Here is a 69,650-nt window from a genome sequence, read left to right as displayed (position 1 = left end):
CACTCAATGTCCTTGGGTTCTCAGACAGGGATGACCTTCCTCAGCAGGCAGGAGAAATGAGAGGCTGGAGCCCAAAGTGTATAGAGAAATGGCCTGGGCCCAAGGTCACCTGGGGCCTGACACCCTTCTCAGCTTTCCCAGGGCTCAGACTCCCTGCCATCTGGATAGCCAGTCCTGAGAGGAGGCCTGGGGCTATTTGGGGACCCCTCTAGGTCAGCGCTTTTGGATATAATCCTGTGCTAGGGCCAGGACCTCTAGTCTGGCTTGGCAGCTGGGACCCTAACCCTTTTGTTTTCTGCCCCCACCCCCATCCCAGGCCTGGGTCTTGCTCCTGATACCCCCTCAGCTGCTAGAAATTTGACTCTTCCATCCCAGTCATGCCTTGTGCCTAGGGGACTGCCCCTGAGCCAGACTCTCTCAGATAAGATCCCAGTTCTGTAGGCAGCAATTTCTGCTTGCAGGGGTAGTGCCTGCCCTATGAAAATTGCTGGCCCCTATCCCTCTGGGCTTCACTTTCTTTGGTTATAAAATGGGGATAGTGAGTTATGTAGCTTTCATATGGTGTAAGAATCTCATGAGATAAGAAAAGAGAAGGGCTTGGTGAACTGAGGGGCACAACAATTCTGTCAGGAAATCCCCCGTTAAATGGTAGTACTGAATGTTATAATTGCTAGTACTGAATGTAAGGAATTCTAGTGCATTTAATTCTTCCACTGATATTCTCCATTTTGGCACCCTGTTTTGCTCCTTTATAGCATGTATCACTGCTCTAACTTCTGTAAATAAATAATTGGGTCATGGGTTGTTCATCCTTTTTTTTTTTTTTCCTTTTTGAGGCCGGCCACACCACGCTCAGCCAGTGAGCGCACCAGCCATCCCTATATAGGATCCGAACCTGCGGCGGAAACGCTGCTGCACTCCCAGTGCCGCACTCTTCCAAGTGCGCCACAGGCTCGGCCCTTAAATGGTACCACAAATTACACTAGCCCTTGGCAACTGAGTACAATCTACAGAAGAAATTGTCACCCTCAAAGGGTACAGGTCCTTCAGAAGAAAGGGGTTTTAGGAGGCTAACTCAGTGATTTTGTCAAGAGCTTTGGGGACATTTCTAAAAGCATAGATCTAGCAACCTTTTATAATACAAGGTGGGTGTACAAGTTGCAGAAAGCAAGAACTCAGGAGACCTTTTTTTTTCTTTCTTTTCTTATTTTTATTTTTGTTGAAACATAAAAGCATGACATCCAATCAGGAGATCTTTTCATTCCAGGATAGCAAATAGTTGAGTGCTTGGCTTGTGCCAGGCACTATTCTGTCAAAAATAAAATCAGATCAAGCTAAAATTTTGAGTTTATTGTGCATACAAAAGAACAGTCCATGAACTGGGAGACTGCAAATCGAGATTGGCAAGAAATCACAATTTACAGCAGTTATAGCACAGTTTATAAAGCATAAAGGAGGAAGTATTTTGACCTTTTTCATGATTGGCTGTCATATATTCTTTCTAAGGCAAACAGAGCTGTTTCAACTAATTTGTCTGTAGCTGATTGGTTTAATTCCATTGAATCATACTAATAAGGACAAAAAAATATGTTTGTGTGTTTTAGAGTTAGCATTTTGGGGAAATCAGGACGGCTTATGTTTTGGTTTTGTGGCTATGGCTAGTTGGTCTTGGGGTATCTATTTTTTTGTACAATAAAGTTTAATCACAATTATAAAAATATGGTGTTGGGTTTGCACTGTTAATACATGCACGATCCAGCCCAACAGGAAGGGCCCACCCCTACCATCCTGGTCTGGCTGAGCCACAGCCTCCAGACACCAGGGTGGGAGGGTGACCCATAGGGTCTGGCAGGAACAGAAGACAAAGCAGGGTTTCAGGCACAGAGTCTCCAGGGCTGGGGGAGCAGGCCCTCCCCAGAGGAGAACATGGCCACTGTCCTGAGAGACCCCTAAACCGAGGAAGGGTGCACATGGAACACAAAGGGAAGTCTCTTGGGGTATCTAAACGTGCTTTTCATTTTTTAAAATTTATTTATATATATAGTTATTTAACAACTCTAATGACTTTATTATGTGCATTGACACCTTCTCCTCTTCTTCCTCTGGTTGTATTGCCTTCTTTAATCCTCACATCTAACCTTTGAAATAGGAACTATTATCACTTCTATCACACAACTGAGGAAACTGAAACTTAGAGAAGTTTATCCCTTGCCAAAGGCCACACGGTGGGTAGATGGTGGAGATAGGCGTGAAACCCAGGCAGCCTGCCTCAGATCCCATGCTCAGCCTGCCTTCAGCATCTCTGAATTTTATTTTATTTTTTATTTTTTCTCTCTTTTCTTTTCTTCTTCAGAATTTATATTTTACTGCAGAGACAGCCTAATCCAGCAGCCGAATCTCCTCCAAAAGGGGATATAAGGGTGGTCCGACCAGGAGTGGAATCTGAAGAGCCCAGCAGGGGCTAGCCAGGTACTTTGTGGGGTGAGCAACGATCTGGGGGACTGAGAGAAGGCTTAAGGTCAGCCTTTTGAGGCCTCCCCAAAGGTTTAATCTATTTTTGTGATTGTTTCTCTTGGACTAGACTGCCTTGAGGATAAAATAAACATAAGCTCCTGGAGACAGAAGGCAAGAACACAGGCTCTGCAGGTTGACTACCTGAGACGGGGGAAGCCTCACCATCTCTCTCTTTTTTTGTTTTGGAAGCAGCCCATAAAGGGATCCGAACCTTTAACCTTGGTGTTATCAGCAGTAGGCTCTCCCAAGTTAGTTAACCAGCAAGCCCTCTCATCACCTTTGTGCCTCTGTTTCCTATTTGTATCATGCCCCTGCCCTGAGAGCTATACAAGCCTCTGCGTTGTCAGTTTCCTCCAAAGATGACAATCCTCAGAGAAAGGAGAGTGGAATTAGAGCCCCAGTGTAAGGCCCCAGACATGCCTCAGGAAGAGAAACATGTCTACAGGAGGAAGCAAGGCCACATACTTGCAAAATAGGGGGAAAAAAGTGAGACTAGGAAGGAACACCTCCAAAAGTTACCCCTGTGAGGTCTGACCTTGGGAACTGGGGAAGGAATTCTAGTGCATTTAATTCTTCCACTGATATTCTCCATTTTGGCACCCTGTTTTGCTCCTTTATAGCATGTATCACTGCTCTAACTTCTGTAAATAAATAATTGGGTCATGGGTTATTCAAAGTCTATGATTCTCATGCAGAGCCCCAGGTGTGTTTCTGTTCACTGTAGCACAAAGCTCATTGTTTACAATGTGGTAGGTAGGGTTGTCAGATAAAATGCAAGAAGTCCAGTTATGTTTGAATTTTAGAGAAAAAATGAATTATTTCTTAGTATTAGTATGTCCCATTTGTTCATCTGAAATTCAAATTTAACTGGGTTTCCCGTATTTTATCTGCTAAATCTGACAACCCTAGTAGTAGAGGCTCCGTGTTTGTGGAACAAAGAGATAAACGGTTGTTTTTTTTTTGCCTTGATTCTGCCCTAAACATTGGTGCGACCATTTGACAACACTCAGACTCAATGGGCCTCAGTTTCCCCATCCCCCAAATGGGATTTTGGGCAGCGACCGAAGCGCAGCATCACCAACGTGATAGTGCTGGGTGACCTGCCAAAGAGCAGGGAAAGAACTCAGGTCGTGCCTATGACAGATAGCCCAGACCTCCAGACTGGGTACCGCCGGGGACTATCCTCGCCAGGGCCGAGGAAACCCCGGCCCCCGCCCCCGCCCCCTCCCCTCCACGGTCAAGGCCCGCCAGAGGCTGTCGCCATGGAGATGCGGGCAGCCTGGAGCCCCTCCCTCAGAAAGCCACGAGTTTCCGCTGCGTTGGAGTTTTCTGATTGGACGGCCGTTTGGACGCTACCTCCCGCTCCGAGATCCGTAAAGGGTGGGGGCGGGGCCTTATCCTCGTGGGACTCGTGCCCTGGAGACTTGTGCATGTGGCCTCTCTGGGAAAGGATGGTTTCTCTTCCTCACGTGGGGAAAAGGACTGAGTCTGTTCGGTCGGGAGAGTGTTCATTGCTTTTTCTACTAGAGCTTATGCTCGTGTCTGTCTCTGAGAAAGGAAGAGAGGGCGGGAAAGTCAGCAACGCCCCCTCCAGAACCTGTTCGGAGATCTAGAGTACCGGAAGTGCTGACGATGTGTCAGCGCGCCCTATCCTAAACCTTCCCCCACAAGCCACCTTTCCCATTCAGCTGCGGGATTCCGGGGCCCGCCTGGGCGATGCACCCGCCACTTCCGCATGGAACCGCCGCTTCAACCGAACTCCCTCCCTCTGCGCGCGCTCCGTCTCGTACCCGATGGTTGGGCCGGCGCCTGGGAGTGACCACGCCCTTTCCCGCGCCTGGCAGCCAATAGGCGGGCGGTTCCCGACGGGGCGATGGGTAGCTAATGAAGGCCGGGCGCTTATTGGCTGCAGGGCCGTAGCCGGGGGTTGGGCGGCGGGGTAGGTTGTTCCCGAGGTGGGAGGTGGCACCCGTGGCTGAGGAGAAGGAGGCCTGAGAGTGATATGTACCTGGTGGCTGAGGCAGAGCGGCCCGTGGCGCTGTTTTTCTGATTCCGGGACGGCCTGGCAGCCGGCCGAGAACGAGGGTCGGTGGGGGCTGGCCCTGCGTGGTGGCCGCCATGCTGGGGGCCCGGGCGGTTGAGGGAGCCGCTGTGGCGCTCTTGCGACTGCTGCTGCTGCTGCTGCTGCCGCCGGCGCTCCGGGGGCCAGGGCTCGGCGCGGCCGGCGCGGCGGGGGCCGGACTGCCAGAAAGCGTCATTTGGGCCGTCAACGCGGGTGGCGAGGCGCATGTGGACGTTCATGGGATCCATTTCCGCAAGGACCCTTTGGAAGGCCGGGTGGGCCGAGGTGAGAGCCTCTCAGCAGAGCCGCGGGATCCAGGGCCTGCAGTGCTGGGTGCAATCGGCCAAGGGCTGCGGGCCCCGAGCCCTTGCCTCGACCCTTTGGCTACTTCTCTGAAGCGAAGTTTCTCTCTGCAGTTTTCTCAGGGACCGGGTCAGACAGACCTCAGGGCCTTACACTGGCTCTAAGCTATCAAAAGCCATCGAGGCAGAGTTGATAAGAAGTTCTGTTTGGACCTCGCATACTGCAGTTTCTCAATCCCTCACCCCCACTCAAGCTGGAAGAGTAAAGACGAGGGCGACCTCTTGCCATCTCGAGGCCTCACAGGTTGTAGATCGTCGGTGCCCCTGCTCTCCTATCGAGACAGTTCCTGGTAGATTTTTGCCGACCCAGAAATCGGCCGCTTTCTTTGCCCCTTCTGCAGGAGCGGGGCTTGATTCTTAGCCAGAATAGAAAGGAATCTTCGAAGAGGATGGGCCAGGAAAGTTTGATTGTAGCCTCCTCCCCCGCCCTCCTTTGGAGCGAGGAATATGTGTACTTAAAAGTAGAAGCTGCAGGCCGCTCCCAGGGGTGGCTATATTGAAGCCATCCTGCACATGAGGCTGGTAGCTATTTGTCAATTTAGTCAACCAGTGTAAGATCTGCGTATTCTATCAGAGTGTGTACAGCTTACCCCCGGTGGACCTGGGAAGTATGATTCCAGCTCACGGAGAACATGATTGTGACTTAACTGGTTGAGCAACAGTAGTTTTTACAGTGCTGCTCAGTTCCCAAAGTTAGTGTGTGTTAAGTATTGCCAAGGGAGCTGGTTAAAAATGCAGATTCCTGCTCCCCATTGCAGACTGAATAGATTAAACTTTTTCCCTAGTACCCAGGTTTTTGCACCAGGGGTTCCTGATGTAGGTTGTCCCGAGACCACTCTTTGGGAAAATCTGCTCTAGACTCTATGTTTCCTCTGTAAGTAGGATTGGAAAACAGGTTTAAGGAGGAAATTCCTTGCTTCATATGTTGGAAAGAGATTTATGTTCTATGCTGTATGCTGGGTTCAGAGGCTGCCAAATTGGCCATATGCCACCTCCAGACAACTGGGAGACAGACTTTCTCTCACTCTTTTCCACAATACCCAGATTTGGCTCTTGCCTTTACTAAGGGTTTAACTTAGTTTCTCCAAGTTAACTGCAGCGTCCTGGAGTTTGTTATGTTAGGGAGTTTATTGTTTTCATGCATGTGAAGGTCTTGAGAACACAAGGCTGTTTATTGAAGTTCTATGTTTGTCTTGGAATTTGTTTAGCCCTGGCATGTAGGTTACAGTAGCCAGAGTTAAAGCTGAGTCAGGGTCTTTAGCAGCCATAACAGCAGCCAGAGCCAGACTTTATAGAAGGAGATCATTACTGTCTCCATCCTGGACCCTTCCTCTTTCTTCATGAATGTGGACAGTGAGGAAGGAACCCTTGAAACTAGCGACAGTTTGTGGACTTTGCTTCTTGAGTTAGCTGTGATAAGGGTAGTGTGCAGATGGTTCCTTTCACTTAGCAGATACCAGGCTTTGCATTGGTTGTGTTGTCTTCATAGGTCCATTGTGCAGAGGAAAAAGCTGACTGAGACCACATAGGTTTAGTTCCCAGGTACTGCCCTTATTCAGAAATTTTGGTTTTAATTTGCTGGTGCAGGTGGGGTTTTTTGTTTTTGTTTTTTTGTCCTGGTCAGCAGTCAGCCAGGCTCTCTATCCTTGGCTTATTGGCTCATTGTTGCAGTTCCTTGGGAGGAGTCCTGTTTCAGACTTTGGCATTTGGGGCATTGTATGTGAAGGTTCCCTGCGCTGCTCTGTCTGCCAGTCTGACAATCTGGGTATGAATTGTAGCATGGATTGGGGGGGGGGGTGTGTCAGCTGTACCTTGGACCAGCTTGTCACAACATGGCATTACCAGGTTCCTGAGAGTACCATTTTGCTGGCATTAGGTCTGGGAGGTACTTTCAGGAGGCAGCTCTTTAGTTTCTTTATGTGCTGAGTCAGCCCCACCAAGGGAAGTGCAGCTATTCACTCTGCCTTTTTTTCTCAGGCCTTGTTTGGATACGGGTGTGCCAGGTATTTGGAGACCCTTGCTTCATGCAGCTATTTACACTAATTGCAGTAGGAGCTGTATGCCTTCTTTTCCCACATGCCTGTAATGTTTCCAGCCCACTGAGGAAAGTTCGTTTTATGTTGAATGAATTCAGATATTTGTTGCCAAGTTAGTCCAGATAAGGCTTTGGCTTGCTTTTGAACTTGCTGTTTCTGTATGGTTTCTTTGTAGTTCAGCGTTCTTGTAACTGTGAGTGGCCCAGGGACCTAGTGGCTTAGACTTTCAAAGGCACTTCATAATGCTTATTAAATTTCATTTCTGCCTGTGTGCTTCAACAGATGGAAATACCACCACAGAAAGTGGCTCAGAAGCTCTCACCTTGGGGTTCTGGCATGCCCCACATTCCAGATTCTTCTTAATTTGGTCATTCTGGGTTCCTCTTGACTCTGACTAGGAAAAGACCCAGATATTTGGCCTGAGGGCACAGAATTTGGTTTGGTTTTAGGGGAAGGACACCTTCTAAAGTTCTATGACCTATTTGTTTTACCTTTCTAAGCCTTGTTATCAATCACTCTTTGTTGGGGGAGGGGACTGGCTGGTACAAGGATCCGAACCTGTGACCTTGGTGTTATAAGGCTTCACTCTAACCAGCTGAATTAATCAAGCCTCCTTGTTACCGTTTTCAATAAAACTTCTCATGCTTTAGAAATCTGTAACACCACTCTGAAAACTTTCCTGTCCAGAGTAGGTTAAAGTGTCTCTATCTTTTTCTTTGCTTGATGACCTTTTACATGGAATTAAAAATAGGGCAGAACATGGCTTCAGAGGGGAAAAAGCTGGCTGGGGACCTGAGCCTATCAGATTGCTAATTCTGTAGTCCTAAGGAAGACCCTTTCCTCGGCTTCCTTTCTTTCAGCTCGTGAAGGATTTGGCCTTTGGGAGATAAGAGCTTGAAAGATGAAATGAAAGAGAGTCAGTGCTGCCTCTGATTTGCTTAAGGCCATGGGACTTGTTTAGAAGGCTCTCCTTGTACTGTCACCTAACAGGTAGTCTTCATCTATAGGTTCCTGAAGTAGGGAAATTCACAGGTAGGGAATTTAGGTTACTGAATCCCTGTGTTCCCTGCCTCGGTCTATTCAGAATAATTTTTTAGGAACTGGCCTTACTTGATAAACAATTGATTCAGAAGATAATCTAGTGGTTAGGATGCCTAAAGTTGGAGCTCCGACATTGCTCACCACCCCAAGGAGAGCTTCATGCTGGTGGTCTCACCTAAAACAGGTTCCTTCTCATTCTGGCTTTCCCATTCTAGTGGGTCCCAGCTGCAGTTTTCCTGTTAGCATTATCATTTCCTTTTCCTTTTGGTCCATTCCCCAAATGCCCCAGAGTGGAGGCATTTATTTAGTGCTTATTGTGTGCACATCCTTGCTAAGTATACCTGTATGTCTGTCTCTCTCCCTGTGAGGCACTGTATAAAGCTCTTTACAGATTATTTTATCCTCACAACACTGTGGGGTATGTGATATCCCCATTTTATAGATAAGAAAACAACTTGTTCAGCCTCATTTAGTAGGTAGCAGAGTAAGAATTCAAATCCAGGCCCATCTTAACTCTAAAACCTGGGCTAAATTTTCTAGTGAACTTGGCTGCTCAATTGTCTAGAACTAAGAAGCAGCAGACACAATGTAGGTCCTTTGGCCCTCTTCCTTTTTGGTTAACTGTCTGAGCTGTATTGTGCCAACTTCAGCTGTATGCTGACTGTACACTTCATTGTACTTTAGAGAAATCTGTTTAGCTGTGAATGCATAAAGGCTAAGGAGGGAAGAAAAGTCCTTTTTGCTGCTGTCTCTTGGGACTTGGGCAAATTCAACTTTGCATGCGGCAGATCTCTTGAGAGAGCCACTTGGGCTTTACAGGGAAAATATTTAAAGGTAATTCCAAGGCTGTTAAGTAATTTTTGTTCACATGGCTGAGTTTTCTTAGCTGTGGGACTGAGACTGCCACAGATTACATTACTGTCAGTTTCTCACTTTTTCCACTTGGTGAGAAAAAAAGATTGCCCACACATGCACAAAATTTCTGCCTATCTATAAATCAAATCTAGCTAATATTCCAAATCTGTAAGGATCACGGTCCTTATGGAAGAAGGAAATTCTTAGAGCTCGGTTGGAAGAGAAATAACAGTTTATAGGTTTGTATCTCACAGTGATGGTTTTTTGAGCCTGGGAAAGAGGTGGGGTGTGTTAGCAGTACATCTTTGTAGTGCTACTCAGCTACCCTTTGATTTCTTGAGAAGAAATAGGAAGAAAAAAGTCTTAAGACAAAAGTGCAATGAGTTTCCTGTTCCATTGTCTCATCAGTCCATCTGATCTTATGGCTAATGTCGCCTACAGGAACTGTTAACAGTAATGTTTATTTTTTTGAGGGCTTGACCTCAGCCAGTGGGTCTTTTAGTTAATTATTTACATTTTGTCATGTCCTCTCCCTTGAAGTTTTGGAGATTCAGAAGATAAAGCTCAGGGGACTGCTCTTGGCAATTTCCCAAAGGATTCGGTGCCAAATGTCTCAGGATCACCATGTGAGAATGGAAAGCTGTCTCAAAATCTTAATTTTATGCTGGAGGAGAGATTACACTACTGCTACATCTGTAGATTTGAAAGTAGACTTATGGAACACTGAAAAGCCTTCTTGTGTTTATAGGATAAAGAAGCATAACTATTCATCTCTCTGGGGCTAGAATGTGATCTTATATTCGAGGAAAGACCCCAGTTTAGTTTGTTGTGTGGGATAAAAAACACATATATACCACTTGTCTCCTACCAAGGTTGGTCGAGGGCTGGGGGCAGTAGAGGTTTTCAACTCTTCTGATACTGACTCAAGGTGAGTAACTTTACTTTTACACTGCCTTATTATTCCTTGTCAGTTTGTGAAAGGTAATTCCCCTAGGACTTCGGCCTTTTAAGCCAGAGGTGCCACTAGGACCTTGGCAGATTGTCTTTCCCTCCAGTATGGCTCTAGCCTTGTGGAGAGAATGGCATGGCTTCACTGCTTTGCAGGCACCCCACCCACCCCTCCCCCCGCCATTGCCATTTGTTCATTCAGTAGACCAGGTAGAGTTGTGAGTCTGTGGGAAGTGGGCTTAAAGGAAATTAGCATCAGACCCCTCTTTTTATGAGCCTGTTTCTCTTGACCAGCCTTGGAACTTTTTGAATAAAAATGATTTTAAAAAGAAACAACAAAGCAGGAATCTTTATTTGTAATAAATACAAAGAAGAGTGACCGTTCTAACCCAATATTTTGTTTATTTTCAACTGAGCTTTTCTGAATGAGAAAAGAACATTATTTGAACTTAATCATCTTATATATAGTTCCTGGCCATTGCCCTTGTTTTAGGAGGTTTCTCTAAAGCTCTCCCTCTCAGGGAACCAGGCAGCTGCAGCATGGCATTTTCTTCTAATAATGAGTTGGACTTGTTTTCTTCCCATCATTCTCCATATAGTCACGGAAAAGTCATTTTAATGTGCTTTCAAAAAGTTCTGCCATGAGAGTTATAGGGGCTGTTGGGATGATTAGTGTTTAGTTTCTTTCATTTTACTCTTCCTTGGTAATGGCTATCTGATTCCTGCCTTTGTGTGAGCTCTGTTTGGAACGAGGTGGCCAGAGGTGGTGGCCCCTTCCACTGAGAGGGTTATTAGCATTGCCCTGGAAATGCCTGTGGCACTTCTGGGGTTTCTGCGCTTCTTTTGTGTCTTGCCTCTGATATTCTTTCTCTTTTGTCCCAGCCTCAGACTATGGCATGAAACTGCCAATCCTGCGTTCCAACCCTGAGGACCAGATCCTGTATCAAACGGAGCGGTACAATGAGGAGACCTTTGGCTACGAAGTGCCCATCAAGGAGGAGGGGGACTACGTGCTGGTGTTGAAATTTGCTGAGGTCTACTTTGCACAGTCCCAGCAGAAGGTGAGGCTTCGTCAGACTCCTGCTTGACCAGTGGGACATTGTTACCCTTGGACATTCCTCTGCTATGGGGCCAGAGAATGTTAGAGCCTCCCCAGAAGGGAGGAACAGATGAGGTTTGAGGAAAAGCTGGAGTCCTTCTGCCCCCTAGGGAAGCTATGTCTTATTGCCCATGAGGCTGTACTTGCCTTGGGGGTTGGTGACAGAAAGCAATGCCAGAATCCTGATTCTTGGCAACTAACTGATCCTGTTAAGGCTGTCCTGGTTACCTCCCCTTTCTTGGTTTTGAGCACCTTCTTGTTTTTAGCCTTATTCTTTTCCTCTGCCCCTTCCTATGAATTTCCTTCTTTCCATGCTGAGCTTTTTGTTTGTATTCTTTGTTCCTTAAGTCCAGTATGAAACCTCCTTGGCTTTGAAGGAACAGGGCTTTGATTTAGCCCAGGTAGGAGACACTAGCCACCATGGACTATATCCAGACCCAGTCTTTTAAAAATTATTTTTGAACTTGAAGTCCAGGCAGGTGCATGATATTTAACTGCTTGACGGGGTATAAAATTGATGGTTTTGATGTTGTCTCCTTTTCTAATCTGGAAGGTATTTGATGTACGATTGAATGGCCATGTCGTAGTGAAGGACTTGGATATCTTCGATCGTGTTGGGCACAGCACAGCTCACGATGAAATCATCCCTATGAGCATCAGGAAGGGGAAGCTGAGTGTCCAGGGGGAGGTATCCACTTTCACAGGGAAACTCTACATTGAGTTTGTCAAGGTAACACCCCTATTTAGCTGTGCCCCTGTTCTGCCTCACAGCTAAAGAAGGGCTCAGAAGAGTGGATGCAGGGGAAGATGCTGCTGTTTGTAGTTGACCACTGTTTCCCATTTCTTAGGGATACTATGACAATCCCAAAGTCTGTGCACTCTACATCATGGCTGGGACTGTGGATGGTAAGTTGTATTTTTGACCTGCTTTTTGGCTTGGGCTGAGGGATGTGGTTGAGAGAACCCTTGGGAGATAATATAGCTGATCACTATTTAGGAAACACTTAAAGCCAAGTTGTGGGGAATTCAGAGTCAGACAGATGAGGCTGAAGGGTAACATGGTGCTAGCTATAAGCCTCTGAATAAGGTCTGTGTTCATATCTCGCTGCTGCTGTTTAATCAGCTATTTGGTCTTGGACAATTCCTTTAACTTCTCTTTAAATTGGGATTATTAATGGTACTTATTTGTGTGTCCTGACTCCTGTAGTTATTTTTAATTACCTAAAAGTTGTCCTTATCCTGTTTCTTTGTTTGACCTCTATTTCTTAGGACAAAAAGACAAAAGGAGTCCTTATTCTAGCATTTCTGGACTACACTGGAAGAAAAGTTCACTTATTAATGTTTCCTTGTCCTTGGGATCCAGCCTTAGAGTGTATCTCTTTCTCAAGGTTTAGATTATTCTGGCTGGCAACTTCTCAGGCTGATTTTTGCAGAGAAAGCTTGAGTCTTAGTGAATTTTCTCCCCCATCCCACCTTTGTGCCTTTTCCCAACTCATCTTGAATGCCCTGAAGATCTCATCCTATTGTCTTGATGTCCCCCAAATACTGATATTATTGTATCTAGGAGGGTATCTTACCACCAAACAGATCTGTGCTCAAGTCCATAAAGAGGAGGCAGGACAGAAGGATAGTGTTTGCCAAGACCCAGAACTCTGTGAATGCTCTTCAATTGCTGTGTGAATCAAATGGGAAGGTGGGCTTGTGAGAGGGAGTAGGAGATATTTGAAAAGGTTAAGGTTTGGGTGTTGGGTTATTATCGCTGTCCAATCTGGTCCTCTTGAGGCTCTGAGGAGAAGTACAACAGGAATCAGAGATAGTGAGCTGCTCTGTGGGCAGGGCTTGTACTACTTATTAAATCTAGAGATTAGTTTTTGTAGCACTCTGCTATTCTGTAGACCAGAGGCTAATTCTGCTGCTTCTGTTCCTTCCTGTGGACTCTGGTTAGGTCACAGGAGTCTCTTTATTGTGGTTCATTTGCTGCTCGTAGGGTCTCACTTAAATGCTGCGGGTTTACTTAATATGTGTTTTCTTTCTTGTGTTAGATGTACCAAAGCTTCAGCCTCATCCAGGATTGGAGAAGAAAGAAGAAGAAGAAGAAGAAGAAGAATATGATGAAGGGTCTAATCTCAAAAGACAGACCAATAAGAACCGGGTGCAGTCGGGCCCCCGTACACCCAACCCCTATGCCTCAGACAACAGCAGCCTCATGTTTCCCATCCTGGTGGCCTTTGGAGTCTTCATTCCAACCCTCTTCTGTCTCTGCCGGTTGTGAGAACAAATGACCCTCCTGAATGGGGTGAAAGGGTGTGGGAAAGAAACCAAACATGTTGGTTTTGGTTTCTGTATTTTTCACAATGATTAACAACAACAAGAACAAAAAGGCAAAAAAAAAAAAAAAACCCACAAAAATTAAAGGAGATTAAAAGAGGCAGAGTGAGTGTAGAGAGCAGCCCTCATCCACCACCTGGTCCCAGACCTGCTTCAGTACTAGTCCTCTCTTTGTGGCTGGCCCCCAGCCATCTCTTTCCTCTCTAAGGTACTTAGGGTAAACTGGATCCTTCCTGTTCAAGGATCCTCATTTGTATATCTAGTGGAAAGAACTCTGAACTCAGAGCAGTCACAGTTCCTTTTTTAGGTTAGAAATTAACAGCAGGGAAATGTCATCTTATTGCCTGAGAAGACCAGCACTGGGAGTTGGGTATGTTCTGAAGTTAGGTCCAGATAAGTTTTCAGATGTCCTGGGATTGAGTGTGTGTGTGTGATGGTGTATAATTTGTATGGTAAAGACAAAAAGAAAAAAGAAGGGGGATTTTAAAAAAGAAAAGTAAATGCTTCCTTACTTGGAAGCCTTTCTGGATTAATCCAATGTTGGTTTCACCTTAAGTGTTTGAGCTTTGTCATTGCTTATCTCCCTGACGTGCCAGTTAGAGGACTGTCTGGTATCCAAGACAATTAGTTTATATCAGGTCCTCAGATTGCCTCTGACTTGCTACCACAACAAATCATTTGATTTCAGTGCCTGTTGGGGACTTGATTTCTTCTCAATTTTTTTCTTTATCTGACTCATTTGAAATCTCTTCTCCCTCTCAACCATCCACTAAGTTATTGCCAAGAAGGGAAGAGACATGGGGATTTTAAGTTCTCTCTGCTTGAATGTCTTACCCTCTACCACCTCACCTTGTTGTTATCTCCCTCCCTGGATCTTTGAGCCAGCAGCCAGGAGGACCTGACCCAGCAGTTCTTTACTGGACCCTTTGTAGGGTCGTGCTGCCAGGGGACAGGGATGTTTTCCAGCCTGCAGCAACAGAACACTTGACCTTAAAAGTCTCTTCTGGTCTTTGGATTAGAAAAGGCTTATGTTAGCATAACTTAAGAGCAACCTCAGAGACTTGAGCCCTACTAAGTGACTGACCACTGTTTAGAGTGTCTGATGTTCATGTATTCCCATGTCCTTCTGTATCAGAATTCAGCCAGTTTTGATTTATGCCTAGAGCTGTCCCAAGGAACTAGACTGGCTATATAGGCCCAGTGGCACTTCTCATTGATTTTAGTATGCCCCTCTGTCCTTTAATTTTCCTGTCTAAGTAGTAGTCAGTTTCTTGGTGTGATGGGGCTGAAAGATTTCAAGTCAGCCGTAGTCCTGGCAGCTCTGAAGCTAATCTTAGCATATAAATGTCTGTCTTGAATTCCTTGGAAAAATTTGTGCAGGAAATTAAGCTTCCCTGTTCCCCTCCTTTCTGGTCACTGTCATCCATTTCCCAGTTAAGGCAACAATGAGAAGAGGACCCAGCCAAGCTAAAGGAATTTTGTGGATGGGAGGCAGGATTAGCTTCAGCTTGGGCCGGAGCAGAATAGAGTCTCAGGACAGGCCCATCTTTCTAGAATGTGTTTAATTTTATGTTTGCCTTATTAGTTTTTTAAGAACTCCATATATTTGAACTGCTCTTTGTGTGACAAAGTGAGTAGCTCTTGGGCTCCTGTCCTGGGTTTTGGCTGTTAATGATTACCTCAGGGCAGCATTTGGTCATTCGAGAATTGTAGCCCTTTATTTTTGCTGTGACTTGGGCCTCAGTACTAGAGTATTGAGTCAGGCAGCTGGATGGCTGTGGCCTGAGGCTGCAATCAGAGGAGCAGTTCCTGGAGTGCTTCTCAAAGCTCCCCTGCTTCTAAAGGATGAGGTACTGTAGACTTGGTCTTGGGGACTAACTGCCTGGAGCAGTGGACATGCTGACTAATTGGGCTTCTGACAGTGGCTTTGGTTCCTGTCCCATCACAACTTCCTAAAGCTATGGGCCACTGCCAGTGGTTTAGACAAGATGCCCTCATTTTGCCTTGTTTGTTAGTTTGCCTGGATCTCTCTGAGGAAGGAGGGGTCCTGCTTCCTCACTTTAACGCATCCCTTCAGTGACTCAGAGTCTCAGAAGGAAACCCTGACTCCTGGGGCCATTTCCTAATGGTACTGTAAGCCAAGCAGCTTTGCCTCTGCCTCTGTTTCCAAGCCCACCCCTTTCCCCTGAGCTCAGGGATAAGGATGGGCGCTTTCCTCTCTGGTTGTGTTTGAAAGGAAGGAACATCTTTCTATAGCTAACAAAAACTAAAGAGGAAGTGAGGAAACAGGAAGAAGTATGGTGGGGGCTGGGGTAGACTCCCCTGGAGCCAAGCCCACCCAGCTAACAGGAGCTGCCTATGGCTGGCTACAGCCAGCTCATGATGCTGAACTTGAAAGCTTTTTTGTTTTTGTTTTTGGTTTTTTTTTTTGGCTCTTCCAAGATGATATAGGTACATGAAGTTTAGGTTAAGGGGGTGGGATGGGGTGCTCTTTATTTTTATTTTTGTATTGTGTGTGTCAAGAATTACTCATTCATCTTTTGCTTTTTGCACTGTCTGGTCCCCATCTGTATTTTGAGCTAGTGCTAGGACTGAGAGGCTGCACTATAGGGAGTCTGACTGGGTTGGGAGATGATGAGTGATACCAGTTAGGGCGTGAGGGAGGAGAGGCCTGGGCTCTTCTACTGGATCTTCACTGTCCCAGGTTTTTAGATCCCACAGAGCCCTAGCTGGCCAAAGACAAGAGCAGACAACCAGGGTGAAACTCCTTTTTCCAGAAGTGTGGCTTCAGTTCAGTTTTTGGGAGGACCATACAAAGACGTCTGCTGGAGATAGGCTGAGAGACTGGAATCTAGTTCTGACTTAGGTCAGAGGCCAGCCAATCTCTAATCGGACTTTTCTGGGTCTTACTCTTGCTGACTGAAACATCATGTGAAGAAACAGTCTGTGGGATCCAGGTCTCCTAAACCAGCTCCATTTTTCTGAAAAATCCGAAAAAAGAAGCTACTCAGTGGATACCTTGAGTTCTGGTAATTTGAAAGATAGTTTTCTTTGAGTGTCAGTGGTGTTAGTCTCCCAGGAGGACTAGCCCTGACCTGTAGGGCCACCCGTTGGTTTGAGAGTGTGATCATGTTCTCTTGCTACCACTGCCAAAGAGAAACTGGGATCACATTAGAGGTCACTTAGGCTTTGATGAAATGGGGTAAAGTTTAAGTTTACCTCCCCCTATTGGTGCCTAGGAATTGTTTGGTCCAGTTTTAGAATTGTGGTTTGACTTCTTTATCTTTTTTGGAGAAGCTTCTGTTTTAAGGAATTTCTCTTCCTTCTTAACCTGCCTCTAGCCTTTCCTGGGAAGGTCTGGCCATGGCTTTTAGAATTTCAGCCAAGAACTTCAAAAAACAGCAGCAGTAATTTTCTTTTCCTAGTGTTTAAACATCCCTTTCCCTAGAAATTGGCTCATCTTGGGAAGCCCAGGGAAAGAATCAGCAGGTCTACCCTCTCTGGGCTTTGGCGAAGGACCCACCCTGGTCAGCACAGTGCCTTTTCTTCTCCTGCTCTGAGCCAGGGTGGGTGCTGCCTTTAGATTCAGGTCTGGGCAGGGGTCCTACATTTCCTGCCATGGGGCTGCTTCCCCATCCCTTCTTCTCCCTCCCCTTTGCTGGCCAACTCTGACATAATTCAGTTGTCTTCTTGCCTTGAGGAACCTTAATGTCATCTAGTGGCAACATGTGATATTGTCCTCCATGCCTCTCCAAAAGGACCTAGGAGAGCAGGTGAGCTTTTCAAAGTGAGAGAGACTAATAGATGATCCTGTTTTTTTTTTTTTTTAAAAGGCAGGGATGCTTTGGTACTCCTTCTGCTGTGCCCCTGAGGAAGGAGAATGGGGCAAGGCAAAGTCTCCAAAGCAGAACTAGAAACACCCAAGACCTATTCAGAAATCTTGGAAGTCTGCTTCTCTTCTGTGGAAAGATATAATTAGGGATCAAAGAGCTCTAAGAAAATTGCAAAGAAGCCTTAATGTTCAAGCTTCAGAGAGATCAGAGCAGTTTTTCCCTTTTAGTCTAAGCTAGGACTCTCTGTGTTTAGACCTCTCCCGGGGTAAGCAGGCTAGATTGGCACCAGTGGGTCAGCTGCCCAGTAAGTGAGGGTTTCTTCTTTGCACATGTGTGGCTTGCTGCTGATCTGGTTTGTCCTTCCTCAGCTGCCTTTTGTCTACCCTGCTTTGGGTGGCCAAATCATCTTGATAAGAGCAGATGATTTGGAGACTCGCTGGACTGGCAGGAAAAGAGCAGGATGGATCTCTTGGGGTGGGTTACCCCCAGGAATATAAAAACAAGGAGCCAGGATTGTGCTGGCAGGCAGGGAAACAGTAGTGCCTGTTTGAGTTGGCAGAGAGGGCCTTGGCACCTCTCGTATCCAGGCAGTCTTGTGAGATGGGGGCACATGGCACTGGGAAAAGCAGAACTCCATTCTCACCTCTATTTTGAGCTTCAGTGCTTTATTTCAGTATGAGGAAAAACAACAAACTGAAGTGCATTTTCCGTCCTTTCAAAGGACAACTATCGGGAAAGGAGAGCTGAGTTGCCAGGTGGGAGGGGAGAGTTGGCAGGGAGAGACGTTATGGCAAAACCAGGAAAGAGACATTCTTGACTTCTCTCTTCCCTGGTGTGTCATGATCCAGGGAATGAAAAGAAATTTGACCCTGGATTAATTCCCTCCTTGGACTTAAGGAATGTTTCCTTTTCTTTCCACGATGTTCTCCCAGGCTAGGACCAGCTGCCCATTCTGAGTACATGGCAGCCTCTTCAACCATTATTGGCTTAACCTGGTTTGTCAGGAAACCAACCCTGCCCCTCCAACTTGGGCCTGGCTGCTCTATTCTGTACCAAGTACTGAAGGAAAAATGTCAAGTTCTTAGTAACCATTGTAGCTCCGACTCTGATTTCCCATCCTCTCCCTACGGAGACCAAACCAGCTCTTTGTAGCTACAACACACGTTTACAGCAGCACAGTGAGATGTAATTGAGGGGCTCTGAACCTGGCTGGCCAGGGAAGCAGTAGGGGTGGATAGAACTGTCTTTCCTTCTGGGCTGTCTCCATCTGTCCCTACCCCTTCCACGCCCCACCCCACTCCCACCAAAAAGTAAAAAATCAGGATGTTTTTCACTGTCCATTGCTTTGTGTTTTAATAAACAATTTGCAGTGACACTCTGTTTGAGGATTGAATTTGATCTTGATCGCAAAGAAGTGATGTGATGGGGTGGGAAAAGGAAAACCCAGGGATTCACTTGGCTGCAAAAGGTTCTCCTGTGATGAGATGGGAGCTGCTGTCCATTTAGCTGTGTGTCTCTTGCTTTCCTCTCAATGGGATGTTTGGTTAAAGGAATAATACTCTGTAAAATGCTGCCTGGCCATTTCAACCAGCAGCATATCCAAGGAAAAATAGTTACAGGTTGAGCTTCCCTAATCCGAAAATCCAAATTCTGAAATGCTCCAAAATTTGAAACTTTTTGAGTGCTGACATGATGCTCAAAAGGAATGCTCAGGTTTTGGGTTTTGGATTTTTGGATTAGGGATGCTTCACCAGTACATATTTTGAAAATATTCCAAAATCCAAAACAATCTGAAGTCCAAAACACTTCTAGTCTCAAGCATTTTTTTTTTTTTTTGTCTTTTGTCTTTTTCCGTGTCCGGCAACGGATCGCAACCCTCAGTGTTGCCCCCGTACCAGACCGGGGACCGGCAACGGGATCGCAACCCTCGGTGTTGCTCCCGCGCCTCGCTCAGCCAGTGAGCGGGAACCGGTCCGTATGTGGGATCCGAACCCTCGGGCGGGAGCGCCGCTGCACTTCCCAAGCATCGCACTATCCAGTGCGCCACTGGGCTGGCCCTCAAGCATTTTGAATAAGTAATACTCAACCTGTATTTTGTTTTGTTTCCACTTTCAATCCAGGCCCTGACTGTCCCACTCCTAAGGCACACCAGGCCTGAAGCTGCCTCTCCCCTCACTATTCCCTTAGTCTCCATGATAACCTATGGACAACCTAAAACATAGGATATTTTTCTCTGCTTTCTCCTTTTCTGGTGTGTTGTCAGTGTTGAGTGTACACTGGAAAAGGCAGAATGCAGGAATTTTTTCCTGTAATTTATCAGCTATGTTGTATAGCAGAGAAACATGAAACTTAAGAAATTTCAGTAATTTACCCCAGGCTGGTCAGTAAATGGTCAAACCAGGATTCAAATTAAGTCTATCTGCCATCAAAGCCCCTGCTCATTCTAAAGCTGTAAAAATAATTATAGCTGTCCTTTACTGAGTTCTTAAAGTGGGCTGGCCAAGTACTTTACAGATGTCATCTCTGTTTAATCTTCAACAAACGAGTTGGTATTACCCTTTAAGAAGGTGAAGTGACTTGCCCACGACCACACAGCCAGCAAAGGCAGAGCTGAGATTTTAAACCAGGACTCTTTCTCTTAATCATTACTTTCTACTGTCTTCCGTTTCCCCATGATGCTGCATGACACGGCTCCAGAGCCTACCTGCTATGTTTTTCTCCAAGCAGGAATGGAGGCCGTTGGTTCAGGTGTAGGGGGGAAGGGTAGTTTGGCCTACCTCCCTCGGCTATCCCTTGAAGGACAGAATTCAGTGCTCAGCTCCAAGAATGAAGCCAGTGTTGATGGAGTCTGTTCTCAGGGTCCAAGTAGGCCACAGAGCCTCTTTCTTAGGTTGGGCCCACCCATAATGAGTTCTTTACTAAATTAGACTTAGCTGTTACTATTTCAAGTAGCTTTGCACGAGCTGCCAAATGGAGAAGAGACCTAAAGAAGCCCTGCTCTAAGGAGTTGCAGGGAGGGAAACTGTCTGACAGAAGATCTTGGCCAAGTGCTGGGGTTGGGTTGGACCACTCTGTGGGTCCAGATCTTAATCTTGCTAAGGAAATCAGGCTCCCAGTTGGCTGGAGCACTGGAGCCGGTGTGTCAGACCTTTCTCCATACTTGGTATCCCTCCCCACATCCCCCATAGAGGAAGAGAGATGAGTTTTTCCAACACTTACTGGAAAGTTTGTTGCTGTAGAAGGGGTGAGGGTCAAGGCAGAGAGGGTGGAACATGGAGGTCCTAGAGTAGGCTTGCCTCTGCTCTCTAGCAACCTGAGGTGGTAGGCACCTTGCTGCAGCACTCTGGGCAAGAGTCTTTGTTTGTTCATAACCGCTTATATTGGTAAAAGGTCCCCCCACTTGCTTTTTGGCTTGGGCCTTGTGCTAGGATTTGCTCTCCTGGCTTTCCTTACTGCTTCCACTTGAATTCATCTGCTGCTTCCTCAAGGCCTGGTCCCCAGCTCTTTCAACTCTAACTTGAGTGTCCTTTTTAATCACTGCGCTGCCCCAGCCAGCTCTGTGGCTTTTTCCTGCTCAGTGTGCCTGTACTCAGCACAGGGGTCCTGGAGAGAGGCCACTTAGGTATATTGCCATAGAGACCATTCATGGGACACTCTCCCTGGCACCAGCATAGTGCTTCTTGTTGCTGTTTTGCATCTCCTTCACAACAACCCTATGAAAGACCTGTGACGAGCCTGACTTATAAATGAGGAAACAAAGGTTCAGAGGGGGGAAATGACCTGCCCAAAGTCACATAGCGGGTAAGTGGCAGTGCGAGGACTGGAACCGGTGCTTTCTGACCCCAAAATCTGTACTCTTAATGCCACAATGTACTATTGTTAAAAGGGAACCTTTTTTTTTTTTTTTCCTTTTTGTCTTTTTTTTACTGACCGGTAACAGGATCGCAACCCTCTGTGTCGCGCCCGTACCGGGGACCGGCAATGGGATCGCGAACCGGTCTCCACATGGGATCCGAACCCTCAGCGGGAGCGCCGCCATGCTCCCAAGCGGCGCACTTCTCCAGTGCGCCACCGGGCTGGCCCAAAAGGGAACCTTTTGAATGTTGATAACTGATGAAGCCATGGTTACATAGGGATTTACTTTCTCTGAAAAAGACTGATACAAGGATATATATATATATATATATGTATATATATATATATATATACATACAAATATACTTTCAAAAATTATATGGAGCGCAAAACGAAAGATTATTTTCATCCTTAACCCTCTAATTCCAAAAGGATAATAGAGGTGACAGTCTGGTGTGTATCTTTCATTTTGTATGTACAATGGTACTTCAAAAAGTTTGTGAAAAAATAAAAGATAATATGGGGCTGGCCGGTTCGCTCAGTTGGTTAGCATGGTGCTGATAACACCAAGATCAAGGGTTCAGATCCCCGTACAGGCCAGCCACCAAAAAAAAAGAAAAAGACAATATGCATCTTTCCATGAACTTTTTGAAGTACCCTTGTATTTACATATATATGTCCATATATAATCTTTTTAAACAAATGGGTTCATACTATACATGCCATTCTGCACCTTTCTTTTTTACTTAATATGTTTTAGAGAGTTTATACACATAAATAGCTTAGTTCATAGAGATTTTCCTCAATCTCAAGGGCTGCACAGTATCTTATGGTTAGAATAATTTATTTTACCAATCTCCTGATGAACATTAAGATAGTGCTCATTTTATTGCTGGTACAAACTGCCTAAATGAATGGGCTTGCACATACATCTTTCTGCATATATGCAAATGTTTCTTTAGAATTTCTTTAAGGAGGGGCCGGCCCGGTGGCGCACTGCTACAGTGCGCCGCTTGGGAAGTGCAGCGGCTCTCCCGCCGAGGGTTCGGATCCCACATACAGACCGGCCGCTCACTGGCTGAGCGAGGAGCGGGGGCAACGCCGAGGGTTGCGATCCCGTTGCCGGTCCCGGTCCGGTACGGGCGCGACACTGAGGGTTGCGATCCGTTGCCGGACACGAAAAAAGACAAAAAGGAAAAAAATAAAAAGAATTTCTTTAAGGAATTACAGGATCAAATGATGTATGCGTTTAAAATTTTGAAAGTACAGGGGCCTTTGCGATCCGTTGCCGGACACGAAAAAAGACAAAAAGGAAAAAAAAAAAAAAAGAATTTCTTTAAGGAATTACAGGATCAAATGATGTATGCGTTTAAAATTTTGAAAGTACAGGGGCCTGCCTGTGGCTCACTCGGTAGAGTACGGTGCTGATAACACCAAGGCCATGGGTTCAGATCCCAGATAGGGATGGCCGGTTCACTCACTGGGTGATTGTGGTGCTGACAACACCAAATCAAGGGTTAAGATCCCCTTACCGGTCATCTTTTATAAAAAAAAAATAATAATAAATAAATAAATAAAATTTTGAAAGTACTGCCATCCACAAGGTTATATGAATTTTGTGCTATATGATTTTGAAATACTTTTTTGGAAACAAGTGAGATATAAATAATAAATTAATGCTTTTTAAAAACAGCCCCCAGCCAGGGAGTGAAGTGAGTTGGATATTAGGGAAATTACCAGCTCTCAGTCCCAGACCACAAGGCATGCCTGTAATCCCAGCCATGACTTGCTGATTTGATGCATGCCGTCCTTAAGGAGGCAGCAGAAAGGAGGATTGAACTTCCCAGTCTTGGCAGAAAAAAAGCCCTCTGATGTCTTGCTTACTTTGGTTGCACCAGCTCTGGGCCCCACCTGCCTGGCCTGATTTGAGGCAGACTGCCTGGCTACTCTAGGACTGCCTTGTGAAACAGCCATCGTCACATCTCTACCGGGAGGAAAACAACCAGCTGGAGAGACTCACAGAACACCAAGCTGGGGTGGAAGGGAGGCTAGCTCCAGGCTTCCCCTGTCTAGCCCAGGGAAACTTTGGAGGGTACTCCTTAATGCAGTAATGCTCTATTTTCCTTCTTCCCCCAAACAGTGTATTAGTATATGTAATTTTCAAAAAACATTTAGAAAGAGCCTTTTAACATACCTTAGGAAAACTTGGTAAGGAAAGGCATATTGTAGGTTACAGCCCTAATTTTTCCTACCCCTTTTAAAAATGAAATTTCGTATATATGTACTGTTTTTCTTTTTCTGTTTCCTAGTCTCCTAAAGATGTAGTCTATTTTTTTTTTTTTTTTTTTAAAGATGACTGGTAAGGGGATCTTAACCCTTGACTTGGTGTTGTCAGCAACACTCTCTCCCAAGTGAGCAAACCAGCCATCCCTATATAGGGATCCGAACCCATGGCTTTGGTGTTAGCATCACGCTCTCCCAAGTGAGCCACAGGCCGGCCCTGTAGTCTATTCCTTTTAACCATACTTCACAGGTAGTGACCAGAGAGAGTATAGGCCCTGATTTTCTCATATGGCAGTATTTATATTTTTAAAAACAGAAGTTGATCGAGTTTGAGGTTGCTTTTAAATTTTAAGAGAAGATAAGGCTACGTTGGCATAGAGTCTGCCTTACAGATACAGATCCTAAGGTATTTTCTTTTTTAAAAAGTATAGAAGCAGAGGGCCAGCCCGTGGCTCACTTGGGAGAGTGTGGTGCTGATAACACCAAGGCCACACGTTCGGATCCCTATATATGGATGGCCAGTTAGCTCACTTAGGAGAGTGTGGTGCTGACAAGACCAAGTCAACGGTTAAGATCCCCTTACCGGTCATTTAAAAAAAAAAAAAAAGTATACAATCAGACCATGATCATATGTTTGTGGCAAAACACTACAGAAGTAGCTCTAAATACTGTCAAAAGTAAACATATTCCCTTTAGCCCCTTCCAATAACTCTCCTCCCCAGAGGTAATCAAGGTTAACATTTTAATGTATATCCAGATCTCTTTACAATTACAAATACACATCTATATATTCATACACCTTTTTATTTTAAACAAATGGGATTCTTTGCCTCGCCCCCCCATATATCTTTGAGATCTTTCCATACTAGTATATATAGATGGATCTCATTCTTTTAACAGCTGTGTAATATGAATGGATACAGCTGTAATTTATTTTAATTTCTCAATGTTACAAATGGTCCTGCAGTAAACATCTTTGTGCATACATGCAGGCTAAATTCCTGGATGTGAATTTGCAGGTAAAGGGGTTAATACATTTGTCATCATCCCTAGAAAAAAACTCCCAGGGTTCAGGTAACTGTAATCCTGGTGCTCTGAGAACAAAGGTTAAGTGAGCAACTGTGTGGGAAATGGCTGCATGCTAAACCACCCTCTCAGCAATTCATAATCAAGTAGCATATTAAAGTTCTGGAAAAATTTCAGTAGCTACTCAACTGTTGAGCGGGTTAAAAGAATTGTTTGCAAAAGGAAAGATGTTAATTTTTTTTACACATTTATTAAAATCTCTATAAGCTGTTTGGTGAGTGCCACCAGATGCTAATTTCTCAAAGACAGTACAGCATTTAGGTAGAAACTTGGCCACATACTGTTCCACCCAGGTGGGGTCTGGTTTGGACTTTATCTGGGAACCAGGAGAGGCCTGCCAGCCCCTCCCAAGCCCCTCACATCAAGTGAGGGGGACCCAGCAAGGCCTGGCATAAATCAGGTCTTGAGATTATGGGGGGAGGGATAGAACTTCACTGTGGCCTATGTCTGGCTGAGAGGTGACATCAGACCTAGCAGACACCCTTTGCAACAGTCAGGGCCAAGTCTTCAACATGTATGTCCAGAATGTCTAGAGAAGGAGCCCCTTGGGGGGGTTTAAGAGGACAGCCTTTTCCTCACCCACCTCCTTCATTAGTGAAACTATGGTTAACTTCCAAGGTGCAGTGCAGATGTCACCTCAGTGTAACCTCTCCCCAATTCCCCAGACCCTCACAGCTCTGTCAGAATAAGCCACTCCTGTGTAATCTTGTCACACCTTTGCTGCACCTCTTTAGCAGTCAGCTGAGTCTATTTCGTTTTCCAGTTCATACTTACCTGGTCTGTCAAGAGGAAGGGTCTCATAATGAATGGTGTACTTCACTGTGTTCCCCAACAAAGAGGGAGCTCTTCCATAGTGGAGAACTGTTCATTCATTCATTCACTAACTAATTCGTCGTTGAGCACCTACTATGTGTCAGGCATCAGCTAAAGTGCGGGGGATACAGTGGTGAATAAGGGAGACCTAATCTCTGCCCTCATTCTTATTTCCTGTAATCTAGCCCAATGTCTAGCCCAAGGCCTGGCACAGTTGGGCTTATGATATGTCTAGCCCAAGGCCTGGCACAGTTGGGCTTATGATGACAATCTAATTAGAAAGTTTGTCTTGAAGCTGCCTTTGCAGAGAAGACTTTTTTTTTTTTTCTAAAAGATGGTCAGTAAGGGGATCTTAATCCTTGACTTGGTGTTGTCAGCACCAGCTCCTCAAGTGAGCCAACTGGCCATCCCTGTGTAGGGATTGAAACCCCTGGCCTTGGTGTTATCAGCATCACACTCTCCCAAGTGAGCCACTGGCCGGCCCTAGAAAACACTGTTTTAAGTTACATTCTATGCTAAAGATATTAATAAACATTTTCTCACGTTGCCTTGTCCACAGTTTATATGACAGATATTAATTTGACCGTAAGATATAAGCTTTAAAATATTTGAGGTATGGGTGGGAGGGAGGAGAGGGAGGAGGGAGGGAGGTTTTGGTAATGGGCCACAATAATCACCACATTGTATATCGACAAAATAAAATTAAAAAAATAAAACCCTTTCAAAATAGTAAAAAAAAAAAAAAATTGAAGTAACCTCGGGGTCCTGATGGAGAGTGTGGGGGTACCAAAGTCCCAGCCACCCCTCGGACCCCCCACCTTGCTGCACCGAAGTTGGCTCAAGAGCCGAGCACCGCCCCCGCAGGCCCCGCCCCTGCCAGGTGCCTCCGGCCCGGCCCCCGCTCTCCATAGTTACGGCGCTGTGGAGGCGGCGGCCATCTTGGCGGCGGAGCGATGAGCGGGTCGAACCCGAGGGCCGGGGCTGCGGGGTCTGCATCCGGACCTGGGGGGCTGGTGGCTAGCAAGGAGGAGAAGAAGAAGGCGGGCGGCGGCGTTCTGAACCGGCTCAAGGCGCGGCGGCAGGCGCCCCACCACGCGGCCGATGACGGCATCGGGGCAGTGGTCACGGAGCAAGAGCTGCTGGCGCTGGACACCATCCGGCCCGAGCACGTCCTGCGCCTCAGTCGGGTCACGGAGAGTGAGTGCTGGGCTGGCCGCGCCCTCCCCTCGCGCCGGGCCCCGGGCCTCTGTAGCCTTCAGAAGATCCGGCGCTCGCCTGGCGCGGGGTCCACCCAGGCCCCCTTGGCCGGTCAGGCCGCGCTTCCCACCGCTCCGCCGGCCCAGGTCTGCCCTCGCCACTCTCACTAGGCCTGGTGGGGAAGGGGTTCTCCTTGGGCTTGACTGTATTCCCCTGAGTCCGGCCACGTCAGGCTTCCCCTTGCCCGCCGAGGCCGGGCCGTGCCCCACCTCTGCTGGAACTGTTTGTGGGGGGGCCCCGTTCGTCTGAGCCAGCGGAGGCCGCTGTCTCCTAGTAAATGAGCCCCTCTCAGCCTAGACCCCCCCCCCCCCCTGTGAGGTACCCGCTCAGCCAGGCCCCCCGCAACCGGTCTACCCCAAGCTTCCGCAGGCCTCTGCCATGCCAGAGCGCCTATCTACTTTCTCTGCATTTCCCTCCGCTCCGGCCCCTCCCCTATTCTACCTTGGCTCCCCTCCCCGTTTTGGTCCCAAGCGTTGCCCCTTTGTGTGCAGGTGGACTCTTCCTTCCTCAAAACACATGACCGTGGCATTTCGCGCACATTTAAAACTGTGCCACATTAAAAAAAAATAAAGTTTCAATTTATGTACGAACTCCGACATGTGAATCCTGTTTTTGACATTTGTTCTAGTGAATTAAGAATTATGTCAGAGTTTCAGAAATGTTTTTTATATAAAAGGCAACTATTCTAAGCCTTTTCATTGATATATAGAAGGGTGGGAAGAAGTATATTGCCCATTCCCTGTCCTGGATGATCTCCTTTTTCTTTTCTCTGCCGAGCCTAGCCCTGACTTGACAGCCTTTCTTTTGCTGCTTTTTTCCCCCCAGGACTTTGTAGTCACCTGGTTGGGCCTGGCTTTCTCTGCCCATCCCCCTGCCCTGCACACTTTTAACTCTGCAGAAGCAGCCCCTTTATGGATTGAAGGCTGCTGTGGTGTTGCCTGTTGAATTGCTTTAGTAGTCAGACCAGGCTGCTCATGTGTACCTCAGGTTGCTAGTGACAGCTCCAGCATTTGGGGGATGGGAGTTTGGGGGAGGTGGGCCTTGGTTCAGCCTGTGTGAAAGGAATTCCCATTTCCTAAAATACTTTTAATTTGATTCTGTATATTTTGATGTCCCCATTTTACATTACTGTTCGGGTTGGGACTGCACTTTGCCTGCCTGAATGTGTCTTCAGACAGTATTACCACTCATTTTCACTGAAATATTGTGAAAAAGCTGCTTCTGTTCTGACCCAGTTTTATTTGGGGCTTTGAAAGTACAGAAACGCTCAGCCCCTGACCTCTGTAACCTCATCTCTCTCCTGATATCAAGGGTGAGTTAGGCCGTTCTAATGCCTGCTCCTAAGCATCATTCTCAGTGGGCACTCGGGTCCCGTATGGGGTATTGGGAGTGGTGCCATTACCCAAACTCACCTCTGCAGCTTGGAGAAAGCCACAGATCTGAGCTTGGTGACCTATGGATTTTGTTACTCTTCCTAATGTCTTGTCTGTTCCGTTCAGCAGGTTATTTATTGAGTACCTTCTAAAGGTGCAGAACCAATGTCAGCCTTTTTTGGAGTTACAGAATAATCGGTAGCTCTCATGTTTGCCATTTTACTGCAGAGACAGATTGTAGAACATGAAACAACTAACACAAGCAAGCAATATAAGTTAAAGTGTCAAAATGAATTGTGGAGAAGATGCCATCAGGAGTCATCATAGAAAGAAAGAAATGAAATTTTCTGTGATCGGTACTATTTTGATTAGCTGCTCAGGTTGTTGTAGGCTGTGCTTCATTTTGCCCTGATGCTCTCACTGGCAAATTTATCCTACTGCCTGTGTATGTATGGCCCACTATGTGATTGTGTACCACCCATAAACTAAGAATGGCTTTTACTTTTTTTTTTTTTGGTGGCAGGCTGGTACAGGAATCAGAACCCTTGACCCAGGTGTTATAACACCATATTCTAACCAGCTGAGCTAACTGGCTGGTCCCTTGTTTTTCCATTTTCAAATGGTTGAAAAAAAAATCAAAATAATATCTTGTGACAGGTGGTTATTATATAAATTCCATTTTTCAGTGTCCATAAATGCAGTTTTATTGGAATATAGCCACACTCATTCATTTGTGTATTGTCTGTGGATGCTTTTGTGCTACAATGTCAGAGTTGAGTGCTTGTGACAAATCATGTGGCTGCAAAGCCTAATTTATTTATAACTTGGCCCTGTACAGAAAAGTTTGCTGATCCCTGCTTTCTCACACTCATGGTTGACAACCACTGTATTTATCCATTAGATCAGTATAAATTTTTAAAAATAGATTTGTAAAAAACATCCTGTCCTGTTATGACATCCAAGTTGATAGATAATGAAAGATTTGTTGGTATTTCCAAAGAAATCCTCTTTTGCTACCCCTGTTTCTAAAAGTATTATGATAATCTTTCATCCAAACTGAGACCCTGCCCTTTTTTTTCTTTTTTCGATTCCCTAATTTTGTCCACATACCTTTTGCTTATGACAACACAAGAGAAAGTTCTGGGGGGGTATCTTAAGTGAATTATGTAGGAAAAAAAATCTGAGTTTGCTTCAAAACTTGAAAATGAAATAAATGGTAGTTTTGGAGAATTATTTAATAGCGTTGGTTTCTTGCTCTCATTTTCAGATTATTTATGTAAACCTGAAGACAACATCTACAGTATTGACTTCACCCGCTTCAAAATTCGAGATCTGGAAACAGGGACAGTGCTTTTTGAGATTGCCAAACCTTGTGTTTCAGGTAGGCCTCAATGTCATAGTGACCACTTGACAGTTGGAGCAAAAGGTCTTAGAAACTCGAATATTTGTGTGCCTTTGCATCGTATTTCTTGGGCTCCTGTGTGTCCTCTTCCATGATCTCTTCCCCTGGCCTGGCCTATCAGGTGTGCTGGTTTGAAGCTGTGTTCGGAGGCTATTTGTTGAGTATCTATTCAGTGCTGGTCACTTTGTTCCATCTTTCTGCACATCAGCTTAGGCAATCCTCACACCACTGTTAGGAGTTATTATCCTCCCATTTTATAGAGAAGGAGCCGATGCCCAGAATCTCCAAGAGACACTTTCCTAAGGTCCTCTGCTCTTTCATCTTATTGTATTGCCTCCAATTAGAAAAGGAATCCTTGAAATTAAATTATAACAAGAAGAACTCACTTGAGCCTTGAGTCCTCTGGAAGGGTGATACTGAAGATCCAGGCTATACCATGAGGCAGTTTCACCCCAGTCTTCTCAATCTCCGTTAAAAAGTGCCTTGGATTTCCCAGTAAGTCCTAGTTTGGATTTAATCTCCACCCTTTTCTGAAGGAACGGATTTTATGAACTCATCTATTCAAGATTCCTTAAATTAGCCTTGAATAGTGTCTTCCTGTGCTGGTGAGGTGGTTCCAAGATGATTCATTTCTGACCAGGGGACCACACAAGTCTTTGGAGCACATCATTGGAGATTTAGCGCCCCCTGGAGTTAGTCATTTGTTAGAACATGGGTACGGATACCCTTTATAGTATATAAACTGTGGTCTGTAAGAATAACTTTTCTCATCTATTTGCTATTCAGAAAGAGCCTGCAAATTTGGTAGAACAGGTATTAGTATCCCAGAGAAGTCAAAAGACCATCCTGCGAAAGTCTCAGGTTGGGTTAATTATAAAGCCCAGGACATCATAGTCTAGTACTGCCCAAGGTGCCTAAAGGCTCAAGTTTGTGGTTACTTATATTGGGACAGTCAGTCAGGGCCATCCAGTTTCCTGGGTCTGTGATGTTCTCATCTCTAAGCTACACGTCCCAGTACTTAGGACGTTTCAAGGACCTCAGGGCTACTACAGGTATGTGGATTTGGATTAGACAGCGCAGAGTAGTCATTTCAGTATAAAACTGAACTGTCTCAGGAAGGTCAGCTGCAGATAGTATAAAGTATCTTGATTTTCTTTTTTTTTTTTTCTTTTTTTAAAAGATCACCAGTAAGGGGATCTCAGCCCTTGGCTTGGTGTTGTCAGCACCACGTTTTTTTTTAAAAAGATCCCCAGTAAGGGGATCTCAGCCCTTGGCTTGGTGTTGTCAGCACCACGTTTTTTTTTAAAAAGATCCCCAGTAAGGGGATCTCAGCCCTTGGCTTGGTGTTGTCAGCACCACGTTTTTTTTTAAAAAGATCCCCAGTAAGGGGATCTCAGCCCTTGGCTTGGTGTTGTCAGCACCACGCTCCGCCAGTGAGCAAACCAGCCATCCCTATATGGGATCCGAACCCGTGGCCTTGGTGTTATCAGCACTGCACTCTACCGAGTGAGCCACGGGCCGGCCCTAGTATCTTGATTTTCGATCTCACCAGTCTTTACACTTAAGCGTCTTGATTCAGTTAGAATATCCTCACACTGAATCAGTACCTTCCTGTAGCACTTGTTCTTAGGAATTCAGATTCCTTCCCCTGAGAAGGTTTGGTGTGACTCTCTTGGAATCGCATGGTTGGAGCCAGGGCTTTAGAGTCTCTGGCTATGAACCCCTATTCAGTCTGGTTACCCAGTTGCTCTTGGACTTGTCACAGGCAAAAATGTTTGATACTGAGAAAGACTTCTCCATGTAGTACCCATGTTCAGCCTAGACCTGAAGAAGATATCCTTATTGGGCATTGGAGGGTACTAACTCCATGTTCATATTAGAAGGATTCTCTGATTTATTTTAGAAATCTTTTGTCTTCTAGGTTCAGGAATGGACTATACCAAAGACTAGCATTAACCTTGTAGGGGCTCCACACATTGGTTTATTGCCCTTCTGCTTTACTCTTTCCCAGGTGTTCAGAGGGTTTGTCCTGGAATAGACATCAGTCTGAGGAAGTACAGTACTCTAAGGCTGTAGGTCAGTGTCTTCCATTTAAACAACAAAATTTCTTCTAGTGGTTTGTCTTTGCCCCTGTCAGAAGTTTTTGTATCTCTGAAGGAAGTTTTTGAATAGTTTCAACTTTTGTAGCCTTGTGCCTTTGGTTAGTGGCTAGCACTTCAACTTGGTCAAAACCAAACTTAGTCTGTATAATATGTACCATGTCAGGGGCCTATTACCCAGCTTATGTTTCAGGTTTCACAATTAAGATATGGCCCAAGCTTCCAAATTATATAAAAAGCAAGTAGCTTAGTGTTGAAGAATAGGGCTCAAGTTAGATGGACCTGGATTCAAATCCCTGTTCCCTCCATTTACTATTTGGGGGACTATGGACATGTTACTTAATCTCTCTGAACTTGAGCTTTCTGATCTGTAAAAAGGGTTATTAGAATTTTGGGCCGGCCCGTGGCTCACTCAGGAGAGTGCGGTGCTGATAACATCAAGGCCCCGGGTTCGGATCCCACATAGGGATGGCCGGTTCGCTCACTGGCTGAGCGTGGTGCTGACAACACCAAGTCAAGGGTTAAGATCCCCTTACTGGTCATCTTTTTAAAAAAAAAAAAGAATTCTATGAAGCATTTAGCACAGGGCCTGACATATAGTAAATATGCAGTAAATATTGGCCATCCCTACTGTTGGTGTTAGTTCTGTTCATTGGTTGTCATTGTGCTGTTTGGACTGGTGGTAGAACTCTTGAACTGATAGTGCCAAGATGGTGCACTTAAGATTCTGTGTGCTCTTTCAGACCAGGAGGAGGAGGAAGAGGAGGAAGGTGGAGATGTGGATATCAGTGCAGGGCGTTTCGTCCGCTATCAGTTCACACCAGCATTTCTCCGTCTCCGCACAGTCGGGGCTACGTGAGTACTATTATTTCCTGAGGGTAGAACATTCTGCTTGTTCACAGAGAAGAATGTTGTTGGTTGGGTCTTGGGTTGGCTTTAGAAGAGGGAGGAGGCACAGTAGGGCTCACAGAGATTTATTTTGCAGGGTGGAGTTCACAGTGGGAGACAAACCTGTGTCAAACTTCCGGATGATTGAACGGCACTATTTCCGGGAACGCTTGCTGAAAAACTTTGACTTTGGTTTCGGCTTCTGCATCCCCAACAGTAGGAACACTTGTGAACATATCTATGAATTTCCCCAGCTTTCTGAGGATGTCAGTATGTATTCCCTGACTCTTACAGCATTCTAGATTTTGGGGGCTAGAAGGAATGAACCTTGAAAGCCATTTGGTCCAATGCCCTTTTTAGTCACATGGCAATAGTGACATGATGGGTATTTGGTCATTTGACCTCAGGCTTCTCACTTCCTATTTCTCCTGTTTTTTGTTTCAAACTCCGACTCTGCCTATATGGGAGCATTGAAAGTTTTAATAATACGGGACATCCTTTTTAGATGCCAGCTGTGGGAAAGGGAGTGCCCGAGGGAGATAAGAGGAGGCCTGTTACAATCCCTCGGCCTGTGATCAGATGAAGCACTTCTCCTAGCCACTCTTAGTCATGGTTTTCTACTGAGTCCTGGTCATTGACCCTCCTCTTTTTCCTTGAACAGAGCTAGATTTGGTTAAGGCTAAATGGAATCAAAGGCCTGAGGACCTCCTTTGTCTCATTTTCTGCAAAAGGGAGGGTTGATTAGATAAACTGTTAGATCCAACAGGAACTAGGGAGCTGTTGGAGGTTTTGGAGCAGAAAGAGTGAGGTGATAGAAGCACTGTCTTAGGAGAGTAGTCCTGCAGTTACATGAAGTTGGAACTGAAGAAGGCACTAGAGGGAGAAGGCCACTGTGTGGCCCAGGTGAGGGAAGATATGGACTGTACTATAGAGAGAGAAAACAGGCTGTGTCAGTTTCTGTGACTTTGGCCTAGCTATCTCAGGTTAACATCATCTTTTAGTAATTAGGGAAGATTGCTTTAGAACATTTATGAAGACGTGAGTGGAGTCCTGTGAAGAGTGGTGGGCTTTAGTTGTGTTATGGAGAAGGATCCACATATGCCACCTGGTTTTCTCAGAATCCCAAGTCCTTAAAGATTGCTATAATCTGAAAACTGGCTACTTCTTAACTCATGTGGCAGTGCTGTTCCCAGGTGAAATGAGGATTGCTGAGATGTGGGGCAGGATGTTCATGACAACGTCTGATTCTGGCTTGAACCTCTCTCCACGCTGGGCCAGAATATGTAGATACTTACAAGAAGAGATTATGTATAGCATACAAGTTTTGCCCATGAAGCCAAGTAAGCTAAAAGAGTTTGGGGGTCAGTATTCTGGATATAAACCAAATTGCTTTGGCCTGAGTGGGTTCAAAGAACTTTAAAAAATCGGTTTTACCCTTTGAGAACTATGGTAAGCAATAGCATTTGCTCCAGAAGACTCAAAATGTCATTTAATTATTAACTCCAAATTGATTAGAGGTAGTGACTGTTACTTATCTTTACTCTCCAGTATGGTTAAAGAGGTCTGGGCAATTGCCTGAACAAACAGAAGAGATAAATCTAGACCCCAAGCCAAGCAGACCTATTTCTATATCACTTGTGAGTTAATGCCTGAGCCATCTCTGAGGAAGGCTCCTTGCCCTTTCCCCCTGCACTTGTCCACACCTAGGATTCCTTGTTGTCAGGTACACGGAGGCACAGCTTTCTAAGTTTGGATTAGAATGTGTAGAGGTGGGCGCAGACCAGAAGCCAGGGCTTGCTTTGGTCAGATGAGAGCACTGAGTAAATAAGCTACTGGGTCTACGTTGGCAAAAGGGTGAGCACATTTCCTTGGGGTGCTGACTGTAAGAAGCCAGGCTGCAGATGACCTGGGAGGACCTTGTCAGGGAGTTGATTGCATCCTTATGTTGAAGTGATTATCGTGTTCTGTTTGGGGCCTCTGTGGTCTCAGCAGCTTCTAGGGCTGGCTCCCTCTATTCTGACCTCATTATTCTGTCATAGTATATTCACATTTTCCAGAAGTACTGGCTTATGAATTTTGGGGGGGATACTAACTTTTTTCCACCTAGCCTGTGGGGCAGACTCACATATAACTCTGCTTTTTTCCTTTCCCTGACTTGCAGTTCGTCTGATGATTGAAAATCCTTATGAGACCCGCTCTGACAGCTTCTACTTTGTTGACAACAAGCTGATAATGCACAACAAGGCTGATTATGCCTATAATGGAGGCCAGTAACTGCTGCAAGAGTGGACAGGGGAGGTGCTTTGCTGTGACCACATAGTCCTGGCACACGGAGGTGATTGAAGCTGCTGTTTGTCAACACATACCTGGAATCTGGCCCCAGGAAGCCAGGGCTGGGGTGGAAGTGTCCTGTGCTCCAAGGGAGGTACCAAACAGTGCTGTGTTTTCTTCCCTGGTATTTTTTCTTCCCTTTCTCCCCCTGCCCCTTAGGTCGCAGAAGTACTATAGTAAAGTAAAAGATTAGGATAGGGTTTTTGGAATCCAGATAAAAAGAAAAGTTATTTTCATGTAGTTCTAGCTGTCTACTGGTTGTCCTGACAAGCTTCGATCTCTTCGGGCATAGCTGTGCCAGGTGAGAAGGCTCTGGCCAGGCCCATGTGCAGGTTAGTAGCTCTCCTTGAGGTTCCTGGGTGCTGTGAGAACTTTAAAGGTAGGCCTCTTCCAGGCAATTCCTCCTCTCACTTCTGGTGTTGCCATCAGCACAGTCTGTCCTCAGCCTATGCTTAGTCTTAAACCAACTGGAAGAAATTTGAAGTGGTGGAGGTCAGGGGTGGTACCTAGAGTGGAGTTACCAGGGATGGGGGATGCTGTCAAACTGAAAGATCCATTTTGTGGAGAGGACTGCTGATCTGTCTGACTTCCAGGATCCTCAGCGAGTCCTCCTGAGCATGGACTGAGGTTTCAGCCTGGCAGTGCCTTTTTGTGCTCATTTTGGAGGACAGATGAGCTTGCTCTGCTTCTCCTGGCTCCTAACTTTGAGTATCTCCTGAGATAGAATGTGTCGGTTTTGCTCATGGAACAGTAGTATCTCTTGAGGTCAGAGCAGGCCTTGTCATATTTTGTTTATTTCCGGACTTCTTTTTGTGAGGTTTTATAAAATGTCAGCAGTGTTCCCAGCATATGTGATGTGTGGTTAGACTACTGATAATATTCATCAGGCTCCCAGGGCTAATCTGACTCATGCTAGGGAAGGTATAGTTACAAACTAGCAGCTTCTTTAAAGGAAAGATCTGATTTTCTCTACATAGCAGCCTGGCTTTTGATGAGGATCTGCCTCTGAAACTTTTTTTTTTTAAAGATGACCGGTAAGGGGATCTTAACCCTTGACTTGGTGTTGTCAGCACCACGCTCAGCCAGTGAGCGAACCGGCCATCCCTATATGGGATCCGAACCCGGGGCCTTGGTGTTATCAGCACCGCACTCTCCCGAGTGAGCCACGGGCCGGCCCTGCCTCTGAAACTTTTTGTAGATTCCTTATGTAGGAGGGTTTTCCTGTCTGCCTTTCTACTGAAGTAGTTTCTGGAATTATCCTGGCAAGTCAGACTTAAGTAATGCATATTCTGATCCTTCAAGCTGCTAGTTGGAATTGTTTTGGGTGTTTGGCAAGGGCAAATTAGGCTGAAGTGGATTGTCAGTGTGATGTGCTCTCAAGAAAGCTCCCTTGCACATCCTGTGGGCTACTGTTGTCTTCAGACTCTTATTGGACAGACTCTCACCTTCTCAGTTCCCTGCGGTTGTCTGTGTGGATGGCTTTAGGTGCTCAGCCCAGACTTTAGTACCAGTGTCCATTTAGCATTGATGAAAGGTGTCAGTAGGAAGGGCCCAGGTGTGTGAGGCATCACAGTACCTGTCACAGGATTGCTTTGTTCCAGGATGCTTGGGAAAAAGGCCATGTGGGGCCAGTAAAGAAGGGCCAGCACTTTGCCACAGAAGTCCTTGTGCATTCGCCAAATAGTTTTGCTCCCTGTTTGAATTCTAGAGAGTGAGTGGCCTTGAACCTTGGCCCAGTGTGCTGTGCCAGGCCAGAGTGTCGGCGATGCCATATGTTGGAGGCCTTCTCACTGAGAAAGCCCTAGGATACCCTTGTGTGATGGTACTGGTTTCAACCACTGAGGGAAGGAAGAGACTATGCACCTTGCAGAGTGGGTTCCTCATCACCAGACCAGGCGAATCTCAGAACTGGAGTCAACTACAAATTCAGGTGCCTTAAGTGTGGCTCTGTCCCATATGCTGCTGGGGAAAGCTGCATTGCCATCGTCCCCTCCTCCTCATCTGCGGGCAGACATCAGCGCTGTCTCCTTACCTTCTGTTTCTCATTGTGGCTTCTCTAATGGGATTTGCATGTTTCTGTCAAGCTTTAGAAACATTCCTTCTCTCTGATAGAAGCCCAATTGGGAGAATTTCTACTATTTGATATTTAAACATTATCCAGGATGTGTTTTCCAGAGCTGCCCAGAGCTCTGCTCAATGGAGTATGTTTGGAAATGTGCCCCAGGATAGACTATATCTTGTACACTAGTGTGCTATCTCTTATCTGCAGTGTTGACTTTTGCTAGGAAGAGGACCCGGAGGATGGGGGAGGTACTCTGGCTTGAGCAGTGCGGTATCCTCTTCCCTGTCAGTTTGCCTTAGTTTCACTGGAGACCATTCTAAGGCCAAGTGCTTAATCTGTGCCCAGGAGGACAGGGATTTGCCATCCTCCAACCCTGAAGATATGATGTTCTATATCTGGGGCTCAGGATTCCTGTGTCTAGCTGCTCAGGAAATCTTGAGAAGCATTACTACTCTGGAGTGTTAACTGGGATGAGTTTGAAATTCAAGCTTTTGTACCTGAATTGAGGAGAGAATTGGAAATCATACTTTCTCTGAAAGTAATTGAACCAATCAGAAGATGAATCAGGAGGCTGTATTATTAAGGGATGTAGTCTCCTGATAGCACTTGTCTTGTGGCTGATACAATGGGAGGGGAAAAAAAAAAACAACTACCTGCATGGGGAGACCAGGCCCTCTGTTAAGAGCTGGCATCTGAGAGGTAGCTCCTAGGGGGAACACATTCCAGCAGACTCTCAGGCCCACCTGGTACCACGGGGCCTGCTGCCTTCACCTCTTCCTCTCCTGTATTGTCCCTGTCCCTCTGCCTTGGAATCTCCTGGAGAGAGCCTTTCTTTTCCTGTGAAGCCTTTGGACTAAGATGCCCAGCTAGCTTCTCTGAAGAAGATCCTGTTTTATTTTGTTCTGTGTTCTAAAGGGTTCTGTGTTCTGTTTTGTTCTGTGTTCTAAACAGAGGAAAAAACTAAAAGTACTTTTGGGCCAAAGTAGGCTGTTGTTTCCTTACGTATTAGCTCAAAGCTGGCTTGCAGAGAAAACATTTTTCAGGGTCATGTACTTCCTGAAGACACCAGTCTTTGGGCCATCTGATTGCCAATACATAAGGACACTGATTTGGGGATGTTTGGGGCTAACTATAGATTGGTGATTCTTGAAATGGCAGCGATTGGGCAATCTTCAACTTATTTTTTCACTTGAAGTGGAACTCATTTCTGGAGCAGATTTAATAGACTGTGTCTAATGTACAAATTGGATGAATTCTGCCTTAATGTGTCCTGACACCCCTGGTAGGCTCTCAGGGTACTCTTTTTTCTCTGTGAAGTCATATTCTTTTGGTTGCCAATGTCAACATGACATCAGAGTGGTTTGGGGATGGGGATAGCCTGTTCTAAAAATCACAGCACAGATTCCTTTCCAGTGCACAAGGATTCCTGCTGCAGAGAATGCTGCTGTACCTTGTATAGGAGCCTAATCACTGAACCATCATGTTACTTACATTCCATGTCACAGAACATCTTAGCCACAAGAAGGATCTGGTGGAGGTGGATTTACCTGTTGTTTTGCAAAGGATCATGTAAAGTTATTGAATTTGTGAAAGTCTATTTTTTTCCCTGTAAATCTATTTTTCACAGAATATAAGAAACATCAATGACCTGATCTGTCCTTCCTCCTCTTTTCCACTTCACCCAGGATCCTCATTCCAGTTTGTATTGTCTTTGTGTCCAGAGTAAACTAGGTGACTTATTTGTATAAAATGTTATTTTGCCGCAAGAAACAGTAATAAAAGAAACATTTTCACAGTAGGTCTCCCCTGTCTTGTCTCCTGACTGGGCCCCTTGTGTTGCTGGGGGGAGCAGGGGTGGGGTGAGGGTGGGCTCCAAGTTTCTCTTACCTTGGCTATTACATGGCCTTTCAGTAAATAGTTTAACGAGCATAGCTGATTTATAGGGTGACTGGGAAACAGTATTGTGCTTTAGGTTTAATGTTTTTGCTTTATATTTTGCCACTTACCTCCGTGTTTTATTTTTTTATTTTTATTTTTTAAAAGATGACCGGTAAGGGGATCTTAACCCTTGACTTGGTGTTGTCAGCACCACGCTCACCCAAACCGGCCATCCCTATATGGGATCCGAACCCGTGGCCTTCGTGTTATCAGCACCGCACTCTCCCGAGTGAGCCACGGGCCGGCCCTACCTCCGTGTTTTAAAGGTAGGCTTATTAAAGTATAATTTAAGAGTATAATTTGATGCATTTTGACAAATTTATACAGTCTTATTACCCTCATCACAATCATGATATGGGACATTTCATCACACCTACTCAGAAAGTTCCCTTGAGTTCCTTTTGTTTGTGGCCAGTTCCTCCTCTGCCCCAGCCTCTTGCAAACACTATCCAATTCATGGAAAGCTTGTATACTTTTAGTATAAAACTTTCATCCATATTTCTGGTCACAATACAGTTTTAAAATAAGAGTCTGGGTTAGATGGTCTGTGGCACCTGAAATAATCCTGCTTTTTCCTCTTTTCTTCCACCCAGCGCTGGTACCAAGGTGGGATACCTGAAAGGTGAAGGAGACTTCAGAGGATTTGCCAAAGACAGTCAGTCATTTGATTTTAGAGTACTATAGATTGAGAAGCTTTCCTTTAAGTGAACTTTTTTTTACTCGTGGCTGGTTGGCATGGGGATCTGAATCCTTGACCTTGGTGTTATAACAATAACACAGTGCTCTAACCAATTAAAATAACCAGCCAGCCTATTTTTTAAAATGAAGAGTAACATATTAAGGACTTTGCTGCATGTTTTGATTGTTCTTTAGGAAGCAGAGCAAGGTCTTGGAGGAAGACAGGTCAGTGCTGGGGACAGATACTTGGCTGGGTTATGGGGGAGAAAGGCAGCTGGTGGGATGTGTGGGTACCTGGGAGGCTGGGGCAGAGTCACACTTGTGCCGATGGGAGACCACTGTGGGGCAAGTGAAATCATCATAGTTTCTTGTGCAGGTTGAAGGCATGGTGTCCTGATGAGGATGCTAGGGATCAAATGCATGACATTAGGGGTCAGCACCCCTCCTCCTCCCAACAGGGCTCTGTCTCCCCATCCCCCAACTGGGAGTGAAACAGATAGCACTACAGTGGAACAGAGAAGCAGCAGCTCCGCCCCACCATCACAACCTCTGAAGGAAAGATCTCCCAATCCCATGGGCCTAAATATTAAGCACCAGTGCAAGACAAGGCCCTTGCCCCTCTTGGAGCGAACGGACTAGTGGGGGAGATGATAACTAAGATAATTTTAGGTGCGAAGTGCCGTGTGGAAAGCGTATGGGGGAGAAACACGGGCCTGGTGTGCTCAGGACAGGTCTCGGCGAGTGATTCCTGAATGAAGCGGAGCATTCCAAGCAGAGGGAACAGTGATTGTAAAGGCCCAGAGGCAAGAACTAGCTCGGGGTCTTAGAGGAGAGCTGCCTCATGTGGCTGGAGCAAAGACAACCAGAAAGCGGTGGGCATGGAGAAGGAGAGGCAGGCAGGGGCAGGTCCGAGAGAGCTTTTGAGGCCATGGAATTGGATTTTAGGAGAGAAGAGCCCTTCGACGATGGGTTTTAAGGCGAGGACTGCTATATCATTTAAGTTTTAAAAAGACCTCTATGCCTTTATGCGAGACTCTGTCCTTGGCTTTGTCCTGTCAGCATTTTTTTTTTTTTTTTTTTAAAAGATGACCGGTAAGGGGATCTTAACCCTTGTCTTGGTGTTGTCAACACCACGCTCACCCAGTGAGCGAACCGGCCATCCCTATGTGGGATCCGAACCCGGGGCCTTGGTGTTATCAGCACCGCACTCTCCCGAGTGAGCCACTGGCCGGCCCGTCCTGTCAGCATTTTAATTAACGACAAGATCATGACAACAAGGTGGCCTGCTTCAGATAACTCCACGCGCGCAGAAGAGTATCAAACTCATCCCGGTGGGAAGGCCTGACGTAGGCCCCGCCCCCGGACGCGCGCGCGCGTGCGTGATGGTCCCGCCTCCGCGGCCCGAGGGCGTGGCCTCCCGCCCTGCGCCGGCGCCGGCCCCGCCCCTTGCAGTCCGGAACCCGCGCTGGAGGTCGGAGGTCGGAGAGGAGAAACTCAGCGCAGTGTCAGTGAGCCATGGCCGCCACGCTGCTCGCCCGGGCCCGTGGCCCTCTCCGCGGAGGTGAGTAAGCTCAGGCTCTGCGCAGCGGCCCCGCAGCAGGGGCCGACCAAGCGGGCGTCGGTCTCGGCGTCCGATTCTACCCCAGCCGCGGGCGGCCGGCGGTTCTGCTCCCCCACTGGAGCGCGCGCGGCCTTTGCCCCAGTTCGGTTGCTCTTAGCGCCTGCCGGGCCCCTGCCCTTCAGGCACCCCTGGCTTCCGCTCACACCCCGTTCCCTGGCTGATTCTCATCACCTGCCCAACTTTCACGGCCGCATTCACCGCCGCTCCCTCATTTCACCCCTAGCGGAGGTTCAGGGTACGCCCTTACCTCGGGTCCAGGCCTGGGATTGAACCCACACTCGCATCTGTGACTTTGGGTGAGACGCTCAGCCCTTCTCAGTCTCAGTTGACCCATGTGCAAAATGGCTACAGTGAAGTATTACTGGTCTCAGAGAGTTGTTGGAAGAATGAAATCACGTAGTATGTAAAACATTTAGTACAATGCCTGGCGTGGAACAGGTGTTACGGAAATGTCAGCTGTTGTTGATTATTTAATACAGCACCATTCCCATCTTATCATCTGTCTCCAGTTGTAGCAGCAGTGACACATGTGGCCAAGGCTTCTTTTGCCTGGTCCAGATCCGCTCACCTTGAATAATAACAAGAAGGGGAAACCTTTATTGAGATCTTCACTGAGTGCTATAGTTAGTATTTCTGTAATCCTCCCATCCCCAGGAGCCAGGACCGTTGTCCTCCACATTTTATAGAAACTGAGGCCCAGTGAAATTAAAACCCTTGCTTGAGGTTACAGAGCTATGGCCTTATTATTATTGGTATTGTACTGAAAACTGAATGAGGTAATTTGTGTAAAGCGTTTAGTGAACATAGTAACTTTAGTGTGGGTTTTTAACAGTGACACTATTGACATTTTGGGCCGACAATTCTTTGTTGTGGGGGCTGTCCCATGCATTGTAGGATGTTTAGCAGCATCCCTGGTCTCTACCCAGAGGATACCAATAGCATTTCCCCCTACAGCTGTGACAACCAAAAATGTCTGTAGACGTTGGCAGATGTCCCTGGTGGAGAACCACTAAGTTAGTGGATCGCTATTTTTATTATTATTTTAAGAGCTTTTTTTTTTTTTTTTTTTTTGTCCTTTTTGAGACCTGCAGCACCGTGCTCAGCCAGTGAGCGCACCGGCCATCCCTCTATAGGATCCGAACCAGCGGCGAATGCGCCACAGGCTTGGCCCTATTTTAAGAGCTTTTAAGAGCTCTTAATTCTCCTTCCACTGACTCCTGCTCTTCTTCCTGGCAGCTCTCCGTCCTCGGGACTGGCGGTGGTTACACACTGTCTACCAGTCTGTGGAACTGCCCGAGACACACCAGATGTTGCGTCAGACGTGCCGGGACTTTGCTGAGAAGGAGCTGTTTCCCATTGCGGCCCAGGTGGACAAGGAACACCTCTTCCCAGTGGCTCAGGTGAGAGTACCAACCTTAGCAGCCCGTGATGGCAGTCTGCCCTTGGTTCCTGAGTTGTGGCAGTGACGGCCAGAGGCACTGGGACCCAGAAAATGCCCTAGAGGTTTCTCTTGTTCAGCATGAGGCCTATGGCCAGGATTTAACTTCCAGAAACAACAATAATAAATGTCAATTTGCTTATGTGCCAGGCATTGTGTTAATTGTAATAGTTCACACAGAATGCTTGCCTTGTGCTAGGCACTATTCTGAGCACTTGAGACAGGCTATCTTATTTATTCCTCACAACAGTCCTATGAAGTGAAGGTACTCTTATTATATACCCCACTGCATAGATGATGAAACTCAAACTTAGGAGCAGGTTAAATAATGTACCCAAGGTCATAGAGCTAATCAGCTGCAGAGCCAGGGCTCAAACCCAGGTCTGTCTTCTGCCAGACCCTGAGATCCCCATCAGTTGCCCCCCTCCTGTGCCATTATATTCTTCCATTTTCATTCAGTCCATCTGCAGTTACATGTTTGAGATGTTACTGCCATGTCCCCTGACTTGGCAAGATGTCTGGCACACAGTGTAAACACTCAATAGATATTTGTTGCATCAATGATTGGTGAAAAGGCAAACCTTTCTGGCTTTTCCTCCATGCCTGTTTTTCATTCTGATGAATTTTCTCCCTTTTTTTGGAGGGGGTGGGGCAGCTGGCCGGTGTGGGATCCAAACCCTTGACCCTTGACATTAATGTTATCAATCAGTCTGAGGAATTTAAGAGTTGTGGTCCCCATTTATATGTCTTATAGGCCCTAGGGCTGCTCTTCCAACTTAGTAAATATTGTATGTTCTGTGTATTGGGCATTGTCCCTGGATGGTGGGAACACTCAAGGAGAGCAAAGCTGAGTAGGCAGATGGCATTCTGGGCACCAAAATTAGTTGGGCAACTTTTAGGTATTAGACATTTAACATGTCATCTCATTTAGTCCTAAGGACATTTCTACCTAATCTAATCTACATTTTGCTTTCTGGAATGATTGCAAGGATTAAGTGAAATAATGTATGCCAAATTCATGATGCCTGGTACTTGAAAAATGGTAACCGTGAATACTATGATTGCTCTTTTTATTACAGTTGAGAAAATTGAAGCATAGAGAAGACTTTCCAAGGTTTATTGGTCTGTGAAGATAGAATTCATAGGCTGGCTGGCTCCAAAACCCTCTCCATCCATGATACACGTGGTTGTCCCAGAAGCCCAGCTGGCAGGCAGAGAAGCCTTATTCTAGTAGGGAATATTATTGTCCAGCCTCAGCTACCCCTCCACCCTTTGGACCAACACACACATTAGTCTCGGTTACCTCCTCTGCCAACTGCCCCTTCACTTGTCAGCACCATTAGTGGAGATGTGAAAAAACTCAGATTCTTTGTTAGTAAAGGAAAGGAATAAGCACATAGGCCGGTGAAAAGTAGGAACAGTTTAGAAGTGCTTCCCCCGAGACAGTGCTGTGTGTTGGGGCTCTTCCTGCCGAATGACAGACTGACTGACTTATTTTTCCTATATTGTTGTACTCCCGCAAAGTATTACTAATATTGCAGACATAGATTTGCTCTATGCAAGAAAGATGGCAGTAGAAGCAGATTTTTTACCAACCTAATGTTAATTAGTGGCTAGACCCTCTGACTTTATCCTCCCCTGCTTGCTTTATGGTGCTGGGGAAGTTGCTCCAAATGGTGGCAGAAATGGGTATCAAAGGAGGAGGTTATGGACAGCAACCTCTCTCCCCTCTGGGGGTGCTGCCCAGTAGGATTTGCTAAATGAATGAAGGTAGCTGAGAGTGGTGATAACATGTGTATTTTGTCTCATCTCTTACAAGATGTTTTCACATACGTAATCTCATTAGATTAGCTCCAGTCTGGAGCAGTTGTATTAATTGCTTTCCTTTGTAGAGCTAGGAAGCAGCCATGCTCAATCTTCTGATCTTTCCACTAGTTCTGGTGTTGGCGGCTAATGGGATGCACAGGTTTCTCCTCAATATTTGCTTTCCTTAGCTCAGGATTGAGGCCTGTTGGCTTTTTGCTTTGATCCCTGTCACTGTGTATGGTGCTAAACTCCTGGTTACAGAAGGGAATCTAGGGATAAAGAAGACAGAACAGTTAAAGAACTAGACACACAAAGATGATATGTCATATTTGCAGAATTCAAAATAATACAATTAGTATTTCAAAATCATAATAGTAATAATAACATCAATAGCTAACATTTAAAAGTTACCATATTCCAGGTACTTATGTTTAAGACAATATTATGAGGTAGGTACTTAATTATCTCCAGTTTTCAAATAGGAAACTGAAGCCAGAGATTGAGATTAAATTTCTTGCTGAACAGTCACATAGCTGATAGCTGGAAGAGCCAGATATAGATTTCTGAGCCACCTCCTGGTTTAATAGGTGCTTAGTTAATTATTTCTTATTTATTTATTTTGTGGCAGCTGGCTGGTATGGGGATCTGAACCCTTGACCTTGATGTTAGAAGGCTGCACTCTAACCAGCTGACCAACTGGCCAGCCTTAATTATCTCTAATATTTTTTCCTGAAGAATTTTTTCCCCCTGAAAGGTGGGTTTATGAGGGGGGAGTCAAGGGGAGAAAAACTGAGAGGAGGGTAGGCCAAGAATTAGGTGGAAGTGCCAATTTCTGTTTACTTGGCTGGCTTTGTAACCTTAATTGAACTTTAGTCTTTTTATGTCCAAACTAACAAATGAGGTCCTTGAGGCTTTCAGTCAAGATGGCAGAATTGACAGTCCCCAGCATCACTCTCTCCCACAGATTAACCAATTTACAACTGTAAAAAACCAATGACAGCTAAGCTGGGTCCACTAGAGCTCAGGGGAAGAGGAGAGACCTATGAAGTACATGAAGGTGGGAGAAGCCATGATGAGAGAAAGAAAAAAACCACTCCAACCATTTTGTGCTGCGGCCGCTTTAAGGCTGGAGCTGCTGAACACATGGAGCAGGAGCCAGCAAAAGCTTCAGCTGTGCCCTTCAGATGAAGTTGCTTGGAGGTGGCAGGGGAGAAAAGGGCCCTGGTGGCCCCCAAGCCAACAAGACCACTAATAGGGTTCCCGTGGACCCACATAGTAGCAAGGAGCCACAACAACTGACAAAAAGCAGCCACTAGAGGCCAGTGAGTCATTGTAAGGGACTGGTGTACAGCTGTACAGCCCATCCCATGGGAAGTGTTTGCAGCACAGGTGGTAGGGGAGGAGATGGGCCATCAGGGGAACACTGGGGCACAGCAAGGACAGCTGACAGGCACCCCAATCAGCGAAGGACCACTCAGAGGAGACTGGTCAGGAATATAGAAGTGCATGGGGTGCAGTTTGATGAAAAGACTCAGGCCCAGATCAGAGTTTCTACACAATCCAGGTGCACCGGGTCTGTGGAGAGCCAGAAGTATCTATAAAGTCAACCATTAAAACTGGAACTGCACAAAATCCTTCCCTAGGGAATCAGCAGCAAAGCAGCAATTTAGCTAAACCACACAGCTCAAGTACTGGTCCTCACAGGAAGTTCCCCCATTTTAGAAGTCAGCAAAGGACAAAAAATTAGTTCTGGCCCAGACACACTGCAAGTGCCTCGGAGTCCACCAGGGGACCTGAGGTATGGAGCTGGAGACCGGACCCCCCTCCCAGAACCAGGCACACCACCAGCACCAAGGAGCATACCAAAAACATCACCTCCATATGGGTGGCCCACCACAGCCACCGCAATAACCATGGCTGCCGCAAAAGCAGCTAGATGCCACAACCACCATACAGATGGTCTGCCAGCCACTGGAGTGCATTGACACAAGGAGAGTCACCAGCAGAGACTAAAGAAAAGAAGATGTGTCTCTCCACAAAGCCCATTTCAGAGTGACAGAAGCATCTGCTCTATGATAACATTGGGGAACCTGAACACACCTCTCAGAATTGGACAGATCATCTAGGCAACAAATCAACAGAGTAACCATTACTCTTTCAGAAAGAGAGAAGAAATCTAGGGTTATCAGAGGTGGGAGGAGGGAGAGAGAGGGGGATAGGGAGAGATTGGACAAGGGGCATAAAGAATAAGTACAATTTATAACAATGTATATGCTAGTAATACTCATTTTTTTTTTTTTTTTTAAAAGATGACCGGTAAGGGGATCTCAACCCTTGGCTTGGTGTTGTCAGCACCACGCTCAGCCAGTGAGCAAACCGGCCATCCCTATATAGGATCCGAACCCGTGGCCTTGGTGTTATCAGCACCGCACTCTACCGAGTGAGCCACGGGCCGGCCTGCTAGTAATACTCATTTGATCAACATATGTCAACACTGAACCCTCAAAATATGTATAATCAATTATGATTCAATAAAAATTTTTTAAAAACCCAGAAAATCCCCTAACAAATGAAGGAAACAATTCTGAATTTACAATGCCATTTTGTTATAAAGGGAAATAGGAAATAGAATAGTGTTTCCAGGGCCGGCCCGGTGGCGCACTGGAGAGTGCACCGCTTGGGAGCGCGGCAGCGCTCCCGCTGAGGGTTTGGATCCCATGTGGAGACCGGTTCCCGCTCACTGGCTGAGCGCGGTGCGGGCACGACACCGAGGGTTGCGATCCCGTTACCGGTCAGTAAAAAAGACAAAAGGGTTAAAAAAAAAAAATAGTGTTTCCAACTGATTATGGACTCCTTAACCTTGAAATATAATATGTATATTTACATGTATAAAACTGGACCCACTTTCATCTCATTAATCAGTAAATATTTATTCACTAATTTTAAAGTGCTGGGTGCACTTCTCTTGTCTTGTTTTAGAAGATAGTATTGACACTGACCCAGTTAGCCCCATAGAAACCTCTAGAGTCATACCCTTTTTTTCTTCTCCCTCATGCCGATTGATTCTTGTTAATTCCACTCTGGAAATGTCTCCTGCATGTCACCTTCTCTCATTTCTCCCAACCAGAATTCATCTGTCTATGTTCCAGTAGCATTCCATTTGTAATCTGTAATTCTCTAGTTGTGCTTATCACATTATCGTATGTCTTGTATCAGTTATTTTGAACAACTCCTGAAGACAGGGGTTGGATCCTGTTCATATATCTCTCTTCCTATCCAAAACAACACTTTGCACTTAGTAAGTGCTCCACAGTCAGCAGATGTCTGTGGAGTTTCATTGAATTGAACCAGAATGTACACCTGTTAAGTAAGCACCAGGATCTGAATGTCCTTACTGTCCCAGCACATGGCACATATTTATACATGGTGGGACCCAGTGGAGGTGGCTAAGAGGGCCTCTGTCAATGCGTGATTTTCTCTTGAGTAAGCAGCAAATCTTTAACGAGTTAGGAAATTTTATTCTTTATAGTGAGTTAGTTTTGACTGTAGTGAGTGTAGACATACTCAGAATAAATTTAATTTTTTAAAAATGTGAGTTTTAGAAGCAACTTAAAGCATTGTTTTTATGTGAAGTACCCTTTGAACGTTTTCCAAATATAAAGGTGGCAGGTGCTAAAGGCTTGCTTTGTTTGGTACTGCTGGGAAGGGGGTCTTACTCTTTCTCACCTCTTATCTTGGGAGTTTGGAGACCACTAAGCTTGGCATAGTTGGTGGTGGTGCCTCTTTTCAGGGTGTAGGTTCGGGTTGCTGGAACCAAGAGTAACCAGTGTGAGTAGCTCTAGAGGGTTGCCTTTGAGATAGCTCTGAAGGTCAGGCCTCTCTGTAGAAAATACTAAAATATTGAGGGAGCCTGGCTGCTGTTAGCCAATTAATATCAACTTATGTAGGTCAGAAACAGTATATAAAACTGAACCCACGTGTGATATTAAGATACATATATTTGGGTTTTCATCCATGGTTCTAACCTTCCCTTGCCTTTCTGTCTTGGAGATGGCCGTAAAGATATTCTCTGACCTATCTTGTCTGATTGTAGATCATAAGACCCCCATTCCAGAAAGGGCCCTGCCCCATACCCAAGAGGAAGGAATGCTGCACAGAGAGGCCAAGAAGAGTCTGAACAGACAGGCCTTGTGGGTTTCCCCACACAGGCTGTTAGTGTTAGATCACACCCTTTTTGTCCAATCACATTTCTACACAGTTGTCCGTGCTTCAGTCATGCCTATATAATGAAGCTTCCATAAAAACCAGAGATCATTGGGTTCAGAGAGCTTCTGGTAAGCTGAACACATGGAGGTTCCTGGAGGGTGGCTCACGCAGGGAGGGCATGGAAGCCCCTTCCGCAAACCCTTCCCCGTACCTTGCTCTGTGTGTTTCTTTGTATCCTTTGTAACATCCTTTATCATAAACCAGTAAATGTAAGAACATGTTTTCCTGAGTGCTGTGAGCCACTCAAGCAAGCTAATTGAGCCCAAGGAGGAGGTCATGGGAACCCCAATTTATAGCTGGTCAGTCAGAAGTTCCAGAGGCCTGGGCCTGCGACTAGTATCTGAAGGGGGGGTGCAGTCTTGGGGACTGAGCCCTCACCTGTGGGATCTGACACTGACTCTATGTAAATAGTGTCAGAATTGATGGAATCAGAGGACAACCAGCTGTTGTCCACTGAAGAATTGCTTGCTTGCTTGCTAGCTAGTGGGGAGAAATCCCTACACGTTTGTTCACAGAAGTGGGTCTTCTGTATTGTTGCTAAGTAAGAGCTGAGGTTGGGTTTTTTTCCTCTCACCACGTTCTTTTTGTTTTTGGTTTCTTCTTTTTGATTATACAAATTTTTTTTTTTTTTGGTGGCTGGCTGGTACAGGGATCTGAACCCTTGACCTTGGTGTTATTGATTATACGAACATTGTCTCTTCTCTCTACTGCCACTCTTTACCCCTCGCTGCTGGTCTCCCTACCTGTCTGTATTTCAGGATGCCCTTTAATAAGTGTACATTACCACCAGTATTGCTTCTGTCCCCAGTTTTTTTCTAGAATGTTGCTGCAGCTGGCCACAGCACGTTGCCTGAAATCTAGACATATATTTCAGAATGAGGAAGGCTGGGAAACACAGCCCCAATTATCACTGATAAAATGGGGTGAGGGTGACTGTACACAGGCCACAGGTTTGGAGGAGTGCGTACTCTCAAGCATGGCAGCCCGTTATTCCAGGGCGGCACTCCTGTCTACTTTGAATTTTGCTGACTCCGTACCAGCGTGATAGTGGAAACGCTGTCCCTTTCACCGGTGGAGGTAGACATTTTTAAAGAAAACACTGATGGTGAGAAAAGAGGGAGGAAAGAGACATGGGCCGACATTAAGGGAGGACAACGCATGCTAGGGAAGTCCTTTGGATGTAGTAATTGTGAATTCCTACAACTTCTGATGCTAGCTCAGTGAGAACTGTCAGGATAGCCAGAGGGAGATGGTGTTATGTAGAGAGGAGGGTGCCAGGGTTCTGGCTGGCTTCCTTGTGGCCTGGATCTGCCACCAACTCTGTGCATCCTCTCTGTGTGAGTTCCTCCCACTGTAAAAGGGAGATGGGGTAATCCGTGTCCTGCCTACCTGTCGGGTCATGTGATCATGCATTTTAGGTGAATATGAAGAACTAAGTGCGGGTTAGGGAGCCTGATCATTTTACATGCTGCCTGGGAATTTTGGTTCCCCTTGTGTTTCTTGGGATGAAAAGGAGTCATGGGATGATTGACTCATCTATCATTTTTTCCGGAGTTCTGCACTGAAGAGCCTTAGCATTAAGGGTGGGTATGTCATAGTGGCCAGGAAGATATGATGGTGCTTGTAGAGTAAGACCACTTGAGCTATTGTAGCCTCAGTCTGTTCTGCTGGGAGGCCAGAGAAAAAGCTTTTCAGTGAGGGTCCCATCTAGGCCAGAGTGTGAGTCTTGGAGACCTGAATATTTCTAGCACCTGGTAGCATATGGCCCAGCAGCAGAGGCATTCCTTACTACATACTCTTTGCACCCCAGAAAGGTTTGCTGCATGTCTCAAGTGTGGGCTGGACAGGCCTGTCCTGAGGCTTTGTGTGTGCTGGCCACAGGGCTGTCTCCAAATCCTCTTTATAGCACAGTAATGCAGAAACGCTGTCTACTATGGACTTCCCTCCTCCCCAGTTGATTCTCACTTACTGAATGACACACATTATTGAGCAGGATCACCTCTTCTTCCCCCAAGGATGTGACAGCCACAGAACGATCATCTTTTTAGCAATTCTCAAAATGACACATCCCTGGTAGCTCTAAGTCCCCATTTGTTACTGTATACTAGTTTCCTATTGCCGCTGTAACAAATGGCCACAAACTCAGTGGCTTAGAACAATGTACAGTTATTATCTGACAGTTCAGGAGATCAGAAAACCAGCGTGGGTCGCACTGGGCTAAAATCAAGGTTTTTGCATAGCTGTGTTCCTTCCAGAGGTTCCAGGGGACAATCTGTTCCTTGTCTTTTCCAGCTTGTAGAGGCCGCCTGCAATCTTTGGCTCATGACCCCCTTCCAGCCGGTGTTTGCATCACTCTGACCTCTGCCTCCATGTCAGATCTGCTTCTCTGACTCTCCTTTTCCCTTCTTTCCCTTATAAGGACCCTCGCGATGACATCGGGCCCACTCTGGTAGTGCAGGATAACCACCCGCAGCTCAAGATCCTTAACTTAATCATGTCTGCAAAGTCCCTCTTGCCATGTGAGAAAACATATTCACAGGGCACAGGATTAGGATGTAGACATCTTTGAGGAGCTGTTATTCTGCCTCCGATATGCTGGCTGTCTCCTTCCTGGTGTCAGTCTGCTCTGTAACTGCAAGTACAGCATCTGCCCTGGGGGCTGCAGAGCTTGATGAGCACTGGCGGGGTCAGAAGCTCAGTGCCACTTGGCAAATGAGTCATGCCCTGCTTGTGCAACACATGGGAGACGTGGAGATGAGGAAGGCCCACCTCCAGCTTAGATTCTTACAGGAGAGTTTCCTATGGGAGCAGTTGAAGGCAGACCAAATAAGCAGTATCTTAGAGGAATGCACAGATTGTTACAGAAGTGCGGCAGACTCATGGGTGCTCTCCCTTCTCCATACATCATCATCAAAATAAGAACTTGTCTTCCTCTTGATGATCACACTGTTCACTGATCACTCAACCTGAGCCAGGTACTGGGCTCAGTGCTTTATATACATTGTCTCAGTTAATCCTGTAAACAATCCTATGAGGTAAGTATCATTTTGGGGGGTGGGGGAAGGTAGAACCTTTATAACCACAGAAGTAATATTAATTATAGAAAAACAAGAAAATATTGGCAGGCTGGTGGTTAGCTCAGTTGGTTAGAGCATAGCTTTATAATACCAAGGTCACAGGTTTGGGTCCCAGTACCAGCCAGTGCCAAAAAAAAAGAAAAAATATTGGCAAACATTTTTATTGGTTTGCTTCTTTTAAGTCAAAATAGTGTCAGAACATGGCCACAGGAATGAAATTGTATAAAAGGGCTAATGGAAAGCAATGGTCCCGCTTCTTCCCTGTCCCTGTGCCCCAGAGGCAATTGGTTTTAATTGTTTCTTGAAGTTAGGCAGGTTCTGTGTGGTCCACATTTCTCAGGTGGAAAGCAGGCTTGGAGAGGTTAAGGAATTTGTCCTACATTAGAAAGAGCAAAGGCGGGCAGTGTGGTAAGCTGGTTAAGCTTCTGGAGTCATTGCCTGGGTTTCAGTCCCAGCCATACCACTTGTAAGCACTGTGGCCTTGAGCAAGTTGCTTAACCTCTCTGAGCCCCAATTTCCATAACTGTACTATGACGTTAACATACAGCATTGTTCTTATAGCACTTTAGATAGAGATTCAAATGAAAGAGTAAGCATAAAGCACTTAGTACAGAGTTTGGCATGTAGTAGGCACTTTATAATTAACGATTACAATTATTATTTTATTTATTTAATTTTTGGCAGATGGCCAGTACAGGGATCCGAAAGCTTGACCTTGGTGTTATCAGCACCATGCTCTCCCAAATGAGCTAACCAGCCAGCCCTACAGTTATTATTATTATTGTTATTCCAAATAAAAAATCCCAAGCTCTTATCATCTACTCATTCTTTCACTGGCAGTAGGTATATATAGCAGTGAGCAAAAGCAGTGTGCCCCCATGGTCAGGGAGAGAGACCTTAATCAAATGAGCACATTAATAGATGTGAAATTCCAGATGCATAGGTAGTGTAAAGGTGTCACAGGAGTGTGTGGTCAAAGGATGTGACTTAGTGAGGCCAGAGATGGCAGCCCTAAAGAAGTGATGCTTGAGCTGAGATCAGGAGGGAAGGAGGAGGGGATAGTAACTGGTTGATAAAGAGCATTACTGACATAGGAAATAGCATGTGCAAAGGCCCTGTGGTGGGGAGGGTGTGTGTGTGTGTGTGTGTGTGTGTGTGTGTGTGTGTGTGTGTGTGTGTGTGTGTGATGTGCTTAGGGGAGTGAAGGAAGATCAGTATGGCACAGTGCTGTCCTGCACCTTATCTTGGATTCCCCTAGGGCTTCCTGTAACTTCTGCCTGCTCACTGGTTGTGGTTGTGGTTGTGGACAGAGGTGAGCCAGCATGGAGTGTGGGGGCAGGACGGCTTGAGGGAGTGGTGCTGTCAGGCAGACCTCAGCTGGGCTGCGTTTTCAGCATCTGGACTTGGGGATCTCAGGCGGGTGGGTGGGTGGAGTCGTGTGGCCTGAGTTTCTGCAGGCGCTGGCTCAGGGGCAGGAGGGTTTGGGGCTGAGGATGGCGGGCACTGGCCCCCAGCAGCTGCCCGTGCCATGACCTCCTTCCCTGGGGCCAGGTAAAGAAGATGGGTGAGCTTGGGCTTCTGGCCATGGATGTGCCTGAGGAGCTCTGTGGTGCCGGTCTCGATTACCTGGCCTATGCCATTGCCATGGAGGAGATCAGCCGCGGCTGTGCCTCTACTGGAGTCATCATGAGTGTCAACAATGTGAGGCCCCCTCTTGGGTCCCTGGGATGCATAGCGGGAGGGGAGGCTCCTGTGGGCAGGCAGGCATTCTGGCCATGAGTCCCAGCATCCTGGGCACAGCCAGGCCTTGGCTCCCAGTCCCTGATCTCCCTGGAGACAACTCTGGATTTGGTCCTCCTAGGTAGACCTCAGGTGCGAACATGCCTTGGGGTGCTGCCTGCGGGTGGGCATGGTGTGCCTGGGCTTGAGGGCCTCTGACCACTCCCCACTGTCCCCACCAGTCTCTCTACCTGGGGCCTATCCTGAAGTTTGGCTCCAAGGAGCAGAAGCAGCAGTGGGTCACTCCTTTCACCAGTGGCGACAAAATTGGCTGTTTTGCCCTCAGTGAACCAGGTATTACAGTGGCGTCTCCTGTCCCTGCACCTCAGAATCTGGGTGACAGACCTGAATAGGAGGTGGGTTGCCCCAGGTGAGAGGCAGGAACCCGTGGTGCCATGGGCCAGCCGCTGGTTGCTTCCTGAGGCCAGAGGAAAGGCTTCTAGTGTGGGTGGTTGGGGCTGAGCTTGGCTGCCTGGGGTCTTCCAACGGGGACGCTGTGCCTTGTCTGAGTGGGAGGAAGGCTAGGCTTGAAGATGCCCCACTCCTGCACACTGACCTTTCTTGCCCTCTTGGACTAATCTCTGGGAGCTTTGGGAGCTGGCGCGGCACTGGAGTTTTCTCTTGGGAGCTAGAACCCTAATTCCTTAGTGCCCAAGGTATAGGGTCTTTGTGCTTACCAGCTCTGGGGTGAGGCTGGGTTCCCCAGTGAGCTGGTGGCAGTGCCCGTAGAGGCGGTACGGTGGTATGGGCTCCTGAGTCTGTGTGTGGGGCAGGCAATGGCAGCGACGCGGGAGCCGCTTCCACCACTGCCCGGGCAGAGGGTGACTCGTGGGTCCTGAATGGCACCAAAGCCTGGATCACCAACTCCTGGGAGGCCTCAGCCGCCGTGGTCTTTGCCAGCACAGACAGATCCCTGCAGAACAAGGTGGGGACCCCAGAGAGAGGGTCAGTTAGACCTCTGGGCTGCATTCATTCCATAGTTTCTGGATCTAAGTCTATTGGAACAGTTCCTGCTCCAGGGCAAGTTGGGGCTGCCCCTTTTCCGTCCCTGGCCTGCCACTGGCAGCTGCATCTTCCTCAGAAGCCAGCAGATGGTGTCCTGGCCTGAACTTCCACAGGAGGCAGAGGGGAGGGGCTGGAGTTGGTGTCTGGGGGTGCTAGGGTAGGGGCGTGGCCTGGGGCAGCCTCTGAGGAAACTTCTTGGCCTTTCGGGCCTTTCAGGGCATCAGTGCCTTCCTGGTTCCCATGCCAACGCCTGGGCTCACGCTGGGGAAGAAGGAAGACAAGCTGGGAATCCGGGCCTCATCCACAGCCAACCTCATCTTTGAGGACTGTCGCATTCCCAAGGACAACCTGCTGGGGGAGCCGGGGATGGGCTTCAAGATAGCCATGGTGAGCCCGGCAGCAGGGGCAGTGCTCTGGGGCAGGCCCCGGGCCGCGCTGGCCAGCTGCTGATGGGGCGGTCCTCACAGCAAACCCTGGACATGGGCCGCATTGGCATCGCCGCCCAGGCTCTGGGCATCGCCCAGGCTGCCCTCGATTGTGCTGTGAACTACGCTGATACTCGTATGGCCTTTGGGGCACCCCTCACCAAGCTCCAGGGCATCCAGGTAACGGGAGGTGGCTTTAGGAGCTGGGTCTGGACGCTGGAGGGTGGGAAGCTCCCGGGTCTTCCTCCCTTCTCTCTCCTGCCCTTGGAGGGAGGAGGGAGGGAAGGGGGCAGCTGCTGACCAGTGGGTGGGGTGGGCTTGTTGCAGTTCAAGTTGGCAGACATGGCCCTGGCCCTGGAGAGCGCTCGGCTGCTGACCTGGCGTGCTGCCATGTTGAAGGATAACAAGAAGCCGTTCACCAAGGTGCCTGTGGAAGGTCTCCCAGGGCCTGGCCTTAGCGGGCCAAGGGCCTGAGGGGGAAGTCTGAGTGGGTCCCAGTTCCTTGGGCCTTGGTGGGTCAGGGGTGTGGGCCTGTGGGTTTATTGCCCGAAGGGGAAGTTCCTGCAGGCCCGCCCCGGCTGAGGGCCCTGAGCTGGGGGCTCCCCTTGAGATGAAGTTTCTGACTCTGCCATCCCCTGTGGTCAGGAGGCAGCCATGGCCAAGCTGGCTGCATCAGAGGCTGCAACTGCCATCAGCCATCAGGTGAGTGTCCATGGGAGGCCCCAGGGTGCCAGCTGCCTCCTCCTCAGCTGGTCCTTTTGTGTGGCTGGTCCTGCCCATCTTTCCCCATGGGAGGGGGTCTTCTCCCTGCTGAGCCCTTGCTTTCCATCTTAGGCCATCCAGATCCTGGGCGGCATGGGCTATGTGTCAGAGATGCCGGCTGAGCGGCACTACCGTGATGCCCGCATCACTGAGATCTACGAAGGCACCAGTGAGATCCAGAGGCTGGTGATCGCTGGACAACTGCTCAAGAGCTACCGGAGCTGAGCCCTTTTTCAGGGCCCATCTGCGCTCCACCCGGGAGCTGGGCAGCCTGAGGACCGTGGAAAGGAGGCGGGAACCACATGGCCTTAACCTTGATTCCTGGTCAGAGATTGTGGCAGCTGGGAAGGGGCCATGCTCTTCATGACAGGCCCACCCTGACCCCAGCCCTCTGGACTGGCTAGAGAGCTCTCCTGCCCCCCACACCTCTGCCTGCCCCAGATCAAACTGCCAGAGAATAAATCTTGGGGAGAGAGGAGTGGCGAAAGGTGGTGGCCTGTGCCTGAGGACAAACCCGTCTTCAGCTAGGTTTCTTGGCTCTGTTACCTCTTCTCCATGAATGTGCCTCATTTTCATCATCTGAGTGGTCATGGCATCCTGGAGGTGGGACTGGGGAGCCCTAAGTGACCCTGTGGCATTCCCCAGTTCCCATGAGCCCTGGTGCTTGGCCTGAAGACCCAGGTGGGACAGGCTCTTGGCGGCGTCTGTTCTCTTCCCTGAGGTCAGGGGTCAGAGAGAGAGTGGGGTGGGGGCCAGGATGACCAGGCCTCAAAGCAGCAGCAGTTGTGTTCTCTTGGGCCTGGGGGTGCCAGGCTTAGAAAGGCGATTACTGGGTTGTGGCATCTGTGGCAGCCCAGGGCCCCGTACATCTCTGTAAAGTATGAGGGTACATAAAAAATTCATGGGAAGGTTCATTTTATCTTTTTTTTTTTTAAAGATGACCGGTAAGGGGATCTTAACCCTTGGCTTGGTGTTGTCAACACCACGCTCACCCAGTGAGCGAACCGGCCATCCCTATGTGGGATCCGAACCCGGGGCCTTGGTGTTATCAGCACCACACTCTCCCGAGTGAGCCACGGGCCGGCCCTCATTTTATCTTTTAATTATATTTTTCTGTGATTGTTTTGAAGGACCTTCACAGAAATGAGTGCAGAGGGGTGGTCTGATTTGAGCTTTGTAGGGTGAGCTGTGGGATCTGTCTGTAGGTAATAAAGCATACCTGTCTCCTGACCCTTCTGTCCTCACCCTCTCCTGGGGTGCTGCTGGGGAGGGAAGGTGGTCGTTAGTCAACACAGAGCCCCTGCTGTCTGGCAAACTCCACCCTGTGTGTTGTGGGGGGAGGGGGTTGCTGACTCAGCAGAGAGGCCTCTCTGCCCTGGGAAAGCTCTGGAGCTCCAGGAGGAGGCAGGGTTGGCTAAGGAGGCTGTTCAGGAAAATAAGGACCTAGATTGAGGCGGCCTCAGTCAGTGTCTGGGAGAGTGACCACGAGCAGGGTGGTGCAGGCAGGGCCACTGGGCTAGAGTTACTTCTCTAGGGAGGAGGCACCAGGTTGCTGGGGAGGGGGAGGTATAGGGATAGGGGCAAAGCTGTAGACGGCCCTGAAGCTCAGGCCGAGGAAATGGAGACTTGAAGCCATTTTACTTCAAATTGGAGTGCTCCAGTGGCCCAGCCCTCAGCCAGCTAGTGAGAGAGGGGGCCCTGGTGCCCCGCGGGGTCAGGTTTGAGCGGAGGTGCCTCCAAAGCCAGCGCCCAAGCTGTCAGTGGGTAAAGACGAGCATGGGAAGTGTTCAGAGGAGATGGGGACGGCCCTCGGCAGAACAGGAAGGGTAGGGCAGCCGACTGTCTGCTACAAAGACCTTCTAGGAGCCATCACCAAGCGGGCGTGAGCAACCCAGAACCGTCGCTGTGCCAGGCGCCAGTGTCCCAGAATGAAGGATGCAGCCTCAAGCCTCCAACTCCACCTGTGCGGCCGGCTCTGCCCGCCCTGCTCTCCGCCACCTGGGCCCTGCCCTGGGCCTGCGCATAGGCTCCGGCGGGCAGCTCTCTGCACACTTGTAGATGAAGGCCCCCTCATACTGGTGGCTGTCGTGCATGGGTGCACGCATGGGCGGCCCAGCTGCTATTGGGGTGTGGGTGGGTGGAGCTGTGGGAGGGAGGCGGGTCCCCCAGAGGGTAGAGATGAGCTTCCTCACGTGAATTTCCATCTTGATTTTCCTCCGCCCCTCACTGCATGGGGTGGGCTCCTATGGGCCCAGGGGCCTGTGGGGCGCCAAGTGATGTTGTCCCTGCCAAGGGGGTGCAACCACAGCTCTTGGGGATAGCTTTCCCCCATGCTCTTAAGGTCAGGCAGCACCTGGGCAACTTAGCAGAAGTTTGGGTATTTGTGCCTCCCTCGTGGCTTCATGTAAGCTCTAGAGGGTCTTGGCTCCTAACTCACAGCCTCTCTGGGTCTCCTCCATCTACCCCCGTCCCCACCCTGGACTCGCCAAAGGTACAGAGAGCAGTGGGATTCAAGGCAGCTCCCAGAAGCCGCCAAGTTTGACCCACCCACCTGGTGGCTGATGAAGGTCTGTCACTCCCTGAGTCACTGACCCCAGATGGGGTCCCTGTGAGCCCAGGAACAGCAGGGAGAGGGTGTTCAGAGGGCTCCATGGCCCCTCCAGCTAGGTAACCCTGGCTCCTGGCCCAGATGAGGGGTAGGAGTGATGCCAGAGGAAAAGGGGTCTGGGAGGCCCTATAGCCAGCCTCAACACACCCCATTTTCTTACCAGGTTCTTGACTCTGCCACAGGAAAGAATTCAAGGGCAGAGTCAGAAAAGTGAGAACAGGTTTAATATAACAAATAAGAGATACAAATTTCACAGAGAGTGCAGCACAGCTCCACAGACTGAGCAGGGCCCACACCAAGTTTAACACAAAAGTGAGAAATACAGTTTGTTGCAGGCTGTCTCAAGAGTGTGAGCAGCTGCTTGCTGAAAGTAAGTTTGACATGAAAGACAGCATACACACCTCAGCCAGCAAAATGAGCAACAAGACAACCTACCTTCCGCTGGGATTCAACTTTCATAGTTTTGCTAATGTATATTCATGTTAACTAATGAATATTCAATCGGGCGGGTCCCTGTTACGTGCCATAGTCTTTTTTTTTTTGTCTTTTGTCTTTTTCCGTGTCCAGCAACGGATCGCAACCCTCAGTGTTGCCCCCGTACCGGACCGGGGACCGGCAACGGGTTTGCAACCCTCGGCGCTGCTCCCGCGCCCCGCTCAGCCAGTGAGCGGGAACCGGTCTGCGTGTGGGATCCGAACCCTCGGGCGGGAGCGCCGCCGCGCTTCCCAAGCGGCAAACTATCCAGTGCGCCACCGGGCCGGCCCATGCCATAGTCTTGCATATGCTCAGTTCGTCTCTTTGAAGCATGTTCATTGGTCAAATCCTATCACATGCACTGAAAATATTCAAGAATATTCTGTGCTCTTTAGCACCCCTAGTGGAAGGTCATTCAGAGGATAAACTCCACTTTACTGAGCCTGCCCAACTACCAGAGCTATATAACCCCTCTGCTGAGCCTGCCCAGCCACTGGACTGGCATGAACCAGCCTGGTGTAGTCTCTATTTCTGCTGTGTTGGTGCCAAAAATAGTCAAACTAGTAAGGGTAGCCTTCCTCTAGTGGGGGTTCCTAGAGGAGGGGCTTGAGACCTTGGGGAGTGGCTTAAAACCCAGAGATGTGTCCTGAAACCTGGACCCAGGCAAACTGAGCACCTCCTATCTCAGGAGAACAGGTACCGTGGTTGAAGGCATCTTTGGGCCATTTGCTTGTGGGGGGCGTGGAGGGAAGTGTTGGGGTCAGAAGGGAACAAACAGCAGGGTCCTGAACTGATTCTTAGTCCCAGGCAGGGACACCCAGACTGGGGAACCAGGTCTCCTCCCCCAGGACTCTGGCCCCACCTGGCTTGGTTTTCAAGCCCAGAGGGCCTTAGGTCTACCTGCCCTGCCTGCTGAGAAGCATCTAGGCCTTAAAGGGCCAACGACAGCCAGCTTGAGCCACCTTACTTCCACCAGGGCAAAGGGCTGGGCCCAGCAGAGTCAGCCCAGGCCAGGGAGCAGGCCTCTGTTTTCCAAGTGGCGGTCCCAGCTGGGTTTCTACCTCTCAGAACTGCAGGGCTGCAGGGCCGGTTGGAGGCCATGTTGTCCTCCATTTCACAGATGAAGTACCCGAGGTTCTGAGCTAGGGTCCAGTCTGTGCAGTTGGGTGCTTTAAGGAGCTGTCATGGGCCCTAGGTCTGCCCCTCTCCAATGGGGGAAGAGTTAATGCACACACCCTTGCCCTTTTTTTTTTATACATAGATGTGGGGTCCAACGTTTTCAATAATTGTGTACAATGTGTGGTGGTTAGATGAGCATAGTTAGCTTATTCATCATTACAATACGCAGTCCTTCTTTGTGTCAGTTGACCAGGTCCTAATTAGCCCCCCTCCTTCAGCCCCCCCACTTTTCTTCCTCTAGTTTTCTAAAAGTTCGACATATTACTGTGATTGTTGTTTCTTTCTTTCTTTCTCTCTGACTTTGACAGGGAGTTGGCCTCTGTTAGTCCAAGCTCCTCCTAGCTCAGAAATGAATTCTGAACTCTTTCTTTGGGTCCATTTGAACCTGAACTCTCAGAGATCAGACTGCAGACATCATGCCTCTTTGCACCTAAATTCTCCAGTGTGTGTTTCCTAAGAGCAAGGACATTCACTTATATAACAATGGCACAATTATCAAAGTTGGGAAATGTAACCATGATGAAGGTTGAATCTACAGACTCCATTCAGATTTTACCAAGAGTCTCAATGTCTTTCACAGCAGTTTCTCTGAAGGTCCGGGATCATGTGTTGCCTTCAGTTCAGAGGTCTCCTTCACGCTAGGACAGTTCCTGAGATCGAAATTTGGTTTTCATGACATTTTGTTTTTGGCAGCTGGCTGGTACAGGTATCTGAACCCTTGACCTTGGTATTACAACACCACGCTCTGACCAGATCATGACATTTTGAAGTGTCCAGTCTGATTGTTTTGTAGACTCGTCTCTCAATCTAGATTAGTCTGATGATTTCTTCATGATTCGATTCACGGTTGTATTTGTTAGCAGTAATAGAGTAATGGTGTCCCTCTTTTATTCCTGATATGATTTTATCCTTTTCTTAATTAATTTCCTGAGGTCTCTTAATTAGAACAGTCTTTCTAGAAAGCCAACTTTTGGCTTTATTGATGTTCCATGTTTAAAAACATTGTGTTTTTAAGTTTTTATTTGATAGTTTTATTGTTTTCTTCTACTTTTTTCGTGGATTTAATTTGCTGTTATTATCCCAGCTTCCTAAGATGAGTGTTTATTGACTTTTTTTCAGCCTTTTTGCTAATAAATGAATTTAAAGTTATATATTTCCCTCTAAGTGTGGCTTTCTCTTGATTTTATAAATTTTAATATGTCATTTCATTATCACTCAGTTTTCTGTGTGTTCCATTGTGCTTTCCTTTTGACTTATCAATTATTTCGAAGGCCATTATTTTATTAACATGGGGTTTTCTTTATTGATTTTTTTAAAATTGTGACAAAATTTACTATTTTAACCATTTCAAAGTGTACAGATCAGTACATTTCTAGTGTTGGGCAACCATCACCACTACTAATTCCAGAACATTTTCATCACCCCAAAGGGAATCTCTATGCCCATTGTTACTGATTTTTACCTTAATTGCATTGTGGTCTCAGAACATTTTCTGCATTATTTAAATTCTTTGAAATCTGTTGACATTTGCTTCATGGCCCCAAGTTACTTTTGTAAAAACTGAACATTGTTTTATTTTATTTTATTTTTATTTTTTTATTAATGTTGTTTTTTTACATTCTATGATTTTTGTTAAGGAGCAGTTGGGAGGGAGGGGGAAAGGGGAAAGGAAGAAGAAGGAAGAAGGACGGACAAGATGGAGGAAGGAGGAGGGGTGGGACTGAGGCCTGTGGCACTCCCCTCATTCCCATGTGGGAGACCAGGGGGCTTCCAGTGGTGGCTTGGTCATTGCTGGGCTGGGTTCAGATGTCATGGGGGTGTGGAAAAGCCCTCGCCCCCCACTACCCCAGCTTGGGAACTCAGGGCCCTTCTCACTGCGTCTGGGTGGTTGTTGCTGGGCTGGTTGCATGTGTCAGGTGGGGTGGCCTAGGCCTTTGGCCCCCACCTTTGGGACTTGTTGCAGGTGTTGGGGGGCATGGCTGAGGCCCCTGGCCCTTCCCACTTTCTGGCTTGGTAGCCCAGGGGACTTCCAGTCCTTGTAGGTGTTATAGGTGTTCTTTGGTGAAATGAGACCTTTGCTAGTTAATATCAAACTTTATCTCTGGTCTGTGGGTATTTTGTTTTTTCTTTGAGTTCTGTATTGGATTATTTGCTGTTCCCACCACTTAAACTCTGTGCTGGAACTAATTTATTGTCCTTTGCTTACTTCTAAAATGGGGGAACTTCCTGTGGAGACCAGTATTTGAGCTCTATGGTTGAGCTAAATTGCCTCTTTGCTGCTGATTTCCTAGGGAAGGCTTTTTGTGCAGCTCAGGTTTTAATGGTTGACTTGATGGTAACTTCCAGGACTAGTGAAATCCAGTGCACCTGGGTTGTGTAGAAACTCTGGTCTGGGCCTGAGTCTTTTCATCAATCTGCACATGCAATTCTATATTCCTGACCAGTCTCCTCTGCATGTTCCTATGCTGGTTGGGGGGCAGATGAGCTGTCCTTGCTCTGCCTCAGTGTTCTCCTGGCCACTGCCTATGCTACAAACACTTCCCATGGGTTGGGCCATGAGCTGGTCCCTTGTGATGATGCACCAGCCTCTGAGTGGCTCCTTTTTTTTCAGTTGTTGTGGCTCCTTGCTCCTGTGTGGGTCCACAGGCACCCTATTAGTGGTCTTACTGGCCTGAGGGCCACCAAGGCCCTCTTCTCCCCTGCTGCTTCCACGCAACTCCATCCGAAGGGCACAGCTGTGGCTTTTGCCAGCTCCTTCTCTGTGCGCTCAGCAGCTCCAGCCTGGAAGCAGCCAGGATTCGAAATGGTTGGAGTGGTTTTTTCCTTCTCTCATCGTGGCTTCTCCCGCCTTCATGAACTCCGTAGATCTCTCTTCCTCTTCCCCTGAGCTCTAGCAGCCCAAGCTTGGCTGTTGTTGCTTTTTTATAGTTGTAAATTGGTTGATTTGTAGGAGAGAATGACACTGGGGACCGTCTATTCTGTCATCTTGACCGGAAGTCAATTTTTTTGTTTTAATAATTCATGGATTCTAATTTTGTTCTCCTAGTGATTACCTGTAACTTAGACTAATACTTGTGTTTGATTTTTTCCTATCAATTTGTTTAACTTATATCTATGTTTTTTCCCCAAGACAGCAAAAGAACTTCAGCGTTCTCTTGTTTTCTTCTGTTCTTTCCTCCCCTTCCTACACTTCTGTCTTCTCACTCTCCAGCCATGTTCATATCTAATGTTTTAGTTCAGGGCTGTGATGGATATTTTCTGCCCTCCTCTTCGTTTCATCCCTCTCAGTCATGATAAACTACTAAAGTATTTTCTCATCCTTATTTTCCATATATGAGGGGTCTTCAAAAAGTTCATGGAAAGGTTCATATTGTCTTTTAATTCCATTTTACATGAACGTTTTGAAGTACCCCTGTAGCTTCACATGCCCTTAATTTATTTATATTCTTGTGGAAGTACTTTATGTAGGATTGTTTCACTGAGATCTTTTGTATAGTAAATATTCCGAGAGCTCAGAATATATCTGTCTTCTTGCTTCTGGTGTCATTGTTGAGAAGTCTGATGTAGATCCTACTTTTTTCTTTTCAGTCGTAGGTGATCTGCTCTTTATCTTTAGAAAAAGATGAATCACTTTCTCATCTTTGCTGTTCTTATGTTTTACCATAATGTACGCAGAGTTGAGATTTTCCTCATTTGGCCTATACAGCACTCAGTAAGCCTTTGTGTTTATCTTCCTTCAATTTTGCAACATTCTTGGATGTTACTTTAAATATTTTCTTTTTCTTTTTTTTTTTTTTTTTGGCAGCTGGCCTGTATGGGAATCTGAACCGTTGACTTGGTGTTACAACACCACACTCTAACGAACTGAGCTAACTGTATTTTCTCCTTTTCGTTTGTGTGTTTTTTCCTTATAGAAACTATTGTATGGATGTTGACATTTAACTTCTGGCTTCCAGATGTCTTATTTTTTCTCTTCTGTTCTCTTATCTGTTTGTTTCCTAGAGGTTTCTAGGAGACTTTCTCAGGCTGGATATTCTATTTTACTATTTTTTTCTGTCAATAGTCCTATTATACTTTTTATTTCAACTATTGTGTTCTTTAACTGTTATATTTTTCCAAATTTAGTATTTTCACTTATTTCTTCACTGTAACTGCTTCATGTGATCATTATCCTTTCTTATCCCTGTGTGGACATTTATAATGTGTATTTTGAGTATTTGATCTGTCTCATTAATTCTGGTTATCTTGTACAGGTTGTTCAGCTTGCTGTCTCTTTTTGTGGTCATGCTCACATGTCTGATTACTTTTGCATGTGAACTCATCTTTGCCTGGGGTTTCAGGGATTATGACAGGTTTAGTGTATTTTGCTCCTGGTGGGTTTAGAGAGAGACTTGCCTCAAGAGGGAAAAATGAGGTCCGAGGCCACATAACCAGACTTGAGGAGCCTCAGCCACAACAGGAGGCTCGCCTTGGAACAGAGCTTGACCTCGGTTTCTGCCCTCTCACTGAGTGGCCCTCTTTGTACCTCTCTTAGTAGAAAAATTTCCAACTATACACAACCCCGCTCCAAGAGTTGCCTAGTGCTAGAGAGGAGAGATTGCTTGTGGGCCAGCCAGCCAGTCTATATCTATTCTTTAAAAAAAAAAATAGTGGTGAAATATACATAACAAAATTAATCATTTCAGCCATTTTTAAATGTATCGTTCAGTGGCATTAAGTACATTCACATTGTTGTGCAGCCATCACTACCATCAACCTACAAAACTTTATCATCTTCCCAAGCTGGAACTCTGTACCCATTAAACACTAACTCCCCATTCCACCCTTCCCCCAGCCCTTGGCAGCTACCATTCTACGTTCCGCCTCTATGAATTTGACTACTCTAGATAGCTCATATAAGTGGAGTCATACTGTATTTGTCCTTTTGTGACTGGCTTATTTTGCTTAACATAATGTCTTCAAGTTTCACCCATATTGTAGCAGGTATCAGAACTTCCTTGCTTTTTAGGGCTGAATAATATTCCATTGTATGGATATACATTTTGTTTATCCATTTATCCCTTCATCCATTGATGGATTATGGGATTGTTTCCACCTTTGGCTATTGTGAATAATTTTATTATGAATACGAGTGTACAAATGTTTCTTCATGTCCCTACTTTCTTTCTTTCTTTTTTTTTTTTTTTAGAGATGACCAGTAAGGGGATCTTTTTTTTTTTTTGGGTGACCGGCCACACCGCGCTCAGCCAGTGAGTGCAACGGCCATGCCTATATAGGATCCGAACCCGCGGCGGGAGCGCCGCTGCGCACCCAGCGCCGCACTCTCCCGAGTGCGCCACGGGCTCGGCCCCAGTAAGGGGATCTTAACCCTTGACTTGGTGTTGTCAGCACCACGCTCTCCCGAGTGAGCCACAGGCCAGCCCCCATGTCCCTGCTTTCAATTCTTTTCTGTATAAACCCATAAGTGGAATAGCTAGATTATATGGTAGTTCTATTTTCAGTTTTTTGAAGAACCACCGTACTGTTTTCCACAGGGCTACACCATTGTACATTCCCATCAGCAGCGCACAGGTTCCGATTTCTCCACATCCTTGACGACACTTGTTGTTTTTGGTAACATCCATTCGAGTAGGTGTGAAGTGGTACAGGATGAATATCCTTTATCTGAATTGCTTGGGACCAGAAGTGTTTCAGATTTCAGATTTTTTTGGATTTTGGAATATTTGCAGAATACATACCAGTTCAGCATCCCTAATCTGAAAATCCAGACTACAAAAATTTCCTGTATTTCCTTTTAATGTCATGTCCATGCTGAAAATTCTTCAGATTTTGGAGCATTTGGGATTTCAGATTTTCAGACTAGGGATGCTCAACTTGTATCTCATAGTGGATTTAATTATCATTTCCCTAATGTTGAGCATCATCTCATGTGCTTATTGGCCATTTGTATATCTTCTTTGGAGAAATGTCTATTCAAGTCCTTTGTCCATTTTCGAATTGGGTTTTTTTGTGTGGCTGAGTTATAGGAGATCTTTGTACGGTCTGAATATTAAACCCTGATAAAACATGTGATTTGCAAATATTTTTTCCCATTCTGTGGAATAAAAATATTTACTCTTTATAATATTCTTTGGTGTACAAAGTTTTTAATTTTGATGAAGTCCAATTTGTCTATTTTTTCTTTTGTTGCTTGTGCTTTTGGTGTCATATTCGAGAAATCATTGCCAAATCCAGTGTCAGGAAGCTTTTTCCCTGTGTTTTCTTCTAAGTTTTATGGTTTAGCTCTTAGTTAGCAGTTTGTAAGGTAAGGATACAACTTCATTCCTTTTTTTTTTTTTTGCAGCTGGCCAGTATGGGGATCTGAACCTGTGACCTTGGTGTTATAAGGCTGCGCTCTAACCAACTAAGTTAACCCTTCATTCTTTTGCATGTGGCTATCCAGTTTTCCCAGTACCATTTGTTGAAAAGATGTCCTTTCCCCATTGAATGACCTTGGCACCCTTGGTCTACACCTATTTTTTTTTTTGTCTTTTTTTTTTCGTGTCCGGCAACGGATCGCAACCCTCAGTGTCGCGCCCGTACCGGACCGGGACCGGCAACGGGATCGCAACCCTCGGTGTTGCTCCCACACCTCGCTCAGCCAGTGAGCGGGAACCGGTCTGTATGTGGGATCCGAACCCTCGGTGGGAGCGCCACCGCGCTCCCAAGCAGCGCACTGTAGCAGTGCGCCACCGGGCCGGCCCTACACCTATTTTTATCTACACTTCTGGCTTGGTGCTGGGTTGGCCGTCCTGTTTCTCTGTCCTTCAGTGGTGAAGGGGCAGCTCATCGTCGACCTAGAGCAATGTAGCAGAGATAAAAGCAAAGCCCAAGGATTATTTGCAGTGGCAATTGTCTTAGCTGTTCTGAGTAGAAATCTATTGAAAGAACTAACAAGAAAGTTCTTCAACATGACCAGATAAACATACAGAAATAAAAAACATCCAATATATCAAGAATAAATAATTTTAAAAAAACAATGGATAGCTTCTGGTTTTCCACAAGAACTAGCAGAGGTTGCTGGCTCCCTTCTTCAGCCAAACCCTCAGTGCTATAGAGATTAAAGGAAGCATATTGATTTAAATAACTGAAGTGAAGATTGCAAGAAAATTCTAGAAAGAGAAGGTGTTGTGACCAAATGTGACAGCAGACCAGAGCAGAATAGAGTTGGGGGCTACAGCAGAAGTATCAGAGGTCGTCCCCTGACCATCCTTTACTTCAGTCATTCACCAGAAGGATTCACATGACCTGATATCAGGTTATGTCACAGCTAAGGTTTATTAAACAAATGATACAATACAGGATCAGCAAGAAGAGAATAGGCAAAGGCCAGGGAGGTCAAGAGCAGACAGACCCTCTGCAAGGGTCTCACAGGTGTGTTTTCTTTCCAGCTGTGAACCAGGGAGGTGAGATGTTTCTGCACAGGGAAACCCACTCAGGTCTTGGTACCCAGAGTTCTTAATGAGAATATGGTCACATAGGCACATTCCTGCTATATGACCAGCCACGGTAACTAAAATGTAAGACTATAAAACAGATACCAGATGCATGTCATAAGTCTTAAAATTTACGTTAAACATTCTGACATCGGACAATCTGCTACCTCATGCTGCAGTGCCCAGGGCCAACAGATTAACATTGGCACTCAGCAACTGTGTGCGCATTCCAAGGGTTTAGTTCTTAGAGCTTGTCCAAGGATCAGTACCTTGGCTCCAGGCACTCCTGGAAATCAGCACAAATTGAGTAAACCAGGCCTTCTCACAACAAAACACAAACGAAGGAAAACGTTGGGCTTTGATCCTATCTTTTAGAACTCTCAATAAAAATCTGGGGTCTTTGCTCAGGTATTAAATCCCATGTCCCAAAAAAGTGCCCCATGCCAATGAGTTATTCCATAGCCAAACTCCAGCCTCCTTCATCAAACATCTTCAAAATCCATCCCGGGAGTACTCCCCTGACTCCTGCTCATACACGTCAGCTTGTTCTTGCAGTTCTTGAGTTGTTATGGTAGGCCTCCTTCTACAGTGCGTCCCAAGATTCCTACCCGCTGCTGTACGTGCTCTGTATAGCCCTACTGAGTGTGGGCAGGACCTTGGAGTATGGTGGGATATCACTCCATAACCAGGTGACATTATATGGCAGAGGTTAAGGGATTCTGCAGGTGCAGTTAAGGTTGCAAATCCATTTATTTTGAAGCAATCAAAAGGGAGTTTATTCTGGGTGGGCCTGACCTAATCAGGTGAATGCTTTAAAGGAAGTTCTAGAGTGCAGAGATGCTCCCTTGCTGAGGTCCCTCCCTTTGAAGAGGTAAGCTGCCCTGTTGTGAGAGGAGGGCCTGTGAAAGGGCAGTATGTCAAGGAATGGCAGGGTCCTCTAGGGGCGGAGAGTGGACCCCAGCTGACAGCCAGCAAGAAGACAGCCAGCAAGAAAACACCCACATAAGCTCAGAAGAGAACTCTGAGACTCAGATGACACCGCAGCCCTGCCTGACACCTTGATTTCAGTTTATGAGACCCTGGACAGAAGAAAGCTGTGCAGACTCCTATAAATGGGTATTTTTTAAGCCAGTAAGGGTGGTAATTTGCTACACTCAGTAGAAAAGTAATACAGGTGTATGATCTCTTTCTTCCCTTGTCAGGTCCAGCATGTCCCCATTTGGGTTATGCTGGGATTTAACCACAGTTACTGGCCTGGCAGCCAGGAGAGAAGGTGGGGGTGGCTCCTGAAGGGGTTAATTTTGCCTTGCTGGAGAGAGGCTTCTGCAGCATCTTCCAACATAGCAGCAGTGTTAGCCCTTACTGTGGAGGGTAGGCCAACCTCTGCATGCCCAGAGCAGTATGTGTAGAATCAACATCCTCAGGATGGCCGATTGGCTCACTTGGGAGAGTGTGGTGCTGACAACACCAAGTCAAGGGTTAAGATCCCCTTACCAGTCATCTTTAAAAAAAAAAAAAAAAAAATTGGGCCGGCCCGGTGGCGCACTGCTACAGTGCGCTGCTTGGGAGCGCGGCGGCGCTCCCGCCGAGGGTTCAGATCCCACATACAGACCGGTTCCCACTCACTGGCTGGGCGAGGGGTGGGCGCAGCACCGAGGGTTGCAATCCGGTGCAACACCGAGGGTTGCGGTCCGTTGCCGGACACGAAAAAAGACAAAAAGGAAAAAAAAATTATCCTTAGGGGCATCCACCCAGATGTCTCAGTTTTCAGGATTCCAGGTTTTCCATACTGTGCCCCTGACCTTGCATAACAGATCTACCTTGGCAGAGCATTCAGTCTCTGGAGCTCTGTGACTCCCTCACGTAGGTCACTAACCTGCCATGCAGTGTGTCGGCCCTTCTGCTACAGGTGATAAGAGCTTCTTTTTACACAACTCCACACCAAGGCTCTCTGGTGCTAACACTTAGCCATTAACTGCTTGCTAACAGCGCTTGGTTCCTCATTTTCTGCAGAGCATCGATACAATCTAGCAGTGACCAGCCAGTGCTGCTATTTTTCTGGCATTGTTCCCCACACTTCCACCCCAGGTATTTTTCAAATGCCGCATCATCACATCTGCCACAGCATTCCCTCCTCCAGGACATTCCCTAGGTCACCACTGATGAGACTTTTAGCAATGGAGCCACCACTTTGGACCAGAATCTATCTATGCCACTTACCAACCAGGACTGCATCCTCTTTTCCTGTTGGGTGGTGGGTAAGACCAAATCCCCATCTTTCCACCTGTGTTGTCAGACCACTCCTGGATCTTTGGGGAAGCAGACACCAAGATAGGATTGAACACACAAGAATTTCTTAAGAGAAATGCCTCTGGGAGGGACAATAGGGAGAGAGCAGGAGGAGGCTGGGGGAGCTTTCAGACCCCAAGTGAAGGAGAGAAGGATGGGTGGAAGGATCCTAGTTTGCTGTGCAGTCTGAGGAAGGTTCTGCAAAGCCTTTGCAGAGTCTTCCAGCCAAATCAAGCCATTGGAAGAGACATGGGTCTGCCTTAGTACCCCTGTTGTACTCGGTCACTGACTGGGAGCAACTCG

General features: G+C 46.8%; 3 protein-coding genes across 4 annotated transcripts; all 3 read left to right on the top strand.

Annotated features, from left to right (window-relative positions):
* Nucleotides 1–4,482: 4,482 nt before the first annotated feature.
* On the top strand, nucleotides 4,483–18,453 carry MLEC (malectin). The gene is made up of 5 exons (XM_008569350.1): nucleotides 4,483–4,861; nucleotides 10,701–10,879; nucleotides 11,471–11,647; nucleotides 11,766–11,823; nucleotides 12,960–18,453. Exons 1-5 carry the CDS (start codon nucleotides 4,633–4,635, stop codon nucleotides 13,187–13,189), a joined length of 873 nt encoding a protein of 290 aa, XP_008567572.1. The 5' UTR covers nucleotides 4,483–4,632; the 3' UTR covers nucleotides 13,190–18,453.
* Nucleotides 18,454–26,058: 7,605 nt separating this feature from the next.
* On the top strand, nucleotides 26,059–35,471 carry UNC119B (unc-119 homolog B (C. elegans)). 2 transcript variants are annotated; one of them, XM_008569349.1, is made up of 5 exons: nucleotides 26,059–26,312; nucleotides 29,013–29,126; nucleotides 31,990–32,101; nucleotides 32,232–32,350; nucleotides 34,296–35,471. In XM_008569349.1, the coding sequence occupies exons 1-5, from the start codon at nucleotides 26,069–26,071 to the stop codon at nucleotides 34,406–34,408; spliced, it is 702 nt and encodes a 233-aa protein (XP_008567571.1). In that variant the 5' UTR covers nucleotides 26,059–26,068; the 3' UTR covers nucleotides 34,409–35,471. The 2 variants fall into 2 exon arrangements, with proteins under 2 accessions (XP_008567571.1, XP_008567570.1); XM_008569348.1 differs by having other exon boundaries at nucleotides 32,232–32,404.
* A 5,138-nt stretch (nucleotides 35,472–40,609) lies between these two features.
* Nucleotides 40,610–55,809, top strand: ACADS (acyl-CoA dehydrogenase, C-2 to C-3 short chain). Its single transcript, XM_008569346.1, has 10 exons — nucleotides 40,610–40,704; nucleotides 42,001–42,164; nucleotides 52,903–53,052; nucleotides 53,313–53,424; nucleotides 53,904–54,055; nucleotides 54,352–54,522; nucleotides 54,603–54,740; nucleotides 54,888–54,983; nucleotides 55,206–55,262; nucleotides 55,395–55,809. The coding sequence occupies exons 1-10, from the start codon at nucleotides 40,659–40,661 to the stop codon at nucleotides 55,545–55,547; spliced, it is 1,239 nt and encodes a 412-aa protein (XP_008567568.1). The 5' UTR covers nucleotides 40,610–40,658; the 3' UTR covers nucleotides 55,548–55,809.
* The last annotated feature ends 13,841 nt before the right edge of the window (nucleotides 55,810–69,650 follow it).

Source organism: Galeopterus variegatus, unplaced genomic scaffold, assembly GCF_000696425.1.
Source record: "Galeopterus variegatus unplaced genomic scaffold, G_variegatus-3.0.2 Scaffold487, whole genome shotgun sequence".
NCBI classification, from domain to species: Eukaryota; Metazoa; Chordata; class Mammalia; order Dermoptera; family Cynocephalidae; genus Galeopterus; species Galeopterus variegatus.
This window is presented reverse-complemented; position numbering and strand designations above follow the sequence as displayed.

Coding starts and splice junctions, on each gene's coding strand:
- ACADS (XM_008569346.1), top strand. CDS start 40,659: ATGGCCGCCACGCTGCTCGCCCGGGCCCGTGGCCCTCTCCGCGGAG. Junction 42,165..52,902: donor ACCTCTTCCCAGTGGCTCAG/GTGAGAGTACCA, acceptor CCCTGGGGCCAG/GTAAAGAAGATGGGTGAGCT. Junction 54,741..54,887: donor CCAAGCTCCAGGGCATCCAG/GTAACGGGAGGT, acceptor GGCTTGTTGCAG/TTCAAGTTGGCAGACATGGC.
- UNC119B (XM_008569348.1), top strand. CDS start 26,069: ATGAGCGGGTCGAACCCGAGGGCCGGGGCTGCGGGGTCTGCATCCGGA. Junction 26,313..29,012: donor CCTCAGTCGGGTCACGGAGA/GTGAGTGCTGGG, acceptor TCTCATTTTCAG/ATTATTTATGTAAACCTGAA. Junction 32,102..32,231: donor CTCCGCACAGTCGGGGCTAC/GTGAGTACTATT, acceptor TTTATTTTGCAG/GGTGGAGTTCACAGTGGGAG.
- MLEC (XM_008569350.1), top strand. CDS start 4,633: ATGCTGGGGGCCCGGGCGGTTGAGGGAGCCGCTGTGGCGCTCTTGCGA. Junction 4,862..10,700: donor GGAAGGCCGGGTGGGCCGAG/GTGAGAGCCTCT, acceptor CTTTTGTCCCAG/CCTCAGACTATGGCATGAAA. Junction 11,648..11,765: donor TCTACATTGAGTTTGTCAAG/GTAACACCCCTA, acceptor CCCATTTCTTAG/GGATACTATGACAATCCCAA.